This window comes from Dreissena polymorpha, chromosome 9, assembly GCF_020536995.1.
Source record: "Dreissena polymorpha isolate Duluth1 chromosome 9, UMN_Dpol_1.0, whole genome shotgun sequence".
NCBI lineage: Eukaryota > Metazoa > Mollusca > Bivalvia > Myida > Dreissenidae > Dreissena > Dreissena polymorpha.
In genome coordinates this window covers 95,053,655-95,125,743 of record NC_068363.1, presented here as the reverse complement: position 1 = coordinate 95,125,743, position 72,089 = coordinate 95,053,655, and the positions used below count along the sequence as shown (strand labels likewise).

General features: G+C 33.8%; 1 protein-coding gene and 1 long non-coding RNA gene across 3 annotated transcripts; both read left to right on the top strand.

The window, feature by feature from the left end:
• The first annotated feature begins 31,012 nt into the window (after positions 1-31,012).
• Positions 31,013-34,036, top strand: LOC127846280 (uncharacterized). The gene is made up of 4 exons (XM_052377449.1): positions 31,013-31,117; positions 31,994-32,320; positions 32,710-33,036; positions 33,840-34,036. The coding sequence occupies exons 1-4, from the start codon at positions 31,072-31,074 to the stop codon at positions 34,034-34,036; spliced, it is 897 nt and encodes a 298-aa protein (XP_052233409.1). The 5' UTR covers positions 31,013-31,071.
• Positions 34,037-35,939: 1,903 nt separating this feature from the next.
• On the top strand, positions 35,940-36,822 carry LOC127845242 (uncharacterized). 2 transcript variants are annotated; one of them, XR_008033121.1, is made up of 3 exons: positions 35,940-35,962; positions 36,161-36,208; positions 36,347-36,822. It is a non-coding gene; the product is annotated as an uncharacterized LOC127845242 (long non-coding RNA). The 2 variants fall into 2 exon arrangements; XR_008033120.1 differs by having other exon boundaries at positions 36,331-36,822.
• Positions 36,823-72,089: the final 35,267 nt, after the last annotated feature.

The window sequence follows — 72,089 nt, the reverse complement described above, 5'->3', positions numbered from 1 at the left end:
TAGAAAAAACATCACGCATAATGTAAATTTTCATCATGAATGATGTAATGTTGCAGCAATCATCAAGTATACACGAATAGACAACAATCATGTTGGAATTGGCATCAAGCACAATAGAATAAGCATCAGTCATAATGTAAATATTCACCACGAATGATGTAATTTTAACCTAAATATCCTTCCATAGACATGTGTTGTTACTAAAATAGACATAGAGATTTGAGCTTTGGGAGTGACCTAATCATACTGTGCTTTGGCAGTATTACGGAATACCGTTAGTGTCATCGTGGTTACACATTAAAATCCAGAGGGCGAGAACGCGAGAACGCGATAGTACGATGGCGACAGTGTGACAATACGATGATGACAGGGTGACAAAACGATGGCGACAATGCGATAGTACGATGGCGACAATGCGAGGACGCGATAATACGATGACAACAATCAGACAGTGCGATGACGACAGTGCGACAATACATAGTACGATGGCGACAATGCTACAGTTCGATAGTGCGATGATACGATGACGACAGTGCGATAATACGATGACGACAGTGCGACAATACGATGGCGATAGCCGACAGTGCGATAGTACGATGGTGCCAATGCGATAACGCGATAGTATGATGGCGGCAATTCGAAAATGCGATGGCGACAGTGCGACAATACGATGGCGACAATGCGATGATACCACGGCGACAGTACGATATGACTATCGCATTGTCGCCCCCGTACTATCGCACTGCCGCCATTGTATTGTCGCACTGTCGCATTGTCGTCATCGTACTAGCGCGTTTTCGCAATCGTACGAACGCATTGTCGCCATCGTATTGTCGCACTGTCGTCATCGTACTTTCGCGTTCTCGCATTCTCGCCCTCTGGATTTTAATGAGTAACAACGGTGGCCCTAACGGTATTTTGTACAGTAAAGTGCGTAAAATCTGGTTTGGAATAACAATTTATATGCCGAAAACAGATGTTGAAAACCCGACTTTGTTTTATAAGTTGTAGTCTTAATATACAATGAGTTTTCCGAGCATTAAATAAACATATTTAAATAAAATTCATGTTCGTATCGGTTGAAGTTCTTGTTAATAGTAGAAGCAAAGAACACAATAAAACGCTGATTGGGCTTACTAATTTGAGGCAAGAAAAAACACATCGTGCTATTATATATAACATATAACGTGCATCCGCAAAGTTCGAGCGCCCGTCTCGGTGCCGTCGTTTCCGGTGAAATTTTCGCACAGGAGCTACCGAGTTTGGATATGAGACCACGAATCATGGCTTGATTTTATATATCAGTCAGCGTAGAACCTGACCAGACTGCGCGGTTGGACAAGCTAGGATGGACCAACTTTGGCCGCATATGACATAAGACCCATTTTCGCATGACGCGGGTCATCTGACCTTTATAATATGTATATAGCTTTGAATGGAATTTGCACTTAGTTTTTTGCATGGACTTATTGTTATGTTAATGTGTTGCACGCTTTCAAAAGCAGAGGGCATATATGAGATCAAATATACTACGGAGTTCATTTTCTGTTGCAAAATGAAATGTAATAAAGATTGTTACTCAGCGGTGTGTACAGTATGACAGCGTTGCCTGTCTGCGATGCATTTATATTGGTTCTAAGCTGGCATACTCACCAGTTGGACTCAACCATCTGCTCGAACAAGAAATGATAAGTTCTACTAGCATAAACCTTTAATTGTAACTTATTTTAAAAATATTCATGTTATTTATATTATTCAATTTATTATTCATGATTATAATTATTATTTCCTTTTTTGTTGTTTTTCGCATTAAGAAACTTATTCGGCTTACGAAATTGAAAAATCCCATTGGAAAAAAAACCCATGGGAAAAAAAAACCATGGGTGAAAAAAATCCCATGGGTGAAAAAAAGGGTACTTAAGTTTGAGTAATTTCGGTTTCGCAAAGTTTTTCCGGTGGCCGTTTTTACTTAACTTATCCAGCTTTATCAACTTTGCGATGTCTGTCTCATCTAATATTCCGTTCATTTTGTGTTTCGATGGTTATCAAGGGAAAATATGACATAACCAAAAGCAAGGTCGTTAATATTCTAAAAAGTCAAACATAAAAATAGCATATTCAACTAAGAAGAATCTTCATTCGTTTGGCTATATAACACATATGTTTATAGATAAGAATGACTTTTAGCTGTTTCCAACATGAATTCTTGTTAACGTCATCGCGTATTACCATTTTACTAATGACATCGATTAAAAATTACAATGGCGTTTTAATATTGATCAATTAAGAAAAACTACTGTTTTAAACCCCTACACAAATAGTTTTTATCTACAATAACTGAAATATACATGGTAACCGCAATTTGCCTACACAATTGCGCGTCTGTACAGCGTATATTTCTGTTTGCCTTTCACCCCCTGGGCAAGATATATACATTAACTCAAGCGTTAGCAGATACTGTTGATCTGTATTTTTATGTTAAAACTGTTGATAAACAGACACCACTCGCCGCAGTTTTAATTCAAAGACACTTGGTTGAATCCGTAAACATAGTTAAATGGATATGAAATAGAAAACTAGTAACACAATGCCGGCTCATTGCAATTATCGGCATTAACAAAATAATATGTATAACATACATAGTCCATTTATATCTTTTAAAAGCACGCTTAATATCAGGATCAAATCCGTTTTATTTAAAAAAAAATACATATTCCAAAAAGGGTATGCAGTGTAACGTTAATCATATTTAAGTACTTTATGAGTTTATATTAAATACAATAAACTATTGAATGTAGTACTAGTACCAACGAACAAATGTAAAGGTTCTCTTCTAGAATAAAACAATAATAAAGAAACACTATGAAGTTATTTTTCACAAAACACGTGGACATTTTACATTTCATCTGGTAGCTCCTTATTATTTAAATGAACTGCGCTCATGTTAGTAGAGTGTCGTCCCAGAGTAGCCTCTGCAGTCTGTACATGAAACTACACTTTCGTTCTCGACTGTGTTTTGTTTATGGAAGAAACTTCTTTTAAATTAACAATTAAATAAAAGCGAACGTTTCGTCCCGTTTTGCAGACTGCACAGCCTAATCTGGGACGGAAATTAAGGCGTATGAATTTTCCCAGCCCCGTTTGTTTTCTTCTCAGAGCGAGACCTTAATACGACAGTGACTTCGTTATGTGTTTATTTCTCAGCATGTGATTTAAGGTAAAGTGTAAAATAAAGCAAAAAAAATATATGGCATCTTTGCTTTTTCATATAATTTATAATTTCAATTAACCCACTTTGTTACAAATAAATCAGCGTCTTACATTGGTTATAGAACGGCATGTCTCAGTTCTATACATATATGCTAAAAACATAAATATAATACAATTAGTATATTTTCATTATAGATAAAGATGTCTGCAGAGGAAATGGGGTGATATAGACTTGCTGTTTTGTAACGTGTACTTCTTGCTATACAAATATCATTTCTTAATGAAAAGACTTACTGGGTCTTAGTAGACAGGATGCTATCAATCAAGCAACCGCCGAAAAAACATTCATCAAGCGTCTGGCAAACCTGCGTGTTGAATGTCTCGTGTATAGCTGAATCATATAAGGTATAATGTTGCTACAATGTATCCGATACTAACAATGTCTGGTGGAAAATGCTACTTTATTTAGGTTTCTTGTAAATATAAATTGAACCTTTGAAGAAATGTATGTTATAGTTAAGCTGCTTTACCAAGTGTGTGCGTGTCCAGACTAAACTCGTTCATAATACAAACTCAAACTGAGGAATTATTTTGATATATGTTCTGAACATATTATAATAAGCGTGTTTAGTTGATGTATAAATGAACATAACAAAACAAAAATTCAATTTGGACTGATTGCAGAGACATTTTTGTTGCAGATTAAACATGACATGCTGTTCCAGCTGTTGTAAAACAATAGCCGATAAATATATTTAACGATACACGTCGCCAAAGTATATCTTTTTTAAGTTCCAATATTCAAATACGATCTCAATAATATGATCTTTTCGACATCTCGAGCATGACTTGCTTGCTCTCTAGAGTGAACAGCTTTATCTCGTAAACTTTCAATTACTATAAATACATGATGGGTACTGTACCGTAACAAACACTAGCACATATAAAATCAAATTAAAGTTCATTTAATTATATATTTTTTTTAACATAATGTTTCCAAACCCATATAATTCTTTAATTAATTAATAACGTTTCCAAAACTTGACAAATCAGTCCAAATCCACACAAATTCCTTCGCCCCTGGGAAAGGGCGGAATTAGTCAAATAACTTCCCAATAAATATATCCGCTTTGTTAGATCCTTCCACTCTTGAGTGGCCAAAGTAGCCCTGCTTAACAACATTTAAGTTAACATTTTACAACAAAAAGTTTGTGTTCGAAAACACAAATTTGGTACGAAAACAGATTTGGATACGAACACAAATTGGATACGAAAAAAATGGGTAAAAAAAACAAAATTGGGTACAAAAAATATGTGGGTACGAAAAAAAATGTGGGAATGAAAAAAATTGTTTACAAACAAAAACGTGGGTACGAACAAAATTTGGGTACGAAAACTTTTGGGTTCGAAACAAAATTTGGGGTACGGAGAAGAACCCCCGTCGATCTCTCGATAAATTTGAAAGAGAAGGAACCAAGCTGCCTTTACCTTTATCAATGGCCCTGGGGTGGGTAATGTGGACATGGATGGTCGAGATAGACCGTGTTGTCATAAGAGATGTTCAGCAGGGATTTCAAGTCAATTGGTGAATAAATGAAGAAGCTATATTGAAACAAAAGTGTGGGCCCCAACCCCCATCGGCCGCTATCTTCCCTTACACTATTAGCACTAGAGCCTTGAAACTTACCCTGCATGCATTATTATTTTTCCACAATATTTGATGTGCGCATATATTAAAGAATAATTATGTGGATCACGTTTGTTTCATATATCGTCCCGATAGCTTATACAATCTCTTTATTTAAGGTGAATAATGTAATAGGGGTTGCACATCTCCCATGTGTCAATGTCAGTCAAAACCACCCTATTACCCGATTATCCGCAAATGGAAATTCAATTATTGAAAAACGTATATCCCCTGGTTTCAAATAGTTGCTGTGTGTATGCTCTTTAGACTATACACACCTCGAAGAAATAAAACGGAAACCCCAGAAGATCTTTTGGTATTCTGATGAAGTTGTTTTGGTATTTTTGTTAAATGACATTGCGATTTTATCAATCATTTTATCGACAATGCTTGTTCTTAATTTTCTTTTTTTTTAACCTGCACACACCTGTTTTTCAGCCATTACAAATGGAATGCCATAAACTATGTATGAGTGTTTATTGATAACACTTACAGTTATTATGTAATTTCGAACGTTGTATCTTATAGAAATAATGCCTTCCACAGCTATGATACAAATACAACACATCAAATGCATACAACTAAACATTACATTGCAGTGATTCAAATTCATCCTTTTTATTTACAAGAAATCTATATGAATAAAACTGAATGTTCAGTTATGCAATTAAATTACAGATAAACTGGAGCAATACTATTTTTTATATTAATCTGCACTTTACTAGAAAGTCATAATTTATTTCATGTACATATTCGCAATATGTTAAGTCGTTAAATGCCATTTTCGGCGCTGCACGATTCCAAGCAGCCTGTCGGCTGCCAACTCTCAGTCAATCATTCCATAAAACATTGATATATGTATTTCAATGATGTCATATTACTTACTAATATATCTGCAATTGCTTATTTCCGGTGCAGACATCTATCACCAAAATAAATATACGATAGTCGTATTCAAATTATTTACAGAATTAACGAATACAATTTTAAGACGAATATAAAACACTCATCAAATACAAAACTTAAGTACATTGAGAGTATGTCTTAATGTTTTGTGAAGCAATCATCAATAGTTGTCATTTAAAATATCTTAATTTCAAACAAAATTCTCAGACGCAGAAATTACTCATATCAATTAATTACTACTGTATTATGATACGTCGATCTATTCTGCAATAATTTAATACACAAACTAATTTTCAATATTTATATCAATACTAATTAACATACATGTGCAACATCAATATGAACGTACAACATGGCAAGTAATGTTTTCTTAGTGTTCGTCATTTAGACAAATGTTTGTATTTGCTTGTATTTGTTAATAGTCATTAATTGCACTTAATATAATTCCATATGTATGACCAATGTACCTTTGAAACTATCAATTTATGAGTCTAAAATAGTTGTGAAGATACTAGCGATTTTAGTTGTTTAAAGTTTTTGTAATGATCAAACACATCACATGGCCACATAAAGTATTGATAAAAAACCGATTTGTTAGAAAATATCTGCTTCTAGAATATAGTAAACACCCGATTAAGAGAAGTTATAATGCATTGCAGTTTCTACATGTAAGCATGGCTAATTAAAGCATGGTTTGGAGCATCATTAGTGAGCGATTGAAGGCGGACATTTCCAGACAGAATACAAACCTTATTTTTGCACTGCGCGCGTGTAAGATCAGTTCTTTGACATGATATGACCAAATCTCTCAATAGCGGTAAGTAATGTGTGTGTGTGTGTGTATTCAACACTGGAACAGTCCTTAAGTATGTATTATCCTGCCCCGATATAAGTCCGATTTTGTAAGTGCATCACAAGTGTCTCACAGTGGTATATTCAGATTTTATATTTTTCCGCTGGCTGATGTAGTTTTGGTGCGATGTTATTCATCGTATGTGCCTACGGCGTCTTTGTTCCCATTATACGCGATTATTTTGATATGATAGCATATGCAGATACGAGCACATGTGAACGTTGACAAGCCGGCCGCCCAGAATTGATATACGAAAATCGTCGAATTTCCTTTCGACTGTTCTGATTTTTTACAAGTTTCTCTTACCCTACCATAATTTTATCATATGTACATTTTGACTTGGTGCAGTTCTACCTACAATAATTTGGTACTTCAATGAAACAGTTCTGTTTTCATGTCCCGTGCAATTAGTTCCGATGGTATGTTTTAATGACATTGGTTTATGTTTGAACATGTCGTATTGACATTTCCATAGTCCATGTGATCAAAGAAGAGGCTATAAATACAATTAACGTCGTAATACCCATTACAATGCCATAAACACTTGTACCATACCTCAACCTCCCTTAAATGACCGATAATATTTGCAGTGGAAGTGCCGTTTTTATTGCGGGGTCAAAGCACCAGGTTGTCTGGCAATGGCCAAGTTTGACATATGTTTTAAAGAATTATAAGTATGTATGCACAGCAATCATGCCAACATAAATAGTGATTCAATAAGAAAGCAGTATATATCATGACTACGTTTGTATTGTCTTTCACAAACATGTTTGCATAATATTTCAACGAAAACAAAAAATTCGTCTTTAAAAAGTTTCATTTTATGTATTTATATTCGAAACACATGTTTGGCTCTGCGTGACTCAGCATCTTGTCGGCTACCAAATCCTAGTCAGTCTTTTAATTAAAGATGGTATAAGTATTTCAAGAACTTTAAATAACAAAACAGCATTTCTACATGTGCTCATTTCCTCTGCAAACATCTTAAGCTATAATAAATATATACTGATTTTATTGTATTTATGTTTGTGAGCTGTATATTACCGTACCCTACCGTTCTATAACCAAGATAGGGCATTGATCATTTTAATATCGAGTAGATTGTAAAAATTGCAGTTAACTTTTAAGCATTCACTCTATTTTTAACCGTTCTGTTTCTTCAAATTTACTTATTTTCGCTAATACAAAATGTGTCATAGACTTGTTTATTATATCGATATAACGAATAAATAGTAAAATGTGCAGTGCACTTTTGGCATACAGTCTTGTGCTATATGTATATGTCGCTCTTTTTCTTTGTGTTTATTTCTTTCCTCTGTTTAAAACGGTGTATAATAGACTAGCGCCCGGGATGTTTATTATATCGATATAACGAATTTATAGTTAAAATTGTAGTAAACTGTTGGTATTTAGTCTTATTTTTTATCTATATGTCGTTTTTATTTAGTTTTGCTTATTAAAACTGTGTGTTATACACAGGCGCCAAAAATGTTTATTTTATCGATATGACGTTGCATTAGTATTAATAGCAGAGAAATGTTGGCATTCAGTCTTGTGTTATATTTATGTGTCGTTTTTATTATTCCATGTGGCTGAAGAGTGTTGAGTCGCCTTATCCAGTATGTTTCTCGACGTTTTGGTGTTTCGTCTGACCAGTTTTCATACGCTTCTATACAGCACAGGACAATGTTATTAAACGTGTGGTTAGGTTCGCTAAAATGTGCTGCAACGGGGGACCTATTGATTTTACGTGTTTTCAAATCAGACCTATTCAAGTTTATGCGTTTGTTCAACGCCATTTATGTCTCGCCAACATATTGTTTGTTGCGGACATTACACGTCATGAGGTACACTGCATTTGCTGTTTTGCAGTTATGTGTACCCTCGATGGACGTGATGGCGCCTGTCATGTTCTTAAATGTCTGTGTTGGTGGCATAATCTTGCATGTTTGGGAACGAGCAGTGTTACATGGTTCGGACTCATCTGGTGTAACTTTGGCCCGCAAAAGTATGTCCCTGAGACTTTTGGCCTTGGGTAGGTTATAATGGGCTTTTCAGGGAATACTTTTGTAGTTTTGTCGATGCAATTATTTCGGACCATTGGTTATCAATCATTGCATGAATGTTAGACAACTCCGGATGGTAAGTGACCACAAAAGGAATTCTTGAATAATTGAGCTTTGTTTTGTATGTTAGCAGTTCATCCCTCTTCAATGCACTTGCTTTAATTATACCACGGAAACAATATCGTCGTTGTATCAACGTCTGTGAAGGTGTTGAGCTAGCTCTTGGGATCTAAAAGCAAAGTCACTTTTCTGGGTGCATATTCGTCTAATACGGATTGCCAAACTGAGTGGAATGTATCTGCAGCAGTCGTAGGTGGCAGCTGGATGGAAGAAGGTATTGATGACTATCTGTTGGTTTGGATTAAAGGTCTGTCACAAGGTTTTCCCTCTAAATATGGGACAGTATCAATAAATATAGAAATGTGGAAAGTGTTGGCATTTTTAAAGAAATCATTAAGTGTGTTCTGACCATGGCACCACTGTTTGTCGATATCGTCGATGAAACGTAACCACATATGCGGTTTCAAATCCACTGACTTGATGCGTTGTCCTTCAAGGTCGCCCATGAAGTTGTTCGCGCATGATGGGGCAATTGTTTGTTCCCATGGCCGTTTCTTTGGATTTGAAGGATATGTTTTCCATTGAATTTAAAGTTGTTACATTTCAAAAATTTATGTAAATAAGTTCACTAGGTGTAAGTTGGGGGATATTTTGTGCCTCTGGTTTCCCATGCAACTCTACACACTTCGATTCCATCTTCATGTTGGATGTTAGTGTAAAGTGATACAACATCCATGGAAACTAGTAAAGTGTCGTTTCGTATTTTGTTTTATGTTACTTTTTAGGTATTCTGTAGTGTCCTGAACGTAGGAGGGTAGCCTTTCTACGAGAGGTCTAAGGTGGTAGTCTACATATTCTGAAATATGTTCAGTGGGGTGGCCATTCGCTGACTCTATGGGGCGTCCAGGGTTACCAGGTTTGTGAATGTTAGGCCAAAGGTAGAATCGACCAGCCTTAGGGTTCTTAGGTAGGAGGTAATCAAAGTTTTCATCACTTATGTGTCCGGAATCTAACATGTTTTTAAGTTGATTGTTCACTTTTGTTTGGAATTCTTGGGTTGGAGCGTTTTTCAGGAGTTTGTAAAACCTTGTGTCGCTTAGTTGTTGTTCGGCTTCGGATATATATTGTTTTCTATCCATAACAACTACTGAGGATCCTTTGTCTGCAGGTTTAATAACAATGTCGCTGTTGTTTTTCAGTGAGCGTAGTGCTTGTTTTTCATGTTTTGTTTCAGTGTGTTATGTTTCAGATACACAGACATACAAACAGACATACATATTTCCATTTGAGACTTCGGCGTGTGCGCCTAGCTACGGTGCAGAACAAGACATACATACTATGAATCCCATTCCCAGAAAAGGATGGTTCTCTCACAGTTATATATCTCGCACTTACATCGCAACACATCTCGACGTGAGAACAATTTTTACATACACAGAATGGACAATGTTACATACATTGACACTTATTTACAAACATGAAACCATAGTTGTATTAGGGCAAGATCCGATAAGGATTCTAAACTACCCTCACACTATGTTAGAGACACCGCGGAAATCCGTTGGATCAAGAAGATACAGTGAAATCATGAATATATTTGTGTATAAACAGGGAGATTTTTATATTTCACAAAAACATCATTTCCTATTTATAAATAGATACTAAATAGATACTTTCCTATCTATAAATAGATACTAGTTCACAGTCGATAATTTATATATATATATATATATATATATATATATATATATATATATATATATATATATATATATATATATATATACATAGTTATATATATATATATAGTTATATAAGGAAAATGTAATAATCCAGATTGTGAATATTATATAATAAAAGTAAAAACACGTGTCTGGGATTTTAAACATATATTGATTTAGCCAACGCGTTTCGCATAGCTCATCAGGGCATAATACAATATATTACAACGTCAAAATGTCATGGAGATAACGTCATATCAATTATATCAATTGTTTTTACTTTTATTATATATATATATATATATATATATATATATATATATATATATATATATATAAATATATGTATATCAATATTATGTCTATCCCCATTCTGATTTTCGAATAGGGCCGTTTTTACCAAGTTTAAAATTAACTTTTGGGCCGTTTTGTCCAAAGTGGGGCCGTTTTGACCATTTATGGGGCCGTTTTGACCAAATTGTTTGTCATTTTGACTAGGGGCCGTTTTCACTAGGGGCCGTTTTGACTATAAACCGTCAAAGTGTTCCGAGCAAATGTAGCAGAATGCACCGTAAGCATCCAGGTAGCAAATCAGCTTCCAGGTGTCATTTTCGGATGCCAACCGTTTTATCGTTCACGACACGTTATCTTCACTTTTTTTTTGATGATTCACTATGGAGAATGCGAAAAGAAATTCAAATTTATATCAAATTATAATTTTCAAAAAGGGAGTCTCTCATCAAGCTAGTGAGGAATGATATTATGAATTATATATTCGATACTTTTCAATCTCTCATCACTTAGTATGTAAAAAGAGTTATTTAAAATCGGAATTATATAAAGCAAAGATAACATTTAAGACTTATTTTGTTATATTGTCATGTGAAGCAGTATCTCGGAGTCTGTTGAAGTCCATTCAGTGGTATTACTTTTAGTAGTAGAGATACATAATTTTATAAATTCACCCAATACTATTATTTTCAAAAAGCTTACGCTATTTAGTATGATTAAGTATGGAAATGCTGTATTCAGACGACCAATTATGTAGTTTAAAAACATTATTAAAATAAGAGATCTGACTGCTATTCGCGTGAACCTTTTCTGTACACCTTCTCGTCGTGTTTCTCGATACTAAAGTTGGTGTTTACCATTTTATATCCATACACAGATTATGTGGAACATTAGGCATTTTCTTTATGACATATTCGATAATGTAAACTGCATCGTATATATGTTTTTTCTAAAAATGCCTTTATGGAGCTCGACGTACAATTGAAACAAAACACAATCATTGCAACTTCTTTGCGCTGCGATAGAATGGATGAGCTGCTAGCTAACCGTGTAAGTTTGTTCAGGCCTAACGTCTGCTTTTGAAATAAAAACATATATCGAAAATAAAATGTTCGCTTAAGAAAAGTAAAATACAGAAGAAAAAAAAACAGTCAGAACGCAGTTTGAGACGCAGCACATTTATACTGCCATAATGTGTGCTTGTGGGGTAAATATTGAACGTAATTGTATCGTAATTATAAAATTGATATTGCGATATAAAATTCTTATTGTCGCATCATGATCGCGCGTTTCCACTTCATGATCTTGCGTTCTTGCATCGTGTCTTCGCTCCCTCGTATCGTGTTCTTGCCATTTAAATCATGTAGAACCGTATTTGTTATGCAATGCAAGAAAAACAAATATTTTCCAAAATTATATAATAAGGAACTTCAAATATAAACTTTTTGTGATCCCAGCATAAAAGTCACTTGCATAAACAAACGTGACCCTGATCGTTTAAACATACTTTTTTGGCGTAATATAATCAATATATTTGAGTGAATATATTAAAAAATGTCATTATGTCAATCTTAAAATACCAATTACGACTTGCCTTCTGTACAGAAAATCTAATAATCTCTTCTGCCCCTCCACAGCATCGAAAGTCTGGAGGTGCTTTGAGCTTTGCAATTTGACTTCCAATGTCATTGTTGTTGTAATGTGGTACAATATCTTCACAGACCGTGCACAATTGGAAGTTCATGGGCTCGTTGTATGCACTGCGTTTTCTTGTCCAGGAAATGGTAATGGCCAAGAATACCACAGACTGCACAACCGTGACCGTAATTAAGCAATAAACCGCCGTTTTGTAAAAAAGTTTCTGTAAAATGAAGGAATACGCGATAATAGATGAATACTAATAATTAGACAAAACCTAACATTTTGCACGACATGTCGTTTGAATATATTAACTGGATAATGTAATTCAATAAAACACATTGTATATTCATAATATATACACAATAATCATCTTTACGGAAAGCTTATGACTTAAAGCCGGCCGAGTTGATGTTGGTATATTTTCCAATTTTGTTATGTGTCGCAATAAAGTGATTATGAGTCAAAATGTGAAGGTATTTATGTCAGATGTGCAAACAATTTGGTCAAAATCGGTAAAGAAATGCCCAAATTCAGTACAAAGATTGGGCTTTTGAATTTCTGTCCATGAACAGAAATGATCTAAATTTAAACACTCGCGATTTATATGTTAAACCACGTGACCATTGCATCATTGTTTACAACGCCATTTGCCATGGAGAAACCGTGTTATTTAGTAGTTCTTCTTTGTTTTGAAAAGCGCGAAAGTGGAAATCACGTGCAATTGGCACTCACGTGACCGAAAGCGTACATACGTCACAGGTAAATAATAGTCTTGAAGTTTCCGTTATGAAAATGATAAGGTTTCGTATTTTTGATGTTTTTGGTATTTTTTGGCACATTTTTTGCGAAAATCAGTATGGAAGAGTTAAGCTTTAGAATGTATCTGACGAATACTGATCAATATTGGTCAGTTGAGAAAACCAAATTGTTGTGAGAAATATCAACTCGGCCGGCTTTAATAAAAAAACACATACTATAATATGTATGCGTTTGATTCATTTACCGCACTGATTATTTTCGTAGGGAATGCCATTAAATAGTTTACTTCGTTACACATTAATTAGTTGTCTTTAAATGAGCTTTACACGCCCTGCAGTTGTTAACCACAGAAAGAGACATATTGTTTTTAAATAAACTCGTCTGAATGCTTTGTGATGATACCAGACCCAATTTCTCTGAATATGATGCCGAGAAAAGATACACAATTATGAGTGACTTGTGCCAACACGCCATATCTCTTAATTAGAAATTGAATTTTACTTGAATCGCGATTTCAGTTTGTGTTTGATTAATAATGACTTGTATGGAGTGGTGTTCCATGTGAACTTTTCAATTAATTTCCTTACATCTGTACGCGATGTATGGTCTTATTATAAAAGCAAACAATTTCGCTGAATGTTTACGTCATAACTCCGGTGTTTGTATTACCAGGACCCGATCATGAGCGTGGATGCATCGGGATGCACCGTCGCGGTAATATCAATTGAAAACTGCAGCAATCGGCACAGTTATTTATAAAATGTTGTAATGCCGCGATTGGGAAATCACTTAAAAGTGTAATCTAATCAATATAGATCGCGTGTGCACTCGAGCTTGTACAGAAACTAGAACATATTTGTTTACAAATATTGATGTCTGTTAAAGGGTTTCAACATACATTAAAGACAGAAATATTGCGACACACTTTGAAACTTGGTTTTCAAGGTTTTCGTTTAATAAATTTGAATTATGTTCTGTCCCGATTAAGGTCTGCTTGTAAGCTACCTAAACACAAGTATTTAGCGCCATACCTCAATCCAAACTCAAATTATAAAGAGAATAACTTTTTCAACCGTAACCTTAAATTTGATCTTACTGGTTTCAGATGCAACCCAAGCTAAGTCTGCGTGAAAGCTTCGGTATAAAATGTTCAGAGATACCCGCATACAAGCTTTTGAGCGGAAACAGATGTTTTCATATATTTTCATAAAAAGTAACCATAATCTTGACCCAGCTTGTCCAAAGCAAGATATACATGTAAGCTAAATGAAATTCATCACAATATAACCATACAAACTCAAGTTTTTAAGCAGATACTGTTTATTTTTGGCCTTTACCCGACTGACCCAACATGAACTCCCATGATAGGTCTGCATATAATCAATTGATACACACAATGTCAGTGCAGTACCTCCTCCAAAACTTAAGCTATACATAGAACACTATTTTTCTATTTTAAGTAACAGAGACCTTGACCTGACGTGCCTCAAATGCAAGTCCAAGTTAGATATGCGGTTGGGCTTCATATACATACACTCTTTCACTGCAATATCTTTATCCAAACTGAAGTTATTGAGCGTATGTCATTAATCGACTATAAGATCGCCATGGCGTTGTGGATATGGTGTCCGCATAGCGATCGGGAGGTCATGGGTTCGATCCCCACTGGGAGCGTTCCTTTGATCTCCCTCAAAGACACCAAGTACTGGTTATAGTCCCAGGAAACGGACTCGAGAGCGTTTACATAAGCCTACGGCTTTCAATGCAATCGAGCTAAAATAAATAGGTTTAAACTAATCTACTATAAGTTCAGTGTCCTTGACCTTTACCCGACACGACCCATATACAGTCACAACAGGGATTGTCATGCAAGCTTGCTATATGCTTGCGATATGCTAAGTTTCATTAAAATTGGTCGATGGACGCGGTCCCATTTAATTGTTTTAGCAAATAAGAATCAGACATGCATTGCATTGTAAATTATCAAACTGATCATAGTAACACATTAACACACAATTTGCAACGATGAATATGCAAATCCTACCATAGCTTCGTTGTTGCTCTATTCCAAGTATAAAATGAATTGTTTATTGCGCACACTGTTTAAAACGGAAGTAAAAGTGTTTATTTTTTTAACGATTAGTCTTTCTCTGAAATCGCCGGTTTTTATCAGTTTTAAAGTGGATTCGTCTAGTGTGTCACGTGATTTGCTTTCAACTTGCACTTCAGCAATAAAGCCCTATATTACACCTACAGCAACAATAACGAATATTGTTACGAAACATATAACAAAATCTTATAAGTCCTTAGCAAATCTCACGCATGTTTTTTTAATTTATCATCCAAAGGCATGAATTACAAATAAAACATTATGATTTTCAGTACAATATTGTAAAAGCTTCTTATTCTATTCTTTTCAAAGCAAATTTTAATTCGGTAAAGAACAATGGGTATTGGGCGAAAGCAATATTCGATCAATCCAACGACATTACGCAGTTGTCTTAATAAAGCACACACACTACTGAATCGATCCTGGCTGGCTTACAGCCAATGACTTACCACGTAACATATCCCATTTATTTTAATGAAGTTTGCAGACATTTTCCAAAAACCTACAATTTGCTCAACTTTGTACACATTTTAATAATTTGAATCACCAATAGACTAAAACAAAATGTTTTCCAGATTGTTGTGTGTTTTTTTTCTCTGCTGTAAGTAGATAATTACCCTATCTATACCACACCAGGGTATAGATAACAGGGTTATATTTGTACTTGGTAAACGAACGAATTTATAAACCACATTTAGGCGTAAACCGATTGATAATTATCTGTTCATTAGAGCATTTTTATCTCCAAATGTTTGTATTTCATGTACCGTCTACTATTTATATCACGTCTTTGAAAAATGTGAAATAGGTCGCTACATTCCTGTGTACACACAGTGCAGCAAATATATATCATCAATTATTTCAAGTGTTTAACCTTGGGGATATAACATAAGTATCATGACATAGGTAACGATATATAGTTTCCTCTTTTTTATTTATTTTTTTTGCATTTGTTTTTTCCCTAGTTTAAAGTCAGATAATCAAAGACCTTTCTAGTAAGAGACATAAATACATATGTTTGCATGAAACATGTCATTCCTTTATTAGCGATGGTAGCTTTTGTATCATCACTATTAGTTATGGAATGCAACTAGACCTTAAATGTATTCATACAGCAATTGCGATAACATTCAGATCTAGGTCATATATTGAAAGTACCTTTACAGTTTTATGCACGTGAGATACCATTAGTTTAGTTTAAACCTATTTATTTTAGCTCGATTGCATCGAACGCAGTAGGCTTATATAAACGCTCTCGAGTCCGTTTCCTGGGATAGAACCAGTACTTGGTGTCTTTGGGGGAGATCAACGGAACGCTCCCAGTGGGATTCGAACCAATTACCTCCCGATCGCTAGGCGGACACCATATCCAGAGATAAGATACCATAATCACCGGGTTAAAGGACACACGTTAAGACTTGTTTACTTTCATTTTTGTGATTTAAAGTGTGTGTGTCTGATACGTACATTTCACTGAATCACCAACATGCTGTTTTTGTGCTTACTATGTTATATAGTGTTAGCAATTAATCACGTACATAAATCACACTTAGCTGCTATAGTATGTAAGCAGAATTTAAAATGGATCATATTTTACATTAGATATTACGTATTTGAAGAATACCCCTCAATAACACATCTAGAAAGAATGATTATGCAGACACACACAATAATCAATACATGTTTGTTTACTCTATTCCTGTCTATTTATAGAGACAAGTGGATTGTGCTTATATGAGCTCAAGCGGTAACGTTATATAAAGTGTATTTAGGGCCAAGGACACATGGACAATGCCGATAACCGGCAAGTATAATAATAATAATAATAATAATAATAATAATAATAGTTTAAATGTGTCCGTATAATGAAACCGAAAATAAGACGTTGGCAACCTTCACATTGGTGAACACTTAAAGTTAAAGCTTGTGCTTAAGTGTATATAATGTATGCGATGAGAAACGACCGTGTTATATGAGAATTAAAATTGAAAAAATAATGGCATAGTATTATATTTTTGCGATATTACCGATCAATTTTATAATGCTAAATATGTTACGATTTTAATATTTATCTTATACTCTTATCTCTAATATCACTCCATCATGGCTAAATCAGATTTTTGTTATGTCCCCTGTAGGGTTGCATATAGTGATTGCACTGTCCGTCTGTCCGTCCGTCTGTCTGTCTGTCCTTCTGAAATTCCGTCACACTTGCGTTTAGGTTTCGAAAAATGGTAATAACTTTTGCAATATTGATCATAACAACTTGATATTTGGCTTACATGTGTATGTCATGGAGCTGCACATTTTGAGTGGTGAAAGGTCAAGGTCATCATTCAAGGTCAAAGGTAAAAAAAATATTTTAAAAATATCAAAGCGGCAAAGTAGGGGGCAATGTGTTTTATACCAGTCTGCACCCTACCATACCATACCATACCATACTATAATATACTATAATGTACTATAATATACTATAATATACTATAATATACTATAATATTATATAATATGATTGTGTTTGCGATTGTGTTTGCGATTGTGTTTGCGAAACGTTATACGTAATGGTTTAATATCAATCTTGCGTTTAACAAGTCAAACTACTGAAAACATATCTATAATGAAGCATTTGATTTGTCAAAAAAAAGAGAACACACGAGAAATTACAATGTCCTGCGATACGAAAAGAACTGATGTGGATATTGGAGCTGGTTAATATTCATTTGAAACTATTATACAAAAATGTAAAGCAATAAACTGGTTCCCTGTAAAACTTAACTTACAGCAACTGGATGAAGGATATGGCATTTCATCGACACTTCAAAACCACAATGCAAAGTGGCATACAGCGAGCAAATTTTTTTTCTGATCTTAAGTTATCACGCCAATAAAAAACGAAACAAACATCTGATGTTGTTGAAGATTCACATTCTGGACATGCAAGTAAACTAACCAGACGCAGGAGTGGTTTTTCATAAAAAACAATGATGCCCGGATGCTTCTTTTGTGGTGATGAGTCTGGAGACCTTCATGAGGCATCAACATTCATGATAGACAGACGAGTACGAGAATGTGCACTAGAAATACAAGATACAGTTCTTTTAGCTGAACTAAGTGCTGGTGATCTAATATCACAGGAGGCGAAATATCATACCACCTGCTTGATAAATCTATATAACAGGACTCGAAAACATGTTCTAAAAACCGAAGAGGAACGTTAAGAATCGGTCGTTCATGGACTCGTTCTTGCCGGATTGGTACACTATATTGATGCATCACGATCTGAAAATGAAATTGAAGGTCGTGTCAATGCAACACGTTTGACAAATAGGATATTGACTGCCTTACCAGATTTACAAGCCCATACGCAAAGGAGAGATGTTCTTTTAGTCTTCAAAGAAGATGTTTGCGAGGTTCTCAAGCAGGCAACATCTTGTAATTACGATGATGAAGGTATAATCTTAGCAAAAGCAGCAAAGATAGCGAGAAGAGATATGCTGAATATTAAATATCGATTTACAGGAACATTCACTGAACGCTGCCAACAAGAATCAGTTGCACAAACTTTACTTTCATTAGTAAGAATGATCCTAGGAGGACCCAGCATTGAGACTCATTCAAGTTATGTTGCCGAATCGCAATCAATACTAACCATTTCGCAGATATTACAGTTCAACTGTGCAATACGTCGTTGAAAAGATGCAGATGCAATTTATCATTCTTCAGATAAAGAGCCTCCATTGTCAATATACTTAGGAATGGTTATCCGCACAGAAACAAGAAAAAAGGATCTTGTTGATAAACTTTTCAGTTAAGGACTCAGCATATTATATGACAGAGTGATGAATATATCGACAGCTAAGGGTTATTATATTTGTGACAGATTTCAAAATGATGATGTTGTGTGTCCTGCGAAACTTTGTGGCAATATTTTTACAACCGGAGCAGTTGATAATATTGACCACAATCCGAGCTCCACTACAGCTAAAGGATCATTGCATGGAACATCGATTTCTCTATTTCAACACACATAACTTGATAACCTAGACACTAACAGAGAAAGGATCTTTATCAATGAAAACATGAAAGGAAACAATATAAAACCATTACCAGAAAGATACTCAATAGTACCACCTGTCATTCTTCCGAAGGAGCCAGCTGCTGTACCACTTTTGGAAGGACAATTTTTGATGATCGATTCAGACCATTTTAGTGACTAAGAGTATAGGTGTATTTTATGAGTAGAGCTTATAATTTATATAATAGCATGTGGAATAAAAATAACACTTGCGCATATAACTTCACGTATTTGCCTAATAGCTATTTTGCACACGAATACAAACATACATTTAATATCTATGTAGCACTAACCATTGCTTTGAAAATGCAATTCTGGATCTAGTTTCAAAGTTAAGATTTTCTATCAGAACATATTCATGCTTATATGTATGCTTAATTGTGCTTAATCTTACTAATTTACAGGCGGCTCAATCATGTACGTCAGGAGATTGAAAAAGGTGATGATGGAGACAAGGATACAATGACATGGTCTGCCTTCCATGCAAATTTAATTCAGAGTCATTTGGTGAAATCCATTCCTTTGGACATAAGTTCCGTATAACCTTTGTTTCAGGAAGAGGCAAAGTCTGCTACAATGATTCTGCACTCAATGACCATTATCAAAGAGTGTGTCAATTTCCTTAATCCAGGACAAATATCTGTTATGGCATGTAATCAGCCACTTTATGCCCTAGCCAAAAACATACAATGGATTTGGCCTGAGAGATACGGAGAGAATCTTTTTGTAGTGATGTTTGGTGGTCTTCACATAGAGATTGCTGCTTTGAGAACGATTGGGGATTGGCTACAGGATAGTGGCTGGGTGAATGCATTAAGTCAGTTTTATGTTGCATCTGCCGGTACGGCAGACTCATTTCTTAAGGCAGCACATGTAACTAGAACCCGACATGCGCACCAGATAACTGATTGCTCATTACACATTTTGATGCATAACGCATATACTCAATTCTTAGACAGTGTCGATGATATAGGGGTCAATAGTATCAGTTTTAAGGAGTGGAAAGAAAGAAGAGAAATAAAAAGTCCACTGTTCATATTCTGGTCACTCACATTGAAGTTTGAACTGATAGTTCTTATCTTTGTCAGGTCTCTTCGAGAGGGAAATTTTTTGCTGTATAAAGAATCTTTGACAATGTTAATTCCCTGGTTCTTTGCTTTGGACCATCCAAATTACGCTCGTTGGCTCCCTAGTCATGTAAGAGATATGATAGCATTGGACGGCGTAGCACCAAGTATAGCGACATAATTCAAGAAGGGTAATTTTGTTGTACAAAAAACTTCCCACGCATTTTCTGCAATAGCTATCGACCATGCTCATGAACAAAACAACAAATAAGTGAAGGGAAAAGGCGGAGTTATCGGGCTTACAGAGAATGCATCTCAACTTCTACGATGGATGGTATGTGGTCCAGAAATGGTTCGTGTGGTCAATGAGTTTGAGATTTCACAAGAACGTATCAAGCAAGAACAAACTAAAGGGCCGGACATAAAACACAATGAGCAAGTAAAAAGTAAACAGAATTCATTTGTTAAACAAGTGCAAGCGTTGACAAATATTCTTGAGGGAATGGGTAATCCATTCTTGGAAGAATGTGATGATCTTTAAGTCCTAGGCACGCGTGACATTGCTGATCCGAAGGTTGCAAATACAATACGAAATATTGAACAGATTGAACAATCGAACTAAACTACTTTCTGATCACATAAAACAAAACAAATTATATATATTCAGTCGTCAAGAATCCAAGAATGTCGCAAAGGAAAAACAGCAAATAAGTTCACTGAAACAAAATTGTTCGTTATTTGCTCATTTGTATGCTCTTGTCAGGTTCGTGACGGTAATCTTGACGAATTCTTTCGTCATGAGAATCAAGCGTATCCACCTTCTCTTTCACAATTCGGACAGTTGAGACTCGGTTCAAAGTCAGATTTGTTAGCGCCTCTAGAGAAGATCATCACACCACAAACTGAAATTCCTGAGATAGAAGCTTTGATCTTAGATAGAGCTGTAAATGTCAATATTCTGAAGCCAATATTCTGCAAGACGTTCGAAGATTATGCCAAAAACGTTTTTTCTACCTTATATTGATAACCAGTAAAAGACGTATAGCATAGTTGATGTTGTATGGGATGACTATCGCAAAGACAGTTTTAAAGCTTCAACTCGTGACAAGCGTGGACAAGGAATAAGAAGACATGTTCAGGCAGATTCAGCCATTCCCGGAAACTGGGAATCCTTTCTTCGCATTGATGACAATAAGTTATTTACCTATCTAGCAGAACAGTTATTGACATTTAACGCAACCGATGACAAGATTGTCGTTTCGAAACTCAGAATGGAAGTTGTATGCAATGGCCCAAGCAAGGATACAAGTCAAATATCACCGTGTAACCATGAAGAGGCAGACACGCGCATTATGTTACACGTTAAGGATGCAGTACAAACTGGTATGCGTCAAATAATGATCAGAAACGTAGATACCGATGTTGTTGTCATTGCATTATCGATTCTGCATAAACTGAACATACTTACCTTGTGGATAGCATTTGGAGTGGGTAAAAATCTAAGATACATACCAGTTCATGAAATCGCTGCCAAGTTGGGACCTTCCAAGTCCAGTGCACTTCTTTTCTTCCATGCCTTAAGCGGCTGTGACCAAGTGTCATCCTTTTCTAATCGTGGAAAGAAGACTGCATGGGACACATGGTCCGTCTTTGATGAAGTAACTACAGATTTCGAAACATTGAGTGATAGGCCAGATATCGATAACATCAATGACTGTACTTAAAACATTGAACGTATTGTTCTATTGTTGTATGACAGGAGCAGTGAGTGCAAAACCGTTGATGAGGCAAGAAATGATCTTTTTACTCGAAAAGGGCGTGTAATCAATACTATCCCACCAAGCTCTGCCGCGTTACACCAACACATCAAGAGAGCGGCTTACAAGGCAGGATTTTGCTGGGGACAGTCACTTAACAAAAAACAAGAGCCCTAACCACCTAGCTCTTGGAATTGGAAGCGCGACAAAGATGGAAAGTGGGAACCTTTCTGGACAACCTTACAGCAAGCTCCCGAGTCTTGTGCTGAAATCATCAGATGTGGATGCAAAATTGAAAATGGCTGCCGAGGACGTTTTAAGTGTGTTAAAGCAGCTTTGAGCAGTTCAACTCTATGCAAATGTTCTGTATATCAAACCCTTCTATCTCGCTCTAAAATGCCATTCCTTAAAAAAAGAAGGATAAGGACTATGGCACTTGAAGCCTTTAAGATTTTAAATAAGCAAGGTCCAACATACTTACATGATCTTCTTAATATGAAAAAACTAAATAACTCTTTTAGTTACACTGGGACAGCTGATATACCAAAGTTGAGAACCACTGGTTATGGCACTAACTCCTTCCGCTCCTATTCTGCCAAACTATGAAATAACTTTTTCTCAACACTTTAGGGATGAAAGTAATTTCAATCAGTTTAAAAGCCTGATAAGCTCATGGAGCGGAGAGAGTTGTACCTGTATTTTTTTGTTCTAACCATGCTTAGTAATAGTAATACTTCATACACCCTGCTTATATATTCAGCATCCGATTTGCTTCTACCTTGCTTTTTGCATATCCTATGTAATCTGCTAGATTAGTTCATTATTGTTTTGCTATATGCTTTATTCATTATTGTGCTAGATTAGTTCATTATTGTTTTGTTATATGCTTTGTCTTTTATTTTGCCTTTTTTACTTAGCTTTATAACTCAACCCCTATATGTGCATGTATGCTATTGAGGATATGTACGCACACTCACATTATATCTAAGATGAGTCTGTGTATATAGACCATTTATTCCACCTTGCTTTTTTGAATTTCCTATGCAATCTGCTAGATTAGTTCATTCTTGTAATGGTATATGATTTGTCTTTTATTTTACCTTTTATACTTAGCTTTAAAACGTTATCACTATATGCATGTATGCTATTGAGGATATGTACACTCACATTATATCTAAGATGAGTCTGGATATATATACTATGTATTCATTCTTGTATGTGCTTTGTGATGTAGCTGCTGATCATTTCCTCGCAGATCTGATCTGAAGGAATAGCAGTTTTCTTAAATCCATTTTGTATCTGTCGCACCTTTTGTGCCCATATTTTTCATTCAGTTTTTACCCTATTGCTTTAAAGGAAGCTTTTAGACATTTATAAGTCAAGATCAGCAGGTACAACACACATTTTTTAATCATACAGTGTATTTATGTTATTTGTTTTAAACCCACCTTTGATCTTTCATTTCAGTATATGACACTACGATGTTTTATAGTCATTTATCTATTTATTCTCATTGACTCTCGCATATGCTTATTTAATTGTTACACGTTATGTTGTTATGATATGTCGGTAAATAGCTATACATAGCTAATGTTTATATTGACATATATGCACCGACTTAAAATAAAAATTGAATTGAATTGAATTGAATTGGAGGGCAATGTGATAGGGAATTAATACATTTACTTTTACTTTTTACTTGACAATAAATGTTTATTTGATCATATACATGTGATCTGTGTTGTTTACGGATAGTGAACTCTTAATTAACATAAATTTGTTTCGAAACTATTCAAATTATGTCAATCGCTTGCTATTGTTATTATGTTTACAATGTATGTTTTAAATTGATCGGTTCAAATGTTCAAGACAGTTTAATATAATATTTTTCATTGATTTTGACAAATGTGGCTAGAATTTCATATTTAAAGATGGCCACCATTTAATTTGATCATATCTATTATATAATTTGGTGTTTGATAAGTTAAACATTGATAAGGTAATTTGCATGGTAAATAAAAGATTTAAGGTCAGTTGATACACTTATAAAATTTTGAGGAATTTTTAAATGTATTTTTTGGAAATTTGACGGCCTCCAGTTTAAAATGGCCGCCATACCCCTGTATGCAGATTATTGAGAGTTGGTCCATTCTGAAATTGTTCAGTATGCCCTTAGCTAGTATTCTGGAAAGATTCATGCTGTTATCACAAGTTGAACAATTCTATTGAAAATCTGCACACTAGACTGGACTTAATAGAAATTAAGTCAACTCTCAATGACGTAAGGAAGACGCAAGTGGACTTTAAGAATATAATCATACGCACAGACACACATGTTGTTCTGTAACAAATTGGGATACATCATCTTTAACGGTATGGCTTAACATAAAGGGGATCTTTTCAACAATCTAACATAAAAATGGGTTATGGTGTCTTATATACAGCAACTGTAGTACTTCCATCTTAATTGGCCCGCCCAAATATAGTTACAGTTCACAAACATGTAAGGGTCCAGCACATAGGATTGTTTTGGGCGAATCATTTCTGCCACCGTTTATGTTCTAAATGCATCGATATTATAATTGTAGAGAATAGTCCTAAGCGGTAGTTTATTACTTACATAGCTTTATGGTCAAAATGTTCTTGCCAGGACTTGAATGCAGCCATAAGTTAATGGTGGTATTTTCAAAGTATCTGTGACATTTTTACAAGTATATGTATTACTTTCACATGTGCTATCATAGTTCTTAAATGAAGAAAGACATTGCACTGATTGTAAGGTTATAGAAAAGTAACATTCAAAAATCAAATTATGAGTCAAGGAAAGTTCCGACCATGGTTCAAAAGCAATAATGCAAATTCCGCAAACCAATTCTCTACGAATGACTTGATATAACAGGAACGGAAAATGTGATTATAAGTAAGATGGTACCAAATGCCGATAATCGGTTGTTTGGATACTAAAATAAGGTCGGCTAATATTAACTCTTGAGTTCATATCAATGTTTTTATATTTGCTTTAAAGCCGTCTGTGAGTTTTAGTTAAAGAAATCTTCATAAAATGAATTTGTTTACTATGTTTACCTCCTCGAGAAACTCACATTGATGTGTTTAACTGATTTGATTCATTTATATATACATATCATTGGTAGCGTTTTTCCTTTTACTACTGATAATTTCGTGCCCGTCAAAGAAGTGTCCACTTTTTATTTTTATGAAAATAAATATTTATAAAGGTATATTTAAATATAGACATATATGTCAAACAACCTTTTGATGTCATTCAAAAAAAGATAATATACCTTTTTTAAATATAATATCGTTATACTCGTCGATATTCCCTTGTGTTGAAGAGTTATCATATTTATAGATTATTGAATAGTTTTCAAGTAGAAAACACGTAACAGTATCTTGGGAAGAGTGTCTGATTCATCTGACTACGTAAACTTAGATAGCACGCATAAGTGTAAAGTTACAAATAGGCAATATCTATTATCAAACTCGACTTATGTTATTATTACCAGATTGAAATAGCTCGGCGATGAAGGTAGGTTTTGATTTATTTACTAGATGCCGATTTTTGTGGCGATTGCCTTCTGCAATTCGCCCCATAAGTAACATAATATACGTATACCAAAGAATAAAGTCCGTAAATGCAAATAACCACTTTGCATCTAGATTCTGCTTTCACAATATATGTATTAATTCGCACAAACAGCTAACAGCGCGGGTTCCATCAATGGCAACGTCTTTTCACTGTGGCATCAGCACCCGAGCTACACGCAGTCCTCATGGAAGGTGTATACAGCGACGAAATATCGGTTCAATACTGAACTAGATACACTAAAACGATACAGCGCATTTATGTTCTTTCCTTTTAAGAAATCAACTGCGTTCGCGATATTGGCGACACAATTTAATAACCACGCGCTTCATTTTTACTGTCAAAGTAAACATCTTAATGTTCTCTGCGCAGTTTTTATATGACAATCCGCCCGTGCTTTTCATGCCAATTTTGAACTTTTTACTTACACACGAAATACCTGTTTTGGTTGTCACTTTCACAGCAGCTTATTATACGCCATGCATGTAGCAACATTCGGATAAGCGTTGTGGACTTCACGTTGTTATATGCCATTCAAATTAACTTAGATAAATTGATTTGATCATTTCGCAAAACTGTACTTAGGTATTAAACTGTAATGCAGTATTTTAACGTAAATGGATAAATAAACAGGCGAATAATAGTTATTTCCATTAAACTTATAACGTGTTTAAACATAATAATGATTTTGTGTAAACAGACTGCTGATTCAAGTTAAAACAAGTGCTGTTTATTCAAAATAAAGGTTTCATGTAACAATATTTGTTGGTAAAAAAATCCCAATTCAGTCCACTTTGTCGGTCCACTTTGTTGATAAAAAGTTCTCCTTTTCCTAAAGTGGCCAGGAAAATCCCTGCATATTAAATTATCACTATCTAGCTGTGACTAACTGAAATTCTGTTTTAAAGGGCATATTTTTTGAATTTCAGAGATGGGCATAGTTGATAGGTTAATATCTCATACAAGCCTGTGTAATTTTTACTATTTTTATTCCGGCTTGATCTTCCAAGCAAATATCATTACCCTCATCAAATTATATGTACAGTCCCAGTGTTTCATATGTTGGTTTGCAAGAACCAAACTATAAAAATTCTTTAAATACATCATCTGTTGTCTTAGTTAGTATTTGCATTTCAGGGTTTGTCCAAACAATATTTGTCTTGCCTCATTTTATTGGAATTTGAACTGCATTGTATTCATTTGTATGAGAGTTAAATGGATTTCTGTTATAGACAATCTGTTCTGTCAACGTTTCGCAATTATGAATTGGTACGTTCAACAATGACTTGTTTTAAAAAGCAGCATTTACTTTTAAACCCAATACCTAAATCATATATAATGTTGACAGCCCGTCACCCTCCCTTGATTCCATCTGTTTTATTCAACAAATATGATTGGCTGGCATCACGGTGTATAGTGTTTTTACGAACACAAAATTTGACCAAAATCGCCCCACCAGTACTTTCAGTCCTTTGATTAAACATGAGTTACATTAGGAAGTCTCGTTGGGTATGCAAACACATACAGCGTACCGATATATTTAGATAAAACTTTATAAATCACAAAGAAAATATTGGGTAAGGGCAGTGCACGATTACTATAACTTTTTCTATAGTTTTCGGAGTTATTGCCCTTCGTATTTTTCTTGAGCAGAGCCGATTCACATGGTGTTATTGGACTGGGCAGATGATATCAAAGTAGTCATGGGATTCAATTTAAACACTATATACATACAGATATAAGACTTTAAGAGGAATGGCGGATGAGAAACACCATAACTGTGTCTATGATATTCATAGAGTAATTTTTCTTTAGTTATTTTTTATACGAAACAAAGCATTCCGTATAATATTGATGGAAATGAAAATGTATTTATCAATAGGAGACATTGAGATTTCTGTGTGCCAATAGATAAATAAAACGTGTCTGTTTATTTTCCAATTTTGAAGGTCCATCTTGCACTTTTGGTCAAAACAACACTTAGTTAATAGTTGTGTTGTCTTTATCGTTATGTTTCGTACCAGACAGTCAATGGTCGACGCCATCCGTGTTCTTTATGCTTCTTGATCGACTTTACCGTGGTTAAATAGTACAACTAATGTATTTGTTTCTGTGTCAAGGTTGCACGCAAGGTTAATCCATCGAAACTTGAAGGTATTAACAAAGTCTCACAGATGCAGTGTTTGTTTTAACCTGTTTAATGTTCTATATAATATAGAAAAATACCGTATACCATGGATATCGATAGTAATATACATCGGAATTTTCTTAATAAAATGATAAGTTTGTTCATCACATATTATAATACCTTTGTGTAACAATCGTTAATATACTAGGAAGGACACCTATTTTTGTCATATTATCTTGATCATTTTTTTTTCTTTCAACTGCGTGGGACGAGACTGTAACTCGGCCGATCATTCACCACATCACCGACTTGCAGGACGAGGGTGAAATCTTCATCCGTCGAGCTGGTTTGTACAGGGTTTCAAGCCGACTTGTTAATCAAGCCAATGTGACTACCCGTGATTGGATATTTTCACACTATATACATACGTCTTATTCCTCACATTTGGGTCGCGGCGTTCGCTGGTAGAACGTAAAATGTTGCTGGGTCATCACACAACGTTCAGCATGATCAATGCAGCCTTCAAACTAAACCTTCGTGATAGACTCTCCGTGACCATTACATACATAACAAACATTGATACCAACAGCAATTATACTGTGTTAATGGTCCATTTTGCCTAATTTGTACATGTCAAGTCGCGCCTTAATGCAGTAAATGCGAAAATGTAACCACTTTTCACTTTAGACATACAGCTAACCAAAACATGACGCACATCTAATTTTTAAACTGTGTGATATAGAATTTTAAAACATGACTTTATAATTGCAAATAGTATACACATATGAACATATATGTAATATTTGCTTTAGTTAGATGAAAGTATTACACATTCATGCGTTTGGGCTCATCTGTACTTACCACTCATAAATGAGCTCAAGCCGTATCACGTGAGAGAGTGTGCATTTCATGTCACGAGTTTGCTCGTTTATATTTGGATTTTTATATATCCATCTATTATTGTAAATATACATATAAATTCACTGCTTAAACGGTAATATTTGACATACTGTTATATATTCATCGCCTATCATGACCTAATATTTAATAAAATCTTACACTGAATGTTTTTTTTCTCATAATAACAAAAATGTTAATTATTGTCACTGATACACTTTTTGTGGCATTTTGACGATTACTGAGTAACAATAATCGGCCCGCAGTGTGAATAATCGCCACGAAGTCCGTAGGCCTGTGGGCGATTATTTACTTCAGGGCCGATTATCACTTCTGGCCCTCAAGCAACGATGGTATTAACGTCTTAAATACTTAATCCCAATTAACTCTACTATTAAACCACGGTACATGTTACAAAATTATAATCCTATTTGTTCCTTTACTAAAATATATTGCCGAATCAGCTTTCCGTCCTTTTATTTTCATTCAATTTATTACGCAATATATGACGTATCTACCGTGTATGACGTAATTTCTGTGACGAAACACACACGTTTAAGCTTAACTTTATGGATTTAAACAATAATTCGGACGTTTAGATTTATTTAACAGTAATGTAGTTATTTTAAAAATCATCGAACGAATCCAAAACGTATTTCGAATTGTGTGTTTGTAATTTATAATTGGAAAATTCAAAGTTCATGAAGAATTAAAAAACATCAATCCGAGTAGTCATTCTATTTTGCGAAACGTTTCAAAAAGTGTAGTTTAAAATTAATTAAGATAAAGGGGTGGAAAAACAGAAAATTAAAGTGCATATCGTTGCAATTTTATTATTAAAAGCATTGGATTAAAATTGTCATTGAGATAAGATTGTCGTTTACTAAACTTTGATGTTGGAATACTCCTGTTAAACTTAAAGCTCAAATAGTGTCATCAATCTTATCTACAGTACAGTTTCAGATGCAATCCATATTTTTTTCATCATTTTAATTATGTGCTACGTTTATTTTTTTATTTTTTCACAGTATATTATTTCGTTGATTTGTTGCTTAATTTTATTAATCACTGTTAGAAAATACTGAATATGGACGCCATTTTGGTCTGTTGACGTCTCGTGCTTTAGCTCCAGGGCGATTATCGATTATCAACATTTTGCCCTGTGGCCCAAACGTGATCATCACATTGCTTTGACCGATAATCACATGCACTTGAGTCAATGTTGTTACTATATATAGTAACATAAGTATTAAAGCTTTGTAATCGCAATACGAGTCAATAGCTTTACAAAAGCTCCTTTCAAAATAAACACAACTATTTTTGGATTTGCACGGAGTTTTTCAATTTACCACAATGCCATAAGATAACGAAATGAATATTAAGTGTGATTCTTTTAACTCATCCTTAATAAGGGTCCGATCTCCTCCGGAAGAGTGGGTCCCGTGATTCACGTTGTTGTGGTGTCCGGCCCCTCTGCATTTATGTGAATCGTCGTGCGTCGCAGAGCATCGATACTCTGCTATTGGTTTTAGGCTTAGACACTATATTATATTAAAAAAGTCAAATATTTTGTATCATACAGTCGTAAACAAATCTAAAATACTATGTTAAAAATAATAAAATAAACACGAAATACTATTCGTTCACATTAAAAGTAATATTTGAATTAGTATTAAGTTTGTTTTAGTTAGTAATTAACTAAATGTAGCGTATGCACTGCACCTTTTAAATATAATAATAATACACTACAATATTATAGTTGCAATTGATATCGGCAACATCATTCTCTGTATACATAAAATATCGCGGCAACTTAACTTGTTAAGGTATTGATCTTGAAATCTGTTCTACGTCCGTTCCCTTACCTCTGATTAAAGTAGGGCAGGTGTCAGTCACTGGAATAAGTATATACTCTTTCCACTGTTAAACCACCTTACCGGGAACATAGTGCGTTAAATAATCGCCTTGACATGACATAAATACTGTTGGAAACGGGGAACAATTCCGTGAGACAAACACTAACTTCTGTGTTAACTCCAGTGGTTATCTCCCGTGTGGAATCACGGTAACGGGCTGTGCTCGCAACCAGTCAAATCGATGCGCGAAGGCTGGTCTATTTGATTTCACTTAATGGACCTTGTTCACTTCATCTGTACGATAATATGATAATCTAACTATCCCCATATTCATATCTATGTCTTTTCATTTACTTGACAGCGGCGGTCGGCTTTAGTACAGTATGTATTTAAAATTGCTACTTTCGATCGTACTGTTTGTCAATGTGGGTAAGTACATTGCATATTGTTATAAAAATATTTTATATAAAGTCAAATATCGGAAATAATAATAATGCAATATATTGTAAGTGACTTGATATGTTCTATACTATTATTGTGTTTGCGATATGCTTTTTTTAATTATAATAAAAAGAAACGGTTAAACAAATGAGTTTCATGAACATATATGTTTGTTATCGTCATGTGCCTTGTTACTGAAAAAACATTTGTGATAAGTAATTTATGCAAATTTACTCAATGTAAGTATAATGTTTTTTCTCATCGGTATTTTCCTCGACTGATTCACTTCATATAATTACATAATCCATATAAAAGTCAAATTTTAACGCATGAGGTGTTTGCTATGACTGTTTTATTGCTTTATTGCTTACTTTATTGCATCGTAAAGTACACGCAAACAAATAGTGTATTAAAACGCATACACTTCACACTTTAGAGAGCACATAGAAGCCTTTTAAAGCCACATTTACACTCAAAATAAAAAAATATTCGTAAAATATTTCGTGAAATAATGTTAACCCATACACAATCAGTGTTCCTTAGAGCAATAGACAAACTTTCAAAGCTAGATGTGGTCTGGTAAGATAGATTTAACATGATATAAATTGCTCTTTTTTATTATTTTTGTTTGTGGTACAATATTTTCCATTTTTAATTTTCCGCAACGATTTATATTCATACGACACTCGAACACTGACATGGTACATGAACATGTGTTGACTATATTATGCAACAAAATAAAACTGATTTTTCAAGGGTTAACTCTATTTTACGAACTTTTTTACGAAATATTCGTTGTTTTTGAGTGTAAATGCGGCTTTATAAAATAAATACAATTTTATCGCAATGCTTACTATCATTCAGCGGCGCAATCAGTGATCCTGTATGCAGACACGACAGACTTGTCAGCTGGTCATTCACCACATCTGACTTGTGACCATTCCTACGACTCACTCGTCTCATGGTGGCTAAATGGACGAATTGCTCTGAGAGCGACAGTGAACGGAGGAGAATGCATGACTAGCCCAACGAAACCACCTTATCTGGCTGACTGTACGTGTGCAGTTACAGTGCACACATGTACACTTAAGGACTTGTCCTGGTCTAACGTTGGTGACCAATGGGCATGCTCCATTGGAACTTGGAATGGTACTGATATAAAAAGTAACATTCTGACAATAACAGTGCCAGGTAAGAATGACACCATATTTAGCTATACATTAATACATGTGGCACTAAAACATTTCGTTTACATCTAGCTTGCACAGTATATATGTCAATGCATTTTCTGCATATGATTTACAACGACGCAAAGTTATGTCATACATTCGAAACCCCCTAAACCAGACAACAACTATATCATAACAAAAGTCCGATTTAGAGGGGATTCCGGTGAAGACTTGAAGTATTTTAACCAAGTTTATGTTGAGTCTCTGAATTGTTAACGAATAAAACATACATACCTACGAGTTAAAGTAAATGTATTTTGCGAAAATATTTAAGAAATAATCGTTGATTTTAAGTATTAACGGGGCTTTAAAAAAGAATACAATTTTATTCAATGTTTTACCATCATTCAGCTCCCAAATCAGTGAACCTATCTGCAGACACGACAGACTTGTCAGCTGGTCACCCACCACATCTGACTTGTAACCATGACTACTACCCGATCGTCTCGTGGTGGCATAATGGAGGAATAGCTCTGAGAGCGCAAGTAAACGGAGGATACTGCCTTGATATCCCAACGAATCCAGCTTATCTGACCGAGTGTACGTGTTCATACACAGAGCACACATGTACACTTAAAAACTTGAGCAGGTCTAACGTTGGTGACCAATTGGCGTGCTCTGTAAGCAATTGGGATGGTACTGTTATAACAAGTAACATTCTTACATTAACATTGCCAGGTATGTATGACATCATAATTAGTTATTTATTTATTTATTTATACATGTGACACTAAAAACATTTGTTCGTTTACATCTAGCAAGCACAACATTTATGTCAATGTTTTTTCTGCATATGATTGACACTGACGCAAATTATGTAATACATTCGAAGCGTCTTAAACCGGACATCCACTGTATCATAATGAAAGTCCGGTTTAGAGGGGATTCCGGTTAAGACGTGAATTATTGTAACCAAGTATATGCTGAGTCTCTGAATGGTTAACTTTTTAAACACACATATAAACCAGTTAAATGTCTTTGATATCATTTCATAAAAGTCCCATTAACACTCAAAATCAACGAATATATCGTAAAATATTTCATTAAATAAAGTTAACACATAAAAACCCAGTATTCCTTATAGCAAAAGACAAATTGTATTGCTAGATGTGGTCTGGTAACATAGATTTAACAAGATATAATAATCTCTTTTTTATTTGTTTCTGGTACAATATATCCAACACATGTTCATGTATTAATTAAGTGTTCGTGTTTCTTATAAATAGATATCGTTGCAGGAAATTAAAATATAATATATTGTACTACAACAAATAAACTTAAAAACAGTGTGTATCTTGTTAAATCTAAGTACCCAGAACACATCTAGCGTTGAAATGTTTGCTATTGCTATAAGGAACACTTATTTGTATGGGTTTACTGTATTTTACGAAATAATTTTTACGAAATATTCGTTTATTTTAAGTGTTAACGGAGCTTTAAAACATAAAAACAATTGTATCGCAATTTGTACCATCATTCAGCTCCCAAATCGGTGACCCTATATGCAGACACAACAGACGTGTCAGCTGGTCACTCACCACATCTGACTTGTCACCATGACAACTACCCAATCACCTCGTGGTGGCTTAATGGAGAAATAGCTCTGAGAGCGCAAGTAAACGGAGGAGACTGCCTGATTATCCCAACGAATCCAGCTTATTTGACCGACTGTACGTAAGAACTTGACCAGGTCTAATATTGGTGACCAATGGGCGTGCTCTATAAGCGATTGGGATGGTACTGTCATAAAAAGTAACATTCTGACATTAACATTGCCAGGTATGTATGACACCATATTTAGTTATTACTTTATGCATGTGGCACTAAAAACATCTGTTCATTTACATCTAGCAAGCACAGCATTTATGTCAATGCTTTTTCTGCACATGAATGACACTGACACAAAGTTATGTCATACATTCGAAACCCCTTAAACCAGAGATCCACTACTGTATCATAACGAAAGTCCGGTTTAGAGGGAATTTACGTGAACTATTGTAACCAAGTATATGTTGAGTCTCTGAATGGTTCACAACTAAAACACAAATACCTACCAGTTAAAGTGTTTATGATATAATTTTCATTAAAAAACTGTTTGTATTGGGAATCATGCAGCGGACTCCGAATCTTATGTACTGAATGTTTTGCATTTAATGAAAATGTTTATTTCTACATTTATGTAGTGCCTCTATTATGCTCAGTATTACTCATCCAATAAAGCAAACAATGAAACGCCAGAAACTATATCACGAGAGAGAAGCTTAGTATTATTATGTTTTAGGCAACTTCCACGTAGGGGTCATGTTTTAACGAATACTGTTTTGGAACCGTTAAGAATGTCACTACAGGAACATGTTTATGAAACATCATTGTTTTTAAATTTTGTGTATTTGTGTCATCTTAAGTAAATGTTAGTTGTTACGCAATGTACCAATTTGTGAAAAAGTAAACATGTACCGACACGTTACAAACATTTTAGTTAAAATATATGTTTTGATTTAATTCGGGTAAGGAAAAAAATCGCGTGTGAAAAAAAATCGGTGGAGCCTTTTAACCGGGGTAGTACATTCACAGGAGTGCTTTAGTCTGCCATCAACATCGACGGGTGATCGAATGACAATGTTTATCCGAATGCTGTTATTTTTACGATTCTAGTAGTCCTGGTTTCTTCTTTACCTATTTAAAACTTGCCCATAATTTTGGCCTGTGACATAGTGTCATATATTGTCATCTCTGCATACATATATATTGACGTTGATCCAAGATATACTTGGATGAGTACAGTCAATTTTAAAATACAATATAAAAATAAATCGATTAGTATGCTATTATTCGATTAATCTATGACATATTATTGCATCAGTGTTGCATACTTCTCGTTTTCCATTCAATATTCAAAATATACAACTTGCATTAATGTTAGCATATATTGAAAGCAATTCAAACGATTACATTTTACAAACAAAAAACCTGGCACAAAAAGGTACAAACAGATATGAAATATTTGTTAAACTGCTATATTGTTAAAGCAATATCATGATTTCAATATACATAATCTCCGGACGAAAGTGTATGTCTTTTTTTTTAAACTTGCTAACAATGTCGTGAAAAGCCTCTAAAAATTAAAATATTTGTTAAAAATAGAAAAGATAACTTTTAAACAATCGCTCTAAAGCGTTTTCTGAATGAAGTTTGCCAATTTTTTAAATTAAAATAAAACAGTTTTTATATTGCATTTATACATTATATAGTAAATCCAAAACCAAAAGAAGAGCGTTCCAAAACAGCAGTGATTGCTGGTTCCGTTGGTGGCGCTGTCGGTGGACTAATAATCATCGTTGTTGTTGTTGTCATCATATGGAAACGTAAAAAACAGGGTATATATCTTCCCACATACTCAGTTTGTTGTACACGTTTGGTGTTTCTGACATTATGCTTGCTATACATGTCTTATTATATGTTAATGAAATTTTTATTACGATTTCTTACATAAAATACATAATATATTAAAACAGTACGTGGATTATTTTTGTTGCTATTTATTTTTGAGGGATACTAAAGCCCGCATAATGACATATTTTAGGTTATGAAGAGATGGGCGAAAGTGAGTATATAACCCATTACTTGTTTTATAATGCTGATACAAAAATTACTGAAATAATTATTTGTGTTTATTTTTGTACTTACTTTCTTTGGTAATTGAAGTTTTTTTTGCGCTTTGCAATTCGCCAAATATGACGCATATGTGTTTGTGATATGTAATGTGAATTTATTCAAAGTCTTATATATTTGTTTGTGTTAGATTTAGCACTGAACCGAGGGCTTTAAAGATGCAGTTAAAGGAACCCCCGTAAGTGAAGTTAGTAAAATACAAGTAACGTTCTTAGATTGCTAAACATTCTCAAGAACTCCACATTGTTTATTGAATATTGGATTTTTATTTTTTTGTAAGAAATGAACTTTATTTTTAAGATAATCAAATTTGCAGTGATGTTAGTACTGGAAGTGATTCACCAACAAATTACAAAACCTTCGATGATCCGAATTAAATGCACAAGAAGGGAATATCATCAACTTGAATGACAGACGAACTACACCGTTGAAGTCAATAACTACTCGTCTACTTTAAGCTTGTTATACAAATAAAGCATATATTTGTACAGCAAAGCACTCGTGAAAAATAATTATCTCAACAAATCTCTCATCAAACATGTAATGTACATAATTTAGGAACTTCTTGGTAGATCTATGTTTGTGTGTTTTATTAAATTATTTCATGAAACCCGAAAACACCAAATACATATATTTGTACAGTATTTTTGTTTATTCTAAAAAAAGGAAGGTTTTTATAAGTGTGTATATTTGTAATTAAAAAATATATATGCATGTGCATGTAATGATATAATTGTGAAACTTTCATAAACATGTTGTCTTGTTTGCGAAATAAAAACATTTTGAAAAATATGTTTGTGCGTCGTTACTATATTTTATTAAATACAAGGAGCACAGGTTTATATGTCTTCCTTTATCGAAAATATTTTAAAAAATCGGTTATTTATAAACGAAAGTGTATGCATGTCCATTGATCAATTACAAAGACATTCTGCATTTTAGTTTTTAAAACAGTAGATGTGTCGTAAATTAAAATACAAAATATACCAATCAAAACTTCTGGCGCATCACATATTCAATGTTAATATGAAGGCCTCTCCCTAATGCATTAAAAACGCAACTCACATGCGACGAATGGAATGAACAAGAGGTGTCACCATATCCAGCGGAATGTTATATAACTCCTGCTCTAGATCTGCGCTCATTTCCTGTAAGTTTCGGGGTTGCACATTACGACATTGACGCACCATATATTTAAGCGCGCCCCAGACGTGCTCAATCGGTGATAAGTACGAGGATATAGCAGGTCAATTTAAAACATCCACGTGGTTTGTGTGTTGAAATTGAGAGTTTCTTTTTGCAGGGCAGGCCATGCGTTGAGTATTGGAATACCATTGGATTCTGCTAATAAATAAAGACACGGTTAAATTCACATACACAGGCGTTATTGACGTGCGTGATGTTTTGCTGGAACTATTGTGTGTTTATCGACCAAAACAACATCGTGTGTATCGTTTTGGAGGATTTTTGCTCGTGTATGTTGACCAATCAATATTGTATATTCAATCCACCTGTAAATATTAGTACGTAGCTATGTAAACATATTAACATGGGCTATGAATACCAAAATGCGTTTGTCTTTTTGATTAGTATATGATGACGAACAACAAACACGTTATACCTTTTGACGACATTCCTCTTGGCAAATAATGCGAATTGCAATTTTATTATGAGACGATATAAGTTTAAAACATGAGATTTCAATCCAACATCTAAAAAATTGATTACAACCTTTTATTTTCTGTCATGCTTCAATTTTTTTCTTTTTTCACGATATATCATGTAATACTTATTTATATTATAACAGTCAATGTTTTCTGACACATACTATTAATGTTTGCTGTCAAAATTCTTCGCTTACTATTATTTTCCAAAAAACGCAAGACAATACAAAAATAAATTGCAACCTACCTTTGGTAGTCATTAACTTTGGCAAATGTTGTTGAAGTATTCTTGGACATCGGGTAACATAATATAATGAATTGGCGATTTTTGGAAACTTTAAAGGCATATAAAATGGTATGTTTGGGGTATATTTAAACAGTATAAGTATAGCTCAAATCTTAATGCGTTGATCTAAGTGGGATCTCGTTGTCCACCTTTATAACTCATCCAAACGTCAGGTGTCTCAAATTCATTCGAATTATTGTTTTACGCATACACGCTTTCGAGAGTATCGCAAGAAGTTGATAAGTTAAAATTGACTTGCACGCTGTTGTTCACAGGTTTAAAGAACGCGACTAAATGTCTGTACCAGACAGTGTCACATCTAAAAAATGGGTGGTTTAAGAAAACGTTTCTCCCACCGCCGCTATTCTAACCCACGTTCGGGACCATTCGATCATCCTGATTACATGTTCTACAATTTGAATAAAAACGCCAGAAACCATCCCGACTCCTTCACACCTTTGTAAAACCTTTGTTTAAAGATGTAATAAAATGCGTTTGTGGCTGTAAGTAATTCATGCATGTGTTGTCAACAAAGGTTTCACGTTTCAAAACGGACAGAAACACAAATATTCTATTAAGGGACTTTGGCGAGGAAACTCTGGCTTCCTAATGCAATATAAAGTATATAGTTTTACTTCAATGCGCTCTCCTAAAACATATTCATTTAGTGATTCGAATATAATATAATAAAACAAAAGAAGTTCAATATAAGTGAAGTGTTATTTTGTTTTGTAAAAATATTCCGGCCTGGAATTTAATCAATGGTATTTTCAACGAACCAATGCATTTTCTAGTATGATATTCATCATTTCCATATGTTCCATCATTGTTCTAAACGTCTGAAAGACATTGCGATCATTATAATATTTCAAATAAAGTTGCATTTAAAGTTATGATAACATGAAAGTTCCGACCGTGTTTCAAAATCAAATCAAAGCAAAATCCGTGATTATTCATATCACATAGTATCATATCAATATAATATCTGATAGCTTCCAAGTAAGGAACAAGTACCAGTATAGTGGGAAGATTGTATTATAATCATAATAGGCAAACAGAGATAACACTTGAAAATATTTGTAAAATTATAAATAGCTGACATAGATTATCAAATTCATATAATGTTCTATTTACCAGATTGAATTAGCTGTGCGATGAAGGTGGGTTTCGTTTAGTGAACTAGATGCGGGCATTTAAACATTAATGTTGAATTACGAAGTCTCGTAGGGTATTCATACATCTACATCTCATCGATATATATATTAAAAAGTTATTGTCCTTGGTAGTTTTGTTGGGCAGATCCCATTTATATACTGGAAATTTCTTTTACATATCAATCCGAAGTTTTCAAGGATTCGAGTAAAACATGGTATACTGATATAAGACTGACAGTAGAAACACCAGACATATGTCTTTGATATTCATGGAGTTATTTCCCTGTATTTACTTATTTAGTTTCCTGATGCTTAACATAACTTTGTGTATAATATTGATGGAAATGAAATGTTATATATCAATAGAAGGAATTTAAATTTATGTTTGTTACATATGTTTTTTCAAACTTTGAAGGACAAGCATGCACTTTTTGGTCGAAACAACACTCAGTATTTGTGTTGTCTTCATCGTCATGTTCGGTACCAGACAGTCAATCATCGTCTTTACCCATGTTCTCTATGCTTCTTGATCGACATTAGAAAATATTTAAGGTCGGTTTTCAATGGGAATTTTATTTAATGTTTCGTTGACTTCATTTACCCGAAACAGCATGTACAGTATATGTTTATACATAATAAAACATTTACAAAATAAATGTTTATGTGTATAAAGTTGGTTTTACCTCGCATTTCCATATATGCATGCATTTAAAATACTAATTCTGAATTTTAGAATTCAATCAGATAAGTAGTTTTAGTGTAAGCTTACACAAACAGCATTTGATAAATAAAGTGAAAATATGCGTCATTAACTGACCATAGAACCGAATGTTCATACCCGTCCTAAGTTTGACATTTAATGATGGTATAAGTTTACGATCGGCTGCATTGAATTGTCCATATAACTGAAGCGACCCATTTCCCATTGTTCAAACGTCATATAAATAGTAGACAGCACAGTAAACACATAGTCTATTTTCGGGATTGAATTCGATTTAATGAACAGGTAATGTGCAATATGTTGGTTTACAACTTCATATATTTATCAGACACATAAATAGCCCCGTTATTGATTTGGTATAGGTTCAGTTCATGGTCGACATGCAACTAGAAAGATAGGTGTATTCAGGTCAGATAAACACACTTAAAACCTGCACCATTTTAATTATTTTCAGTTGTTAGATTGTCCAAATGTGTCCAAAATAGTGTGAAATGTAATTTTTTTGGCAAATGCCTGCAAATAATGGTGGCATATGATGTTTGGTGAACTGGTTGGCTGTACGCAGCCTTGAACGAATCAGTGTTGTTAGCATTTTATTTAAGGTCGGTACATTAAGCCGTTTGGTGATTGATCATTACTTTTGGCAAAATGCCAATAGCTATTCACTGTTCTAATAATCGTGCAAAAGCATGTGATAAACGCTATTACACTAATGAACTATAAATCAACATGTTTGTTTACAAAACAGGCGCGGATTTGTTTGAGAGTCATTGAATTTCTTGTTATGTGGTGTTATAATTATGACTTTATATCATTGCAATATTTATCGCTCATTGTTGTAGCGAAAACAATAGTGCTTAAGTTTTGTGTTCCCTTTATTATTATTTCAAAACATTTCTCGTGTGGTTTTCTAGTGTTAAACAAATCGAAATGCACACTAACGATTAAGACATTTATCTAATATCCAAAACAGGATAACATTGTTATATATAATCAAAAATAAAATGATAAAATCTTATTATTGATTGGTACAGTATATTATTTATTATAGCACAGTGTCCGAACACTAATAAATGACAACCCTAAAGATATGTACGCGAATACGTTTTCCCGCATCCCCACTACACATGTTAAATTGTTAAAGTTTTTAAATATGGCAAACAATGAACCTTCAGAAAATAATATCAGGAGAGAAATTCAGGATATTATCTACTAAAACAAAAACTTAAATTAGCAAACCAATTATTAATAAAAAAAATTATAAACGTAAAACCCCGAACATAATGACATTGTACCATAGAATGAGATTTATTAAAAGACTATACTGTATGTCATGTGTTATTTATTAAAAGGCAGTGCCGCCTTTATTCAAGATATGGTTTAATTAACAAGTCTACCTATGAGTATTTAACTAATAACAAATGCATACCAACATGTTTGAAACACGGGTTACCGATTTGTATAGCCTGAAGATGTTGAAATTTACTTTATGCATATGTTATCTGGTTTCATAATAATACGAAATAAGGCTGAGGTTTTACAATTTTTAATCCATCTACATGTAACTACAATTACGCGTCTGTTTTCTACCATTTTCTAAAGTTTAAGTGGTCTTCTTTTCACCAAGACTAAGTGTTCGCAATATATAACACATTTTATTCGTTTTAGGTATTTCAGCGAACAGCACGTTATGGTAAGATTGTAAGCTTTATATCCATTTTTTCAGATTATGTTTATGTGTTACTAAGATTATCAGTTTGAAGAGCTTAAATTCCTAGTTGTAAAATGTATATGTATGCAGCAGGACCGTAAACTTATGAATTTAAGTGCCAATGAAACTTATATGATGGCAAATATATTTTCTATGAAAACAACATTTGATTTCACTCATTCAATTAATGCGCAATTAAATTTTGTTATGGTATTACGTCTATATTAATATGTATCGTACAGATTGCTCAATGTTGGTAAACAAGTGTGTTCTAGTTTCAATCAAAGCTCGCCGTTTTATTACCGATTTCGGTTGAGTATGGTTTCCCTCTCTTTCCATCATTTTTTAAATAACTGTCGCGTAACTGCTCTATTTATAGTATTTCTAAGCATAGGTGCATGATTATTTTCGTATCCTGTGACTGTGGGTGCAAATATCGGAGTTCTTGCGCCAAAGATCAGCGAACATTATACTGTTTGCTTTTATAAATAGTCCATATATAGTACATACCGATATTAACTAATCAACAGTTATAAATGATATGCTCTACGCAATTATGTATTAAGGTTTCATTACAGAGAACACGTTCTTATTTAATATGTGTGTGTTTGAATGTAGTCATATACGGATTGTGTACAGATGCGTCTTGTATATAATCATTAACTTGCACTTCGTTTCATATAACTGCAATATCCCGGCAATATATTCAAACGAGATTTCATAAAACATTGTAATTAGTTCTGTCTCATGATTGATTGTTTCTTTGTTTGTTTAGTTGGATTTTTGTCGCTTTCAACAGTATTTCAGTCACATCACATACTCAGTTAACGAACTCACACTTGTCCTAGATTAGCTGGTCCACAATTCTAATAATACATAGTTATTACAATTGTCCTACTTGAATCAGAAGTAGGAGGGATGCCGTACAATGGATTGCATGGTAAATCCCAACCGAAGTATTGTGGCATGATCGTGATCGAGCTCGCGATCCTTTGATTTTTAGTAGAGAGCCATTACTGCTAGCCGACCCGATTTTACAAATGGTATTCGTGTATTATCGCTTATCCCTGGTTACTCTATTTTACAGAAGCTCGTTAACTTTGCAAGACAACGTTTTTTTGCTTAATGGCTTTAACTGTTGTGCAGTCTGTGATATTCGTGATCCTAAGCATCCCTTGGAGAAGATCCCGCAGTGACAGCCATGTGACCAAGACGTCCAGATTGTGCACGGATTGTGAGAATCTCGTTCCACATTATGACAACAATGACATCGCAAATCAAGTGGCGAAACTCCGATTTCCTCCTAGCTCGCAATGATGTGGAGCAATGGAAGAAATTCTTCGACATACAGCACACAAGATGAGCAACCATATTTGTACCATTCAATTAAGATACACGTGAATTTGACAAACGCAAGTATCCGTGATTACGGGTCGATAATATGGAATCAGTTACCATCTATATGTTAAAGTACCATGAATGTATACCAAAAAGTAAAATTACACAGTACAATGTGATTTACATTTACGATGTCTTTACTACAATACGCCCATACTTTTTATTGCAACATGTCCGATTAAATATAAATGCGAATGTTGTTGCATGCCTTTAACTGCACAGCTAACGTCCTGCAGCTGCAAATTTCACACAGTATTCTCAAAAACACAGCAAATCTTTTTATTTAAGTAATTGAATCAATTAATAACTTTATCAAATGCGTTTCGTTCGTATTGATTGTGTAAACATGGTATACATTATTTAATATATACTACTAGGGTTATCGTACATGTTATATTTCTGGTATATCGTCTAATTGTTTAAAGGAAACACAAGAAATGTTCTACAACCGTTTCCGTTTTAATGAGTTTTTTTCCCCAAAAAGTTCAACAATGTTCGTTGTTTTGTATTCAAAAGTTTGAATTATGTTCGTGTCTTGTTTCTATTCAATAAACGATTTGTGTGTCTATCTGATATATTAAGTGCTATGTATGGGTAAACAGTTGCACAAATAAAATTATAATGGGTGCTAAAACATTTGTTATAAACGACGCAATTTTTTTCCATCATATGAGTATAATTTTCTGAAATGGAGAACGCTCAATAAAATATTTAAAAACAATCATACACATAACACACACGTGGCTTTTTAAATTTAATACAGTCAAAACCATCAATTTGAATTCTTAACTTTACTTTTGTTAAATGCCGCTTTAGGCAAATCCGAATTACTTCAATAATAACTTTTTCAACAGCAATTTATTATCTGCCTTGGTTTACGATAAATACAGAGAATGCCCATGTGATGCAAAATTAGAAATAATAACGACTATATTAAGTTTACTTACACTGGGATATATGTCCGAGCATTCCGATCAGAAAAGAAAAAAAGCAAATGAAATTATTGCCATCCGGCGTAAGATAAACAAAATGTGCTTTTAAAAATCCACTTTACAAAGATTTTGCTGACAATGTTCTCGGGTCCTCATGTCAATGGCAAAGAAATACCGAATACATGTAGATACAACTCAATTAATTTATGGAAATTATCAGGCCCCTTTAATTATACTTGCCTCATATTTGTAAAGCTACTATTGTTTCCATCAGAAATTGTGTAAGAGTATCAATACATAGCATCTGTAATAATTCATATATATATATATATATGTGTTTTTTCTGTCGTTTTGACCTTAACACAGATCTGCAGAATATGTTGACAAAATTCAGATAGATGGTACATATTGGTTGCTTTCGGTCGGCCTGTCGGCCTGTACATGTTTTAATACGTATCTTTTGAAAGTATTTATTAAATATTTTAAATAAATAATTAATATTTAGGTTAACCTATATAAATTTAGTTGTAAATGTACTTATAGGGCGTAGTAAGTCAGACATTTCAAGAAAGAATAAACACTATTCATGTTTTTTTACTAAGCATGCAGTTTTGTCTATGTATATATATATATGCAGTGGTGACAGAGGCTGTGTATGAGATGTGCGTCTAGCATGTAGACCAGTTGCCTTACGTAAGGGCGGTCGGCATGATTGTTTTCAATTTCTTTGACTATCTTTGAGCAATTTATCGCAAAAACAATTCCTGTATATAAGCCTTGCGTGGATGCTGACGATATTTTGTACCATGTTGATAACTTTGGGATTTCAATGTATGTATATATGCATAAATACACTACTCCCTTCTTATTTTGCCGCGTTTGTTTAGTATGTACATTGGTTCTAACCAACATGACTTACATAGTGCAGTTCTTGTAAATTGTACACTGTTATTGCTTAATTGCAGTAGTTGTCAGCATGGCAATGACTGTATCAGTTACCGACTGGACAAAGCTGCTATGGAAAGAACACGGACAGACGATAGAAGTGCAAAGTTTACAGCACATCACTTATTTACCAAAAGACGTTGACATCTTTATAAGAACTGCATGGCTTTATCGTGTATCCAGTACATTTGCTATCTCTGTGGAGGAATCGAGTCTCAATTCTCAGCTGCTTCGACATTGTGTGTACGTTTTTTTTCCCGCAAGTACGGAAGACATCAAATGCTTGGAAAAACAAGGATGTCTATTCGGAGAAGAAATGCCACGAGAGTTGTTTATTTCGTCGTTCATTTTGATCTCTATGACCGCGTGTATGTAGTCCTATCACATCCAGAAATTATTAATTTTGCCAGTACAGATAACGAATTTATGTGTACAAGAGCTAACACGTCAGATAAGTGTTTGAAATATACATTTTAAATCAATCGTACTTTTATTAACGTATAAACATACAATCTGTAAGAACACATTTACTTATTGTTTATGATTTCATTTATGTTTTAGTAATAAATGTTATACAATCAAAAAGTCATGTTTACATGAAAAACTAATACTGATACCATGTCATTAATTTTCATTTACGATTTAACGAAAAAAAAAACAAAGTGAGGCATTTGAATCCTGAAATGGGAAATAAAACAGGACCTTATATACAGCAATATTTTTTCCTATTCCCAATAATCATATTTTTATCACATCTTACCACATCTGCAAACTAAAGTCACTATACGAACGCATAAACTGTACTTAAGGGATTGTGTTCATCCACGTTTGCACATGATGCATATCTTACATGTTGGAATCTTTGAATTACGTCAAAAAGAAATGCATTCACAGCAAATAATTGTTCGTTATTACAAATATAGTTGTCTAGTGAAATCGTTTATGAATCTGTCTACTCACATACACTGTAAATTGTATAAACTCGTTTTGAGTTATGACGATCGCTTACTAAATTTGTTTTAAATATTGTGCATATACATAAAATATGGATTTCTTTTATTTAAAAAAATGATATCTTTGTATACTAGTTTATGTTTCGTTAAGAACTCCGTACGGTAGATCATTTGGGTAGGTCCTCAAATAGATAACCATGTAAGTGATATATGCAATGGTTATCCCAACCTTTATTGTAAAATGCTATTTAACACTATTAACAACTAATGTTTAACAACCATTGTAGGTTATTAACACCAAGTTGAAACAATAACTCCTGTAAAATCTGTTCAGTACAAACTCAAGTATTTTGATTCAACAGTCGGTTATGGTATTTCGATTTGTAAACATTATAGCACAAATATGTACTGGTATAAGTGTGTTATTTTTTTGTTGGGACCGTGTATAGCTGCATATAAGTTATTTATTTGATATGTGAGCTTGTTATATATTGTGTATAAGAAATAAACATATTTTTAAAATATTCATGCAACTGTTTCTAAGTTCTAATCTATACATTTAAATGTCAAAACAAACAATAAATTGTATTAGCTTGGGATTTTTGTAGGGATTGAAATGAATGATAAAGCGCTTACGACCGATTTTAATTGTTTAAAATAACAACTTTACAGACGGTGTTTTTTACCACTTACTATTTAAGCGACTTGATCTCAAACGTTTGTATTTTTGCAACATTACATTGATCAGACCTCACAAGACAGAAGATGTTTGCCACATAAATTACAGTTTTTAAGCTCTGACGTTAGTAAACTAAGAAATTGTGTGAATATTTCTCTAAGTGTAATTTACATGTATACACTATTTCAACCAAGTATCTTCAGTATCTTTTGCGTAATTACAGACGGACGACCCGACTCATGGACAGACGAGACAAACATAGAGAGCGGACGAAAGACGAAACTAGAGTCCTCTTCAGTAAAACCAGTAGGGAACTCATCAGCATGTTACTATATTTAAATGTAGACCGTTGTAAAGCGTAATAGATTGAACGTGTGTTGTAGGAAAAATCATGCCTACACCTGATTTAAATCAAATGTGTATACAGATTTGTGTTTTGCCCTTTCTATTGAGAGGAAAAAGAACATAACGCGAAATCCATTAAGGAACTAAAATAAATTTGTTTTTCTTTTATAAAGTGAGCCAAGTGAAGAATTAGTGGAATAGCTTTTGAGTTATAATGTATTTTTATTTAACGTTTAAAACTAAACGTAAATAATTGTTAAGGGAAGCCACTCTTTCCGGTTGCAAAATCTCGATTATGATAGTCCGTCTTTTTTGGCGCCTTTTCAGTCGTTAGTTAGTATTTATCTGGGGCGGACGTTTGGTTTTACCCTCTCTCCCCTTATCAGTTTAAGTGATTTGATTTGTGAACTGCATATTAGAACAAATTTGCTATTATATTATGCAGATTAGTTATGTATAATATATTTGCTAGTATTAAGTTATGTGTATTATCTTGGTGCATGATATACGAATATTACACATTTATGAAATTGTCATGTTACTTTATGTCAATGTAGCTTCATATTTTCTTTATTTAATTTTCTTAACGGAGGATTTTGGCTGTCTTTGACTTGTTTAATACCTTTGTGTGTATACTTTGTTGTTTTTTATTTGAAGTATAGCGAAACAATGTATTCCAAATATATTCAAAAAATAATAAATATTTAATTTAAACTTGTGTTTGTTTATTCTCTTTCTGACCGCAATAATAATAAATACCAACGACAAAAACTTCAAATAAAACATGTTTACAAAGGAACTCGAACCCTGGACCTTTTAGAGCAAAATATAACAACCTACCTCATAGTCATTTTGGCTTTAGCAAACGATAAATTGGTCATGACATGAGTTTTTTAAGCCGTTCAGCAATTTACTGCTAGGCCAGGATTTTTCTGACCTTTGAGAGGTAGATCATGTTTCGTGGTCTCGGCGACCGGTGTTGTGATTACGAATTAGACTTTCCATTACAAGCACGTAGATTGCCGAGACTTTCCTGGAAAGTCACAGAGAAAAACTATCAGACCGATTTGAATATATTAAAATTGATCGTGATGTGCTGAGACCGGTGTGACCGATGGTGGAATGTAGCTCTTAAAATGATCGAGAGAACCAGTCTGTGTTTTCTGTATTCTATGCTAAGAGTCATTTCTCATAATATCATTATTAATATTCTAGACACTTTTATTTTGAAAATTAACAAATTGGCTTTAAACACAACTCATCAATGCAATAAAAATAAAATTCAAATTATTCAAATATAAACATTCTAACTTTTAAGATTTATACATAATAGTGCGTGAAATATTTACAAATATTCAAACTTAAATTGCTACAACTGACTTTGATATTTATATCAGTTCATGTATGTAAATTTCCTGTAGTACATTTCTTTATAAATTTTAGTGCATTCAAGGTTCAACTGTGAATGCCGACAGCACATTGTATAAAATGGCCTTGTACTTCAAACAATAATCATGCGGGAATGATGTGCCCTTGTACCCGAATACACTTCTGACACAGTTATCGGACGAGCTCATATATGTGCAATAGACTTGTATTTATAAATAGTTTATGAACAAACGATCTATTGATTGATTGTTTGCAAGTTATACTGTATCTAGATATGTATTAAGCAATAAGCTTAAACTACTTAATTCTGTTAAATATTTATTTGGTTGTAAGTAAGTTATTTACCGTCTACAAAAAAACGAAGTAAACATACAACGACACGTACGCGACTCAGTTATATGTACGACAAACTTACTTCAATCTTTGAAATACTATTTATTACACGGCCAAGAGGCATTTCGATTGTATGTATTGTATTACATGTCTAACACGCAAAAATGTTTTTTATTGATGGAATTAAATTTGATAATAGTGAAATACTCACAAACGTAATAGATTTGAGCGTGCAAATTCGTTTGATAAATATACTTCTGAACACACCTTTTTTGAATAGTGGTTATATAATAAAACCGTCTTTTAACAATTATATAACGAACTTTTTTGAGTCACCAGTGCAGGCTGAACTAAACACTTTATAATGGACAACTTTTGGTTGCATAAAATAGTAACGTTCTTTGGCCTTATAATTTCACATGCAAACATATGCTCGTCCTAATTCAGAAACAAATCAGTGTCCCAAAACAGTTTCTCATGTTAAACCACAATCGATTTGTTTATGAAAGTGAGACCACGTAAAGCAGAATTTAAAAATATTATAAAATACAACGATGTTAGTTGAATAAGTTGCGATTTTATTATTAACAATCTGACAAAATTAAGAATCCATTATATCTACCATGTAATTTACACATAACTATTCGGACTTGTTGTATTGACAGTGTTAAAAATGACGTTATCATACTAAATCAAGGATACCCCAAAAACGATGGTAACTTGATATTAACCGTGACGGTTGATATTGGCAAATGGCTTACACATTAATATCAGTTTCGGAGAACATGCTTGTGCAACTGGAGTTAAACTGTTAGTGCATACGGCTGCTTATTGTCAACTTTTTTAAAGACGATAAAACGGTTGAAACGTTTATTCTGTTTATTATTTTCAAACTTGCGTAATGATGGACCTAATAATTTATCTAGCAGCAAATGCTTTTAAACAAATAATTTCATATCATGCAAATACAAATTAAAGCAATACATCATGTTTGGCATTTCAATAAGTTGTGTCATATCAAATAATCGCAAACACACTTTCCAACAATTTTGATAACTACAAAGATATCATATTAATATCATTATTTGCATGAGGGTATATTCATATATTTATAATACTATTGCTAAAATTTAACGACCTTTAATGCAAGTATCAACGTTTAATTATAAGCGATCCTATATAATAATACACAAAAAGACGTGGATACCGTGTTATGTAGTACCAGCAGTGTTTTGAAAGCTAATTCTTTGCTTGTTATAGCCAGCACCATTGTTACAACTTTTTGGTACTGATGCACATAAGTTATATAACCATGTTAATGAGTATAAATCAAATACAAAAGACAATGTATGCACATATTTCACAAGTATCACCGTTTTACAAGCAACTAAAACACAACTTATACAATTCTTATACAATTCTTATATTACAGCAACAAAAACCATACTTATCAATATATGGATGCATTTATTAATACACACCTCACATAAATCTAAAGTAGCGAAAAAAAAACAATACCGCAAAAAATATTGACCATAAAGGATAGTTAGGTTTTGGGCGCTAAAAAAGCAATCTACATTAATTATTTATAACTATCAATACACATATCAAATACAAATATCTACGTGTCCGTAAATATGCAAAAAACATCTATTAAGTGCATGTATATACATTTTTGAAATTTAATTTATAATGAATTTTGCGATCCCTCTTGTTCATACAATTCCATGTCCTTACTGTTCTGTTAACAAAAAGTGCACACATACAAATTTAAATTTAAAAATAACGGAGAAGTACTAGGCATTAAAGTATAACAAAAAAATACCTTCGTTATGTTTTAGTTAAATATAATCAGCATTAACCGCGTTTGCAATGGATTTCAATTTACTATTCTGTTGTTTTCTACGTGCGATAACTAGAAATATATCTTAATATCGTCCAGCAGATACGCAACTCGATTCCCCAACACAAAGTAAAAGCTATATTCGAAATGTCGAAATACCCCGTTATGCAATATACAGATAAAACATTAAATTAATATAAAATAGAAATCTCTATTAATGTATGCAATATATTACTAAAATTTGTAAAATAATTACTATATAAACACAGACATTTAATATACATACGCATTATACATTTATACGAATATCTGACTGTAGTATATTATTAACCCATTACTCATTTGTTTTCACACAGGAAAGGCAAGTTAAGCTGATTTAAAATATATAAAAAATAGAACAAATGAACATCAGGATTTGTTCCACATCAAGATGTTATGCAGCAAACATGATTTGTTGGCCTTCGAATTAAATAATAAAATAAGTGTGTTAACGCTCATTCATTACCTATCAGTAATTTCATACGCACATTAATCCCGTTTTGACCCATATTTTTGTAATGAGCCTGTCAATGCATTTAAGAACATTCACACTAAACAAACACTGCATCTGCTTTAGAAATGGTATACAGAAATGATATTCTCATGACTGGACATATCAATATATTCCTGGTGTGATACCATCACATACACGCGGTCATGCAGATCAAGTTGAACGACAGAAGAGAAAATACTGTTGGTTTGGGTTTGGCCTTCTAATGACATCCTGGTTTCGCCGAGCATTCTGCGTTTCCCAAACTTGTGGGACAAGACAAATATGTAATGGCTAAATATTTCGTCACCGTGACTCGAGTTATTTGTTATCATGACTCGTTTGCTAAGCACACCATAGTGACCCTCACTTCGTAAGCAGATTTCGCCCTCATCAGGTATATACGTTATCGGTTACTTGCTTGGCCCTTCAATTGTCGCTCCATGCTCGTTCCACAGTATCTTGAACAGTTCTGTAAACTAGTATTAATGTGATAATACTGTTCACTCACGTGATCCGTTTTTATACCCCCGGTGAAAATTACCAATCATGCAAATTTACGTTCATATTCATGACCGCACTTTTGTGTATTCGCTTTATTTATATTGATATCACATATTGATATCAATATAGCAATATTGATATCACACGGTCCATATCCATATCAGCAGAAAACACATGATGTGTTACCCCAGAGATAACAGGTTCTATTCGACACATGCTTATGATTATTTATTGACTGTTCTTTTATGTGCCGTGTTCAAAATGTTCGCATTAACAAAAATTCGCTGTTTTACTTACAACAATATACACGTTTAGATTGCCTTAAATAATTATGATAACAGGAAAACAAGTTGAATACAAAATGTTTCCTTTCCCAAGATTTCGACCAGAGACCTTCTTAAGCCAACTATTACGCGCTACCAACATCAATTCAAACTTAAGAATTTAACTGTGCTGAAACGTTGTGTTTTAAATTGCTAACTGACGTCAGTGGTTTGCATTAACAATATGTTTTGCCTCAAGTCTTCAATAGTGAAATTACGGGATGTTTGATGCGATAATTTGTTTGGCGAAAATGAAACCGAAACTGAAATGAAATTCCTACGCCTGTGGCCACACGAAAGTTATGGCCCTTAGAGTGTTAGAATTACAGCTTACGTGTATATTTACCGCCGGCGTTATTGCAAACGAGGCATTCTCTTCCAACAGTTCGTAAAAAACATGCAACAAATGTTAAAAAAAATCCCCACAGTTCTTAAATTAAATGTAACACATGTTGTTGTTTTTTAAACTAAATTCATAACTAAAAACATCCAACTTTTGTCTAGATATTAAACGCATTAAATGGAAAACCAAGATACGTATAGTGCCGAAACAGCGATGTTCAAACAATTTGTAACTTTTACTAATGACAATTGCAAAGAGAGTTTTAAATGTAGGTGGAATGAACAAGATATATTGCATCTTATATGGTTGTATCTCACATATAAACAAAAATCAGTCTAAACCGAAGACATGTCATTCAGGAGGCAATCAATGCAGACGAGAAAGCTTACGTCGCACATGGCGGAATGCATGAGGTATACAGATAAACAGAGGCGACACGCTCGATGGTGCATGGTGCTAATGGACGCTGAGTAGGTCAATGAGCTCTTCGTCGACTGTCTGTAACACTTTCAGCATACCGATTGCGATTTCATATTGCGACGTAATAATGAAATGTTATAATATCAATCGTACCTCCGAACCGTTGGGCTCCTAGAACTCCCAACGCCTTCACAAAAGGTTTCTGATCTGTCTAGGAGTCACACAGCTGAAAGACAGCCTATGCTACAAAAAATTTGCAGGTTATACTATTATTAATTTAAATACAGGTTGAAAAATGTATATGGGTTTTAAAAAGTGTCGTAACTAATTAATAAGACTTTACACTAACTGGTGTCAATGTTAAACAAGCGTTCGTGCTAAAAAATGGTTATGGGTCCCATATATCTTGCTTACCGGGATTTCGTTTAGAGTATATGTGTGAATTACTACTCACTATTTCTGCGGCGGCTGTACGCATACATCTTTTCCTAAAATATAGTTATAGTTAGTGTTTGATACTTTCGTATAATCGTTGAGAGTAAAACGTAAAACGTATAGTTTTCGTGAAGTTAATGTTTAATTTATAAATACCATTTATGATGTTAATATTGGATCGCTTTGTATACGCTTGTACATAGAGCGTAACACCAGTTTTCTAGAAACTAAACCCATTGAACTATTGTACGTGTTAGATACGTGTATATATATTCTTCAAATATATCGTTCATAATTATTTTCAAGTTGGTATGCATATCTTGTCAAATAAGTTAAACAAATGTGTTTAGCTCGATTGCTCACCGTTTGCGCTGCAAGATGTAGGATCTCGTCAATATCTCCACAACATTTTGAGCTGGTTGATGTACGGAGCGTCTCAACTTGTCTGTTGTTGTTCAGAGATTCTCGCAATCGGTGCACATTTGTGTTATTTTCGGCGCATGGTTGACACGTTTTATTCTAAAACAATATACGTTGAAGGTAAAGTATGCAGCCAATTGCAGAGCCGTTGCCTTATATATGCAATACAGCCCCGTTTTCAGACCGAAGCGCTGTGAAGTTAAAATTGTAATTGGATGAGTCAATTAAGGAAATTTCATAAGACGAGGGGAGAGAAAACCTACTAGATCTACATCGGAAAATAAATCACTGGAAATTGCGTGTCAATTGCATAGATATTGCAGAAAATGCAATAAATTATACGTTTGTAAAACTAAAAATAATTCGGTTTGAATATATGCGTATTTCGTTTATAGGTGGTTCTGAAGTATAACAATCGTATAACTATAAACGAGTTAATCCAGTTTTAAACATTGATTTCCATTTGATTGGACAGCTCTTATGCCCTTAAATTGCGCAAAATTGTCAATATCATTATGTGTGTTGTTTGTTTCTATGAGTTATTTCATATATGACGAAAAATCATGTTATATGTGGAGCGACACAGCATATACAAAAATAAAATAATCTAGATGATGTACTTTTCATATCAGTTTCATTATTGTTGGTACACAGTAGCATTTGGTCGTAACCTAAAACACGAATTAGTCATATGTTCAAATTTCTAATAGTTATATTAAATCAAAAAGAAAAAGAAAATATTTTAATGTTCATAAGTACCTGCATCATTGACGGCAATCCAAAAAAAGGGAAAGTATCTACTGCCCAATGCTTTTATAGGTATTCATTTTTAGAACAAATATATCTAGTGTCTTTAAAATCGGTTAGTCGGTCGTGGATTGTGTGTTTGATAACAATTTCAATTTCCTAATTTTTGCAATCCAGTCAACAATTAAAATAACCCAGATGTCGATGATCTGGGAATGAATAACCTAGCTACTGACACAATAAGCGGACGATCTAAAAATATTCGTTTTCGATGTATTTTATACGTTTATATATGTATACGGGTTAACAAACTTATATATTGCGATGTTAGCACTCTATACTATATATACATAAGCAATGTTCTAACACTCTGTTGAAGATCAGTTGTTAATCGCTTCAATTCAACTCATTGTTTGTATTTCCTCCAAAACGGAGATAGTTGAGACTGTTACTGTAACCAATTATCAGAGGCACATACCGTTACCAAAATTGATATCGGGTTCATCTCATTTTTAAATATTATTGATGAGGAAAATGAAATAAATCTGTATATATTTTGCTTTGTTTAATGTACTAATAATCTCGAAAATAATTGAGTTATGAGGTAGTATTGAAGTCACGTGTCTTTTCATGAGGTTTAACATTTAAGAAAAAAAGCTGCAACAACGTTACAGTTTTAAACATTTTGGAATGATTCTATAAACGAGATCAATCAATATTAATAGGTTCAATTTACATGTCCTCGTGGATACATGAGGTAATCGATATAAATAGCTTCAGTGTTAATATATCCCTAATAAACTTTGTCGAAAATGAGCTCGTCGATATAAAAAAGCTGTATTGCACATGTCTTCCGATATAAATGCATGTACAGATATCATCAATAACTAGGTATTTATTTTCGCATTACATTGCAATGTGTATACTTTGGTTTATTTAAAACATCATGACTGCAATTGAATGCAATTCATGCGTACTTAAGAGTATATGAAAATAAAAAGCAGAGCGAACCCATGTAGAAATAAGAAAATATGTATCGTCAATTACAGATTATTAAAAGTATTGCCGATTATGCAGTAAAATCTATATTAAACTATCGATTTAAAATTGGTTCTTTATTAAAATGGACAACATGCTAATAGTTCATTTAGCTTCTATTGCCATGAATTGATTATTAGTAGTATTATTGTTACATTGTTTGACGTATTAATTGACCTGAACGGACTACTGTCATGAGCATTTGCACATAGTCTTACAAATGGGTAGGTCACTGTGCATGATTAATAAGTCTGAACTTATCAAGGTTTGTAAACAAATTTGCTCTCGTTTTGATCCATGCTCGTATACACGCAGGACCGATATTTGAGCGATTCGTGTGTGAGGTCCAGATTTAAAGTAGTGCACCGATATGCTGAATACAAAATTATATCTTTGTTATCAAAAATAAGCGGCGTTTGCACGATATCATAAAAAACACAATGTATTCATGTATCTCGGCAAAAACTTCGACAGCTACTGAGCCCAAAGCTCATGTGCCCAAATTCGGAGTCCTCCGAAACGAACATGTGAGTCGCACCCTTTTAGCTCTCTAGTCTTTAATACTCAATATTCAAACAATCTTCCTGTGTTACATCCGACCTTGTATTTAAACCGATCTTCAGACAGGCATAGGTTTATATCCTTGTAATCAACATTATTTTCAGATAATATATCTGTGTCATGTGTTCACATAAAAACATAGGTGTTTCTTACATTGGTTTGGGAACTATGCATAAACATAATGGCAATTAACACTAAAACATGATAGTTTGACATATGTAAACTAATAAAGCACTTACTTTAATAACTGTTTACAATTAACGTGGCATAACCAGTTGAAATATCCATCAAATTAATATTAATTTGATTCAACGTTTTAACCTAACAAGTAGATACATTGATGACATACTGAACTTAGATAATCCATACTTTGAACAATATATTCACAATATCTATCCAAAAGAACTAGTCTTTGTGTTTTTACTGCGACTGTGGCTGCTCGCAAGCGAAAATCCTTACCCTATTGTCAGACTTAGAGTAGGTACCACACATATCTTAACACCTATGTAAAACCTTAATAAGATAGAAGAGTTCTCAATTAATCATTACTTCATCATGTTTCGCTTTAGGAGTGTGTAATTAAAGAAATAAATCACCAAAGGGTTTACAAAAATGTTGAGTTAAACAATTAAACTACCTATATAACTTAAACGATTCGACTTCCTTCAAGAAATACCATTCATGTTCTAGGGAAGGTAAATACAGTTTAAAAATGGGGCACCCACCGGTTACTATCCCCCTAACCAAGGCTGAACGTAAAATACACGTAATTGTTCGTATAAGTTTAAATCAATTTAATGTTAAAACCACGACTACTTACACATATTTCCATCAAACATCTTTAACAGTAAATGAATGTTTCACCAAGCATTCGTGAACATATTTATTTTCTCTCTCTTTGCGAATATAGTTTACGGAATTTTCGGAAAACAAGCAAATGTTCTCAGTTTTGTATCATAATACACATACATTAAACATCGATATATTCAATAAATACCTTGACTAACAAGCATATCACTGTATTGTTCAAGGGTATAAACTCATACGGCATATAACATGATTCTATGCAGTTGTCTCCCTGTAGAACTACATTTGTTTATTGTTACTCAATTCATCGTACATTTCGAGAGCACATCAACGCATTTTGGGGGATACTTGGACGGTGTTAATGCATAGTCAATGGACGTTTGTATGCTGTATGATATCGTTATTAAAAACATTATGGCGTTGCTGCTACAAATTCATTGATAACGAATGCTATAAAAAATAACTGTTCATGATTTGTAATGAACATCACGGGTCAGGGTTCATGTCATCTGGCCTTTTTACACATGATCGAGTATTTGAAGCTTTATAACCCGCGTTGTTTTAAACCAATATGCAAACAGAAATTACCTATACACACATGCATTGATACAGCCTTTTAATTATAAAGGCCAACACAAAACATAACTCCCACTCAGTAAAAAATCAAATTTCGCTTGAATGGCGTTATTCGATCAAGTGCAATCTTAAATGTTTAAATGTTGAATGTAGATGTATTTCGTTTAAAAACAAAATGGAATATCAAAAATATCCTTAATTTTTTTAATCCAGATTAAAAAAATCGAAGGTCGTACAAGCAGTGTATTATACTTGTTATTTATAACTGTTTAATAGTTTGTCAGAGTTTCATTGCTGCATTTGTAAAACTGTATGATTGCTTTTCAGTGATTTTATTTGAAATAAGATCGTATAAGATGTCCGTCATATCGGTACAAAAAAATTCGATTAAATTTGTCATGTAGTTCAAACTCGTTTAATGTTTTTAAAGAATTCTCATACTTGTAAAAAATTTGCCTAAGATTGACGGGAAAACCAAAAACGACCTAATCAGAAACGGCCCGGCAGAACGATGCACAAATATAAACATATGTGTATTCATTAGGAAAATGCAACGGGCTTTGGTTAAAAAATACCATGGGAATTGACTTTTAAAAGAGGCCAGTGTTTATGACTTTATTTGATTTGTTTTATTTCATATACAAAAATGCAATGTACAATGGAAATTTGCATACAACTGAAAATTACTCAGTTCTAATGAAATTAATATTTGTTTTGGTCAGCTTTGCACATGTAATGAGTTTGACTTCTCGAACTCCCAATGCCAAACTTCTGATCTCTGCAGGAGTCGCGCATCTTATAGACGTATGTCACTAAATTCTTCATAATAATGTAATGAAATCCATGCTTCATTATAGATATGTTTTCAGTAGTTTGACTGGTTAAACGCAAGATTGATATTAAACCATTACGTATAACGTTTCGCAAACACAATCGCAAACACAATCGCAAACACAATCGATATAGTAATCATAGGGTGCAGACTGGTATAAAACACATTGCCCCCTACTTTGCCGCTTTGATATTTTTAAAATATTTTTTTTACCTTTGACCTTGAATGATGACCTTGACCTTTCACCACTCAAAATGTGCAGCTCCATGACATACACATGTAAGCCAAATATCAAGTTGTTATGATCAATATTGCAAAAGTTATTACCATTTTTCGAAACCTAAACGCAAGTGTGACGGAATTTCAGAAGGACAGACAGACAGACGGACGGACAGACGGACAGTGCAATCACTATATGCAACCCTACAGGGGACATAACAAAAATCTGATTTAGCCATGATGGAGTGATATTAGAGATAAGAGTATAAGATAAATATTAAAATCGTAACATATTTAGCATTATAAAATTGATCGGTAATATCGCAAAAATATAATACTATGCCATTATTTTTTCAATTTTAATTCTCATATAACACGGTCGTTTCTCATCGCATACATTATATACACTTAAGCACAAGCTTTAACTTTAAGTGTTCACCAATGTGAAGGTTGCCAACGTCTTATTTTCGGTTTCATTATACGGACACATTTAAACTATTATTATTATTATTATTATTATTATTATTATACTTGCCGGTTATCGGCATTGTCCATGTGTCCTTGGCCCTAAATACACTTTATATAACGTTACCGCTTGAGCTCATATAAGCACAATCCACTTGTCTCTATAAATAGACAGGAATAGAGTAAACAAACATGTATTGATTATTGTGTGTGTCTGCATAATCATTCTTTCTAGATGTGTTATTGAGGGGTATTCTTCAAATACGTAATATCTAATGTAAAATATGATCCATTTTAAATTCTGCTTACATACTATAGCAGCTAAGTGTGATTTATGTACGTGATTAATTGCTAACACTATATAACATAGTAAGCACAAAAACAGCATGTTGGTGATTCAGTGAAATGTACGTATCAGACACACACACTTTAAATCACAAAAATGAAAGTAAACAAGTCTTAACGTGTGTCCTTTATCCCGGTGATTATGGTATCTTATCTCTGGATATGGTGTCCGCCTAGCGATCGGGAGGTAATTGGTTCGAATCCCACTGGGAGCGTTCCGTTGATCTCCCCCAAAGACACCAAGTACTGGTTCTATCCCAGGAAACGGACTCGAGAGCGTTTATATAAGCCTACTGCGTTCGATGCAATCGAGATAAAATAAATAGGTTTAAACTAAACTAATGGTATCTGAGGTGCATAAAACTGTAAAGGTACTTTCAATATATGGCCTAGATCTGAATGTTATCGCAATTGCTGTATGAATACATTTAAGGTCTAGTTGCATTCCATAACTAATAGTGATGATACAAAAGCTACCATCGCTAATAAAGGAATGACATGTTTCATGCAAACATATGTATTTATGTCTCTTACTAGAAAGGTCTTTGATTATCTGACTTTAAACTAGGGAAAAACAAATGCAAAAAAAATAAATAAAAAAGAGGAAACTATATATCGTTACCTATGTCATGATACTTATGTTATATCCCCAAGGTTAAACACTTGAAATAATTGATGATATATATTTGCTGCACTGTGTGTACACAGGAATGTAGCGACCTATTTCACATTTTTCAAAGACGTGATATAAATAGTAGACGGTACATGAAATACAAACATTTGGAGATAAAAATGCTCTAATGAACAGATAATTATCAATCGGTTTACGCCTAAATGTGGTTTATAAATTCGTTCGTTTACCAAGTACAAATATAACCCTGTTATCTATACCCTGGTGTGGTATAGATAGGGTAATTATCTACTTACAGCAGAGAAAAAAAACACACAACAATCTGGAAAACATTTTGTTTTAGTCTATTGGTGATTCAAATTATTAAAATGTGTACAAAGTTGAGCAAATTGTAGGTTTTTGGAAAATGTCTGCAAACTTCATTAAAATAAATGGGATATGTTACGTGGTAAGTCATTGGCTGTAAGCCAGCCAGGATCGATTCAGTAGTGTGTGTGCTTTATTAAGACAACTGCGTAATGTCGTTGGATTGATCGAATATTGCTTTCGCCCAATACCCATTGTTCTTTACCGAATTAAAATTTGCTTTGAAAAGAATAGAATAAGAAGCTTTTACAATATTGTACTGAAAATCATAATGTTTTATTTGTAATTCATGCCTTTGGATGATAAATAAAAAAAACATGCGTGAGATTTGCTAAGGACTTATAAGATTTTGTTATATGTTTCGTAACAATATTCGTTATTGTTGCTGTAGGTGTAATATAGGGCTTTATTGCTGAAGTGCAAGTTGAAAGCAAATCACGTGACACACTAGACGAATCCACTTTAAAACTGATAAAAACCGGCGATTTCAGAGAAAGACTAATCGTTAAAAAAATAAACACTTTTACTTCCGTTTTAAACAGTGTGCGCAATAAACAATTCATTTTATACTTGGAATAGAGCAACAACGAAGCTATGGTAGGATTTGCATATTCATCGTTGCAAATTGTGTGCTAATGTGTTACTATGATCAGTTTGATAATTTACAATGCAATGCATGTCTGATTCTTATTTGCTAAAACAATTAAATGGGACCGCGTCCATCGACCAATTTTAATGAAACTTAGCATATCGCAAGCATATAGCAAGCTTGCATGACCTGTTGTGACTGTATATGGGTCGTGTCGGGTAAAGGTCAAGGACACTGAACTTATAGTAGATTAGTTTAAACCTATTTATTTTAGCTCGATTGCATTGAAAGCCGTAGGCTTATGTAAACGCTCTCGAGTCCGTTTCCTGGGACTATAACCAGTACTTGGTGTCTTTGAGGGAGATCAAAGGAACGCTCCCAGTGGGGATCGAACCCATGACCTCCCGATCGCTATGCGGACACCATATCCACAACGCCATGGCGATCTTATAGTCGATTAATGACATACGCTCAATAACTTCAGTTTGGATAAAGATATTGCAGTGAAAGAGTGTATGTATATGAAGCCCAACCGCATATCTAACTTGGACTTGCATTTGAGGCACGTCAGGTCAAGGTCTCTGTTACTTAAAATAGAAAAATAGTGTTCTATGTATAGCTTAAGTTTTGGAGGAGGTACTGCACTGACATTGTGTGTATCAATTGATTATATGCAGACCTATCATGGGAGTTCATGTTGGGTCAGTCGGGTAAAGGCCAAAAATAAACAGTATCTGCTTAAAAACTTGAGTTTGTATGGTTATATTGTGATGAATTTCATTTAGCTTACATGTATATCTTGCTTTGGACAAGTTGGGTCAAGATTATGGTTACTTTTTATAAAAATATATGAAAACATCTGTTTCCGCTCAAAAGCTTGTATGCGGGTATCTCTGAACATTTTATACCGAAGCTTACACGCAGACTTAGCTTGGGTTGCATCTGAAACCAGTAAGATCAAATTTAAGGTTACGGTTGAAAAAGTTATTCTCTTTATAATTTGAGTTTGGATTGAGGTATGGCGCTAAATACTTGTGTTTAGGTAGCTTACAAGCAGACCTTAATCGGGACAGAACATAATTCAAATTTATTAAACGAAAACCTTGAAAACCAAGTTTCAAAGTGTGTCGCAATATTTCTGTCTTTAATGTATGTTGAAACCCTTTAACAGACATCAATATTTGTAAACAAATATGTTCTAGTTTCTGTACAAGCTCGAGTGCACACGCGATCTATATTGATTAGATTACACTTTTAAGTGATTTCCCAATCGCGGCATTACAACATTTTATAAATAACTGTGCCGATTGCTGCAGTTTTCAATTGATATTACCGCGACGGTGCATCCCGATGCATCCACGCTCATGATCGGGTCCTGGTAATACAAACACCGGAGTTATGACGTAAACATTCAGCGAAATTGTTTGCTTTTATAATAAGACCATACATCGCGTACAGATGTAAGGAAATTAATTGAAAAGTTCACATGGAACACCACTCCATACAAGTCATTATAAATCAAACACAAACTGAAATCGCGATTCAAGTAAAATTCAATTTCTAATTAAGAGATATGGCGTGTTGGCACAAGTCACTCATAATTGTGTATCTTTTCTCGGCATCATATTCAGAGAAATTGGGTCTGGTATCATCACAAAGCATTCAGACGAGTTTATTTAAAAACAATATGTCTCTTTCTGTGGTTAACAACTGCAGGGCGTGTAAAGCTCATTTAAAGACAACTAATTAATGTGTAACGAAGTAAACTATTTAATGGCATTCCCTACGAAAATAATCAGTGCGGTAAATGAATCAAACGCATACATATTATAGTATGTGTTTTTTTATTAAAGCCGGCCGAGTTGATATTTCTCACAACAATTTGGTTTTCTCAACTGACCAATATTGATCAGTATTCGTCAGATACATTCTAAAGCTTAACTCTTCCATACTGATTTTCGCAAAAAATGTGCCAAAAAATACCAAAAACATCAAAAATACGAAACCTTATCATTTTCATAACGGAAACTTCAAGACTATTATTTACCTGTGACGTATGTACGCTTTCGGTCACGTGAGTGCCAATTGCACGTGATTTCCACTTTCGCGCTTTTCAAAACAAAGAAGAACTACTAAATAACACGGTTTCTCCATGGCAAATGGCGTTGTAAACAATGATGCAATGGTCACGTGGTTTAACATATAAATCGCGAGTGTTTAAATTTAGATCATTTCTGTTCATGGACAGAAATTCAAAAGCCCAATCTTTGTACTGAATTTGGGCATTTCTTTACCGATTTTGACCAAATTGTTTGCACATCTGACATAAATACCTTCACATTTTGACTCATAATCACTTTATTGCGACACATAACAAAATGGGAAAATATACCAACATCAACTCGGCCGGCTTTAAGTCATAAGCTTTCCGTAAAGATGATTATTGTGTATATATTATGAATATACAATGTGTTTTATTGAATTACATTATCCAGTTAATATATTCAAACGACATGTCGTGCAAAATGTTAGGTTTTGTCTAATTATTAGTATTCATCTATTATCGCGTATTCCTTCATTTTACAGAAACTTTTTTACAAAACGGCGGTTTATTGCTTAATTACGGTCACGGTTGTGCAGTCTGTGGTATTCTTGGCCATTACCATTTCCTGGACAAGAAAACGCAGTGCATACAACGAGCCCATGAACTTCCAATTGTGCACGGTCTGTGAAGATATTGTACCACATTACAACAACAATGACATTGGAAGTCAAATTGCAAAGCTCAAAGCACCTCCAGACTTTCGATGCTGTGGAGGGGCAGAAGAGATTATTAGTTTTTCTGTACAGAAGGCAAGTCGTAATTGGTATTTTAAGATTGACATAATGACATTTTTTAATATATTCACTCAAATATATTGATTATATTACGCCAAAAAAGTATGTTTAAACGATCAGGGTCACGTTTGTTTATGCAAGTGACTTTTATGCTGGGATCACAAAAAGTTTATATTTGAAGTTCCTTATTATATAATTTTGGAAAATATTTGTTTTTCTTGCATTGCATAACAAATACGGTTCTACATGATTTAAATGGCAAGAACACGATACGAGGGAGCGAAGACACGATGCAAGAACGCAAGATCATGAAGTGGAAACGCGCGATCATGATGCGACAATAAGAATTTTATATCGCAATATCAATTTTATAATTACGATACAATTACGTTCAATAATTACCCCACAAGCACACATTATGGCAGTATAAATGTGCTGCGTCTCAAACTGCGTTCTGACTGTTTTTTTTTCTTCTGTATTTTACTTTTCTTAAGCGAACATTTTATTTTCGATATATGTTTTTATTTCAAAAGCAGACGTTAGGCCTGAACAAACTTACACGGTTAGCTAGCAGCTCATCCATTCTATCGCAGCGCAAAGAAGTTGCAATGATTGTGTTTTGTTTCAATTGTACGTCGAGCTCCATAAAGGCATTTTTAGAAAAAACATATATACGATGCAGTTTACATTATCGAATATGTCATAAAGAAAATGCCTAATGTTCCACATAATCTGTGTATGGATATAAAATGGTAAACACCAACTTTAGTATCGAGAAACACGACGAGAAGGTGTACAGAAAAGGTTCACGCGAATAGCAGTCAGATCTCTTATTTTAATAATGTTTTTAAACTACATAATTGGTCGTCTGAATACAGCATTTCCATACTTAATCATACTAAATAGCGTAAGCTTTTTGAAAATAATAGTATTGGGTGAATTTATAAAATTATGTATCTCTACTACTAAAAGTAATACCACTGAATGGACTTCAACAGACTCCGAGATACTGCTTCACATGACAATATAACAAAATAAGTCTTAAATGTTATCTTTGCTTTATATAATTCCGATTTTAAATAACTCTTTTTACATACTAAGTGATGAGAGATTGAAAAGTATCGAATATATAATTCATAATATCATTCCTCACTAGCTTGATGAGAGACTCCCTTTTTGAAAATTATAATTTGATATAAATTTGAATTTCTTTTCGCATTCTCCATAGTGAATCATCAAAAAAAAAGTGAAGATAACGTGTCGTGAACGATAAAACGGTTGGCATCCGAAAATGACACCTGGAAGCTGATTTGCTACCTGGATGCTTACGGTGCATTCTGCTACATTTGCTCGGAACACTTTGACGGTTTATAGTCAAAACGGCCCCTAGTGAAAACGGCCCCTAGTCAAAATGACAAACAATTTGGTCAAAACGGCCCCATAATTGGTCAAAACGGCCCCACTTTGGACAAAACGGCCCAAAAGTTAATTTTAAACTTGGTAAAAACGGCCCTATTCGAAAATCAGAATGGGGATAGACATAATATTGATATACATATATTTATATATATATATATATATATATATATATATATATATATATATATATATATAATAAAAGTAAAAACAATTGATATAATTGATATGACGTTATCTCCATGACATTTTGACGTTGTAATATATTGTATTATGCCCTGATGAGCTATGCGAAACGCGTTGGCTAAATCAATATATGTTTAAAATCCCAGACACGTGTTTTTACTTTTATTATATAATATTCACAATCTGGATTATTACATTTTCCTTATATAACTATATATATATATATATATATATATATATATATATATAGATATATATATATATATATATATATATATATATATATATATATATATATATAACTATGTATATATATCTATATATATATATATATATCTTATATATATATCTATATATATATATATATATATCTATATATATATAAATTATCGACTGTGAACTAGTATCTATTTATAGATAGGAAAGTATCTATTTAGTATCTATTTATAAATAGGAAATGATGTTTTTGTGAAATATAAAAATCTCCCTGTTTATACACAAATATATTCATGATTTCACTGTATCTTCTTGATCCAACGGATTTCCGCGGTGTCTCTAACATAGTGTGAGGGTAGTTTAGAATCCTTATCGGATCTTGCCCTAATACAACTATGGTTTCATGTTTGTAAATAAGTGTCAATGTATGTAACATTGTCCATTCTGTGTATGTAAAAATTGTTCTCACGTCGAGATGTGTTGCGATGTAAGTGCGAGATATATAACTGTGAGAGAACCATCCTTTTCTGGGAATGGGATTCATAGTATGTATGTCTTGTTCTGCACCGTAGCTAGGCGCACACGCCGAAGTCTCAAATGGAAATATGTATGTCTGTTTGTATGTCTGTGTATCTGAAACATAACACACTGAAACAAAACATGAAAAACAAGCACTACGCTCACTGAAAAACAACAGCGACATTGTTATTAAACCTGCAGACAAAGGATCCTCAGTAGTTGTTATGGATAGAAAACAATATATATCCGAAGCCGAACAACAACTAAGCGACACAAGGTTTTACAAACTCCTGAAAAACGCTCCAACCCAAGAATTCCAAACAAAAGTGAACAATCAACTTAAAAACATGTTAGATTCCGGACACATAAGTGATGAAAACTTTGATTACCTCCTACCTAAGAACCCTAAGGCTGGTCGATTCTACCTTTGGCCTAACATTCACAAACCTGGTAACCCTGGACGCCCCATAGAGTCAGCGAATGGCCACCCCACTGAACATATTTCAGAATATGTAGACTACCACCTTAGACCTCTCGTAGAAAGGCTACCCTCCTACGTTCAGGACACTACAGAATACCTAAAAAGTAACATAAAACAAAATACGAAACGACACTTTACTAGTTTCCATGGATGTTGTATCACTTTACACTAACATCCAACATGAAGATGGAATCGAAGTGTGTAGAGTTGCATGGGAAACCAGAGGCACAAAATATCCCCCAACTTACACCTAGTGAACTTATTTACATAAATTTTTGAAATGTAACAACTTTAAATTCAATGGAAAACATATCCTTCAAATCCAAAGAAACGGCCATGGGAACAAACAATTGCCCCATCATGCGCGAACAACTTCATGGGCGACCTTGAAGGACAACGCATCAAGTCAGTGGATTTGAAACCGCATATGTGGTTACGTTTCATCGACGATATCGACAAACAGTGGTGCCATGGTCAGAACACACTTAATGATTTCTTTAAAAATGCCAACACTTTCCACATTTCTATATTTATTGATACTGTCCCATATTTAGAGGGAAAACCTTGTGACAGACCTTTAATCCAAACCAACAGATAGTCATCAATACCTTCTTCCATCCAGCTGCCACCTACGACTGCTGCAGATACATTCCACTCAGTTTGGCAATCCGTATTAGACGAATATGCACCCAGAAAAGTGACTTTGCTTTTAGATCCCAAGAGCTAGCTCAACACCTTCACAGACGTTGATACAACGACGATATTGTTTCCGTGGTATAATTAAAGCAAGTGCATTGAAGAGGGATGAACTGCTAACATACAAAACAAAGCTCAATTATTCAAGAATTCCTTTTGTGGTCACTTACCATCCGGAGTTGTCTAACATTCATGCAATGATTGATAACCAATGGTCCGAAATAATTGCATCGACAAAACTACAAAAGTATTCCCTGAAAAGCCCATTATAACCTACCCAAGGCCAAAAGTCTCAGGGACATACTTTTGCGGGCCAAAGTTACACCAGATGAGTCCGAACCATGTAACACTGCTCGTTCCCAAACATGCAAGATTATGCCACCAACACAGACATTTAAGAACATGACAGGCGCCATCACGTCCATCGAGGGTACACATAACTGCAAAACAGCAAATGCAGTGTACCTCATGACGTGTAATGTCCGCAACAAACAATATGTTGGCGAGACATAAATGGCGTTGAACAAACGCATAAACTTGAATAGGTCTGATTTGAAAACACGTAAAATCAATCGGTCCCCCGTTGCAGCACATTTTAGCGAACCTAACCACACGTTTAATAACATTGTCCTGTGCTGTATAGAAGCGTATGAAAACTGGTCAGACGAAACACCAAAACGTCGAGAAACATACTGGATAAGGCGACTCAACACTCTTCAGCCACATGGAATAATAAAAACGACACATAAATATAACACAAGACTGAATGCCAACATTTCTCTGCTATTAATACTAATGCAACGTCATATCGATAAAATAAACATTTTTGGCGCCTGTGTATAACACACAGTTTTAATAAGCAAAACTAAATAAAAACGACATATAGATAAAAAATAAGACTAAATACCAACAGTTTACTACAATTTTAACTATAAATTCGTTATATCGATATAATAAACATCCCGGGCGCTAGTCTATTATACACCGTTTTAAACAGAGGAAAGAAATAAACACAAAGAAAAAGAGCGACATATACATATAGCACAAGACTGTATGCCAAAAGTGCACTGCATATTTTACTATTTATTCGTTATATCGATATAATAAACAAGTCTATGACACATTTTGTATTAGCGAAAATAAGTAAATTTGAAGAAACAGAACGGTTAAAAATAGAGTGAATGCTTAAAAGTTAACTGCAATTTTTACAATCTACTCGATATTAAAATGATCAATGCCCTATCTTGGTTATAGAACGGTAGTGTACGGTAATATACAGCTCACAAACATAAATACAATAAAATCAGTATATATTTATTATAGCTTAAGATGTTTGCAGAGGAAATGAGCACATGTAGAAATGCTGTTTTGTTATTTAAAGTTCTTGAAATACTTATACCATCTTTAATTAAAAGACTGACTAGGATTTGGTAGCCGACAAGATGCTGAGTCACGCAGAGCCAAACATGTGTTTCGAATATAAATACATAAAATGAAACTTTTTAAAGACGAATTTTTTGTTTTCGTTGAAATATTATGCAAACATGTTTGTGAAAGACAATACAAACGTAGTCATGATATATACTGCTTTCTTATTGAATCACTATTTATGTTGGCATGATTGCTGTGCATACATACTTATAATTCTTTAAAACATATGTCAAACTTGGCCATTGCCAGACAACCTGGTGCTTTGACCCCGCAATAAAAACGGCACTTCCACTGCAAATATAATCGGTCATTTAAGGGAGGTTGAGGTATGGTACAAGTGTTTATGGCATTGTAATGGGTATTACGACGTTAATTGTATTTATAGCCTCTTCTTTGATCACATGGACTATGGAAATGTCAATACGACATGTTCAAACATAAACCAATGTCATTAAAACATACCATCGGAACTAATTGCACGGGACATGAAAACAGAACTGTTTCATTGAAGTACCAAATTATTGTAGGTAGAACTGCACCAAGTTAAAATGTACATATGATCAAATTATGGTAGGGTAAGAGAAACTTGTAAAAAATCAGAACAGTCGAAAGGAAATTCGACGATTTTCGTATATCAATTCTGGGCGGCCGGCTTGTCAACGTTCACATGTGCTCGTATCTGCATATGCTATCATATCAAAATAATCGCGTATAATGGGAACAAAGACGCCGTCGGCACATACGATGAATAACATCGCACCAAAACTACATCAGCCAGCGGAAAAATATAAAATCTGAATATACCACTGTGAGACACTTGTGATGCACTTACAAAATCGGACTTATATCGGGGCAGGATAATACATACTTAAGGAGTGTTCCAGTGTTGAATACACACACACACACACATTACTTACCGCTATTGAGAGATTTGGTCATATCATGTCAAAGAACTGATCTTACACGCGCGCAGTGCAAAAATAAGGTTTGTATTCTGTCTGGAAATGTCCGCCTTCAATCGCTCACTAATGATGCTCCAAACCATGCTTTAATTAGCCATGCTTACATGTAGAAACTGCAATGCATTATAACTTCTCTTAATCGGGTGTTTACTATATTCTAGAAGCAGATATTTTCTAACAAATCGGTTTTTTATCAATACTTTATGTGGCCATGTGATGTGTTTGATCATTACAAAAACTTTAAACAACTAAAATCGCTAGTATCTTCACAACTATTTTAGACTCATAAATTGATAGTTTCAAAGGTACATTGGTCATACATATGGAATTATATTAAGTGCAATTAATGACTATTAACAAATACAAGCAAATACAAACATTTGTCTAAATGACGAACACTAAGAAAACATTACTTGCCATGTTGTACGTTCATATTGATGTTGCACATGTATGTTAATTATTATTGATATAAATATTGAAAATTAGTTTGTGTATTAAATTATTGCAGAATAGATCGACGTATCATAATACAGTAGTAATTAATTGATATGAGTAATTTCTGCGTCTGAGAATTTTGTTTGAAATTAAGATATTTTAAATGACAACTATTGATGATTGCTTCACAAAACATTAAGACATACTCTCAATGTACTTAAGTTTTGTATTTGATGAGTGTTTTATATTCGTCTTAAAATTGTATTCGTTAATTCTGTAAATAATTTGAATACGACTATCGTATATTTATTTTGGTGATAGATGTCTGCACCGGAAATAAGCAATTGCAGATATATTAGTAAGTAATATGACATCATTGAAATACATATATCAATGTTTTATGGAATGATTAACTGAGAGTTGGCAGCCGACAGGCTGCTTGGAATCGTGCAGCGCCGAAAATGGCATTTAACGACTTAACATATTGCGAATATGTACATGAAATAAATTATGACTTTCTAGTAAAGTGCAGATTAATATAAAAAATAGTATTGCTCCAGTTTATCTGTACTTTAATTGCATAACTGAACATTCATTTTATTCATATAAATTTCTTGTAAATAAAAAGGATGAATTTGAATCACTGCAATGTAATGTTTAGTTGTATGCATTTGATGTGTTGTATTTGTATCATAGCTGTGGAAGGCATTATTTCTATAAGATACAACGTTCGAAATTACATAATAACTGTAAGTGTTATCAATAAACACTCATACATAGTTTATGGCATTCCATTTGTAATGGCTGAAAAACAGGTGTGTGCAGGTTAAAAAAAAAGAAAATTAAGAACAAGCATTGTCGATAAAATGATTGATAAAATCGCAATGTCATTTAACAAAAATACCAAAACAACTTCATCAGAATACCAAAAGATCTTCTGGGGTTTCCGTTTTATTTCTTCGAGGTGTGTATAGTCTAAAGAGCATACACACAGCAACTATTTGAAACCAGGGGATATACGTTTTTCAATAATTGAATTTCCATTTGCGGATAATCGGGTAATAGGGTGGTTTTGACTGACATTGACACATGGGAGATGTGCAACCCCTATTACATTATTCACTTTAAATAAAGAGATTGTATAAGCTATCGGGACGATATATGAAACAAACGTGATCCACATAATTATTCTTTAATATATGCGCACATCAAATATTGTGGAAAAATAATAATGCATGCAGTTGTTGCTTCATTCCTTTGGTAGATATGTTTATGCTATAGAACGAGTCCGCTTACGATATGAATTTATTCGCATGTGGAGAAAGGCATAACGAAACGTTATTTGCCAAGCACACCTGTATATTGCTGATCCTTATAAGCAGCGTCAAACAGTCATACAATATCTTACAAGTTTGGCATGCGAACAAAGCATGTGTATTTGTTTCTATCAATTGCAAAGACGATCATTTAAATAGGAGCATGCGGACTGTCATTTAAATTATTCGTCATAATTGTTCATAGAGGATCTGCCTTGAAAATCCATACTTGCTCAATATATATTAACACATGTTTGGGCTTTCTTGATTAACGTACGCATTTTTTAATCTTTACTTAGGAAACTTTATAACTGCCGTTTGTTTATACCAATGTTTATTGTGCATAATCTAAGTTACACGAGAGACAAACAATTGAGAGGTGCACATGTTTTGCGTATAACTTACAAAATATTATTCAGATAGCTTTAGAAGCTAAATGTTTTGTTTCAAAGTCAAATGGCAGATGACATAAAGACGTTTCATGTGTGTGGAAATTAAAACCACACGAATGTATCACACATTATACTGAAACTTTAGAATCATAAAACGGAGAGAAATTTTTGTGCGCAAGTCTTATATGTATGACAACATATTTTAAGCACATACACTCAAACACATACAAAACGATATAAAAAAACACACAATAAATTGAAGCTGGAATCGCCGCTTTGGAACAGCAACAGTAAACAATAAATTTATTGAAATGTGTTCTTTTTTTCTTAATCCATATGAATTTCACTTTGAAAATGTAGCTAGTCGATGTTTGTTTATAATTATATACGCGAATGCGCATGGCTTGCATATGTTTTTATGCAAGCCGACCTGTTATTACAAGCACATTATCGGGTATGTGATTTATCGCGCAATCAAGTTGAAGATACACATCAGGTTGAGCTCTTTATGAGTTATTATCCCTACGCTTTTAAAAGCGTGGGGATATTGAATTGATCTCCGCCGTCTGTCCGTCCGTCCTGCATATGTGTGACGGTGAGCTTTTTGGAATTTTGATCTGACCCCTGTGTCAAAAGTCATGGGTAAATTAATGGGTAAAATGGGTAAA

What these genes read in the sequence shown, in the direction of transcription:
- LOC127846280 (XM_052377449.1), top strand. Translation starts at nt 31,072, where the DNA reads ATGTATTTAAAATTGCTACTTTCGATCGTACTGTTTGTCAATGTGG. An exon ending in CGTACTGTTTGTCAATGTGG is followed by an intron (nt 31,118 to 31,993) that starts GTAAGTACATTG and finishes ACTATCATTCAG; the next exon opens with CGGCGCAATCAGTGATCCTG. An exon ending in TCTGACAATAACAGTGCCAG is followed by an intron (nt 32,321 to 32,709) that starts GTAAGAATGACA and finishes ACCATCATTCAG; the next exon opens with CTCCCAAATCAGTGAACCTA.